Raw genomic sequence first — 72,089 nt, 5'->3', positions numbered from 1 at the left:
ATTTTCTTTGGTATCATCAGAGTGACTAATAGTTTAGAGGTTTAGAGACAGAAAACTATAAAATTTATGAAAAATGGACCTAACCCCTTTTGACAAATGAGTTCTTCAGAAGAGTTCGGTTGCAAAAGGGGTTAGGTCCACTCCAAGAAAATCAATATTCGTAAGCGAAACTAAAATTTCATGATACCCTACCATGAGAACATAAAATTGGGTACAAAAGAATTCTACCTATCTTCATATTTTTAAAGATATTCTTTAAAAAAAATCTGTGTGGACCTAACCCCTTTTGCAACCAAACTGAAATGGACCTAACCCCTTTTGAAAAAAAAAAATTTTTCTTTGCCATTTTTGTTCACTTTTTAATAGGAATTTCAACTTTTCTTTGGTATCGTCTTATAGAGCTACTAAAAATCTATACATTGAGACATAAAAATCAAATTTGATGAAAAATGGACCTAACCCCTTTTGCAAGTGAGCTCTTCATGTATTAGTTTGCAATCATTTCAGTATTTTCAGTATTAATCTAGTTTTTAATGCTTTATATGTTTAGTGCATGTTTAGTTTTCATGAAGTTTCCAGACATTTTCATGTGTTTAGCTTTTAACATTGATAAATCATGTATTAATTTTCATGTGCTCGATTGTCCATTATGGAAACATAAATATACTTTTACATTTTACTTTTTCATGTTCGCATTTACTATTACCTTGTATGCACCGTTTTGTTCGAAGTGCCCGATAGATATTTCATTTTGAATATATATTACTGATGTTTTGAGAACGGTATATCATTTATTCGTCTTCTTCTTATTATCATTATTATTCTTTTTCTTCTTCTGTTTTTTTTTCTCCGTTGTCTTTTTCTTCTCCTTCTCCTTTCCCCTTTTCTTCTTTCTTTTCTTCTTCTCCTCCCCTCCTCTTCACCTTTCTATGATTCCTTTGTAATATTTCATTGATGCTTCTGTTTATGTTAACATATATATTTTAACATATATTGTTCGTTAAACACTGGTTTTTTAAATGTTTACTATGTCAATTGTATATTATGTTCCACACTGGCCCAATGGAAATCAGTCTGTGAACTGTTTAGGCTTTTTAACCGTGTATAAATAAAATCAATCTCATCATATCTTATCATAACCACCTGTCCGTATATATCCGCAACCCTCCGCAAGTGTTCCAAAGTATCCGGAAGGTTACGCAAGTCGAAAGAACATAGGCATAGGCGGATCCAGGGGGGGCGAGGGGCCCGGCCCCCCCCCCCTTATTGGCGGAGCCAAAAAAAAAAAGGGGGCAAAGAAAAAAAAGAGAAAAGAAGGGAAAAGAGAGGAGAAAAAAGAAGGGGAAGTATAAACGGAGGAAGACGAGTGAATAGAATAAGATGAGGGGAAGAGTTGGAAAATAATGAAAAAAAAATCATGTCACTATGTAAAATTTTCGCTCGCGCTTTGCGCTCGCATTGCCTTTTAGGTGATTTTACATATCTTGCTCAATATTGAGCTTAAAATATCAAATTTTGAAGTCAATATACAAAACATATTTCAGCTTGGAAATATTGTTCTCAGTGTTTGATTTACAAATTGAATTTTAAAAAGTGCTCTGTAAAAATGTCGGTTTCAGGGTCAAACTACTTAAAATCCACATTTCATGACAGTTTATCAAAAATTTCGGCTGGCGATTTGCGCTCGCATTGATTGTTGAAAATATATTAACTCATGCACCGTGTCAATTTTTTTTAAAATGTCCAGTTTCAGGCCATAATATAAACAGATTTTGCGCTCTCGTTAGGCTTATTAGATTAATGAATAAGATATTAATTTAATAATTGAATTGTCCCTTTTTTCAGAATGGAATATCGACAAGTTTCATCTCGCACCTGGAAGAGATTTAGGAAGATAGTCGTCATTTTTATACGTTTGATGAAATAATTTTCTTAGAATGTCTCGGTCCTATGTCAAAACTCAAAGTAATAAATAATGAAACATATCAGCTCTTTTTTTAACTGTGATCCATATCCACCTCATAATTTTCCTACAAAGTGCTTGAAATACAGAACTTAGATTGATCCTTTTCAGATTAGAATATCAAATAATTTAAGCTCGCCCTTCGCGCTCGCTTTATTGATTTTCATGATAAAAAAGGCATAAGAATGCCTATAGATTCAAGGTCAAAATCTGAAACACGCGCTCGCAAGTTTATTCAAACACGCAGCTTGTTCAGTATTTAAACCATTATCCAGTTTCAGACTACAATATCAAAAATTTTCTGCTCGCGCTTTGCGCTCGCATTATTATTGTAAGAAGATTTCAATTACTCAGTCTTTTCATGATTTACAAAACATGAATAGAGTGTCCATTTTAGGTGTGAATCTCGAATCTTTCCGCTCGCGCTTTGCGCTCGCATCAATTGTTTAGTTGTATACTTATCCTTTTCACGAAAAAAAAGTGCTTAGAATTTCTGGTAAAAATGTCACAATTTCTTCGCGCTCGCATTATTTGATTGTTGAAATATGTAACGTCTTCATGGCTAACTGCAATCAGCTGTTAACAAATCTTTTTTGTTCAGCTCAGAACGCATATTGAAAATTTCTGCTCGCGCTTCGCGCTCGGAGTAATTATGTAGTTGGATACACATCTCGTTTAGGATCACAAACATTGCCCAGAATGTTTGAATTTTAGAACACTATTTAAATGAGGCTTATGAGATTATTGTATATTTATCTTGATTTAAAAGAATAAAGCTTAAAAGTGACCATTAGGACTACCCTTTCAAAGAAACAAACAAAAATCAACTTCGAGCGGCCGATCGGGGAAAATGTGGCTGAAAAAAAATTCCGCCCCCCCCCCCCCAATGGCGAATGCTGGATCCGCCCCTGATAGGCCTATAACGCGCCGATTCGTCCGCAAGTGGACGCAAGAATCCGTATCTGAGAGACGAATCTATAAGCATCGTCTGTATACTTTTTCGTAAGATATATACTAATATAAGAAACAAAAATCGTGATGGGAAGGGATCCGTGTGAATCCGCATGACAATTTACCTTTTTTGGACGCCACGATGGACGCCGATCAATATGACAGAGGCATTACAATGGACGGTTCTACCAAAGACCTTGTTCATGCGACAAGCCTTTTGTATTGAATTGGCTTGCATATTTCAAATCTAAAAAAGAAGAAGAGAAAACCCGAACAATAACTTGTCTTGGTATGTTTGGTTTGTAAGGGGCGAAACACGGATGAATAGCCCGGGGGGCCACTTTCATTGACGAGTGGATACCATGCACGACCCAAAAAACACGTAAAAAGGATGTCTTTTTCAAGATAGGGCACGTTACGTACGTAACGTGATAAGGGTGTCAAAAACACTAAAATAATGAAAAAAGGGTATCTATTTTCGCTAGGAAAGCTACGTGTTTAGGGTCAAATTTGCGAGGGTGTAAAACATTAAGACTAAAATGTTTTATAAAGGATGTACTTTTGCCCCAAGAGTCAACACTACGTGGTTAGAGTACGTCAATGTAAGTGCCCCCCCCCCCGGGATGAATAGACATGGAAAGTCCCGTTCGCCCCCCTTTTGGGAAGAAAACAAAGACTAGGCCTACCTCATAGAGATGTATACTAATTACGCTAATTACGCGTTATTGGTATATATCTCTAAGGCCTACCTCGATACTTTCGATATCATTGCTTCCTCTCAACGCACGGAAAAATAATTGATCGACCTCTTCCATTATAGTCTAGATGATCAGTGCAAAAAAATAGCAATTGTTCAGATTATGGGAAAAGCATGAAATTTGGCTGACAGGTAGAGAAAAAAGTGCTGAACATTTTTAGCCGGGAGTGCTAGCCTGACCTATTCTCGTATAGCAACAGTTGCTAGGTAACATATTTACCTTGGCAACCACCATTTTTGGGGTGTTATCTACATTTCAAAAACTACATTTTGACTTCTAAGCTCCCATTTAACAATAACATATCAAGAAACATCAACCGACCATGTTTAGCAACAGTTGCTAAGCAACATATTTTCCATAGCAACTATAGATAATACAACATCTGGACATAATGTTTGAATGAAAGTGGTTAGAAAATTGGTCAAAGTATGACTCTGGAGTGAAAAAATATACCAGATCCCTAAAAAAGTTAAGAGACAGTCCAAATAATTATAATGCCTGCATAGTAAGCCTAATTTTTCTTTTCCATGATTTTTCTTCTTCTTTTTTCTTTTTTCTTCTTCTTTTTTCTTTTTAGAAATGCAAATTGCCATAGATCCATACTTGGCACGTATACTTTGTGAATATAATGTAACAGAAAAAATGACTTAAATTTGTTATATATTTAACATTTCAGCTGACTGTATTCTTTTTTTTTTTCTCGGTTCAACATTTGGTACTGTTTAAGGATGTAAAGATGAATGTCAGATATTTTACAGATAAAACTAGTATTTGAACCAGTTGGTTATTCCAAATACTCTTGAAAATTACATACTTAACATCTTTGAACTCAACTGATAACCCTACAGTATGTGAGATTCCCTTTTATACTTGTTGTTTTGATGTTTCACAGGCGTAAACCTTTTTGTAATATAATTTTTTTTTTTTCATATGCTGGCAAAATCGCTATCATTTTGTCTATGCATCTTTGCATTACCATTTGTATATATGATGTAGGCCGATCATGGCTATAGGCCTACTATTTTTGGAGGGTTTTGGGTGATAATCTGACTGGTCCTATGTCAGCTTGGTCAGGCCTGGGGTTGCTAATATCTAACCATTGAACCAAATTTAAAGCCGAAACAGATAGGTATAGGAAACTTTTCTTCTGGACTATTGTGGTCTAGCTCATAATTGAAATTGAATTGTTTTTGTGGAAAAAAATGCTTGCTCTGGCTTGGCTAATATATAATTTATTTTCTAAGATGGGTATATTCTGATTCGCTTACTTTGCGATGTTTCAACAGATGTAAGTTTCACGACTTAATAAATACAATTTTTATGTAGACAGTTTTAGAAGATTTAAGTTTCCTGTTAATTCCTCATAATTATTTAGAAGTCTTTGCCACAGATGTCTACTATACTTGTAGGAATTTTCATATCTATATAATCTGTTTATTTGACTGTATTCTGCTTGTACATTCGAATCCATTTTGGCTGTCTGCCCCTTTGACCAATATTTTTGAATATTCCTTCACAATTTTCACCTAAAGATGATATCGATGTATGGAAAAAATAGAGCCAAATTTGAATATGCTTGAAAATTTGATTAATTCTAAAGATTTCAGAATCGTTTCAGTTTTTAAACCGAAATGAAAACCTCATAACATATTCATTTTAATCATATTTTCTGAATGTTTACTGTCAGCGGAACACCCTCTTTTACAACCAAATTCCTCAGAATTGCTCAAATTTGGTAGATATTAAAGAGTAATATTGTCATACTTAGACAGTTTATCTTTATCATTTTATTATAGTCATGAACAAAAGTTTCAGCAGACAAGTACGACGGTTTTATATTACATTAAAAAACATAATGAAGTATGTCTTTAAATAAGACATTATGCAAGCCTCCTTTTGAATACTCAGAAAATATGTAAATAAGAGCATTTTCGGATGTTATTTTGATGACATCTATCCCTTTGCTCTCTAAATGTACAAAGCTGCCTGTATTAATTGCCTGCATACTTAGTACGTTTGCCTTTATCACTCACCTTTTGTCATGTTTGTTAAATGTGGTTCCAACTAAAGGGACATTTACAATAGAAAGTCAGGTTACAATTTACAATGATGTTAAATTGCATCTACTCCATATGCTTTGTTGGTCAGCTGCCTATCTAGCTTTTCAAATCAAACATTTTTTTTTTAATCGCAGTAATTTACAGAACAGGTTAACAACCTGAACATAGATTATGAACCTATCGTGTCGCAAATACATTTTCAAATGTGATTCTATTATCATCTTTGTTTGCAATTTGACTTTCTATATAGTCCACTTGTCCATATGTAAATTTTATTCTTTGCAGTTACGATCCGTTGCATTTATTGTATGGAACAGGTATGCTAATGAAGATATCCACCGTATTATGTCTGCTTAGATTACATTCTTTTGTTATACAAAATCTATCTACATAGTGATTTCATTCACTTATACCCCTGCTCAATATACAAGGTTTATCAAATCCCTGGTGATCCCCCCGCCCTTTCACTAAAAGCCTGGAGTCTGTTCGTCACATGTACGCGCTCGCGCTCATGACCGGACACACTCTTCCATTATGTACATGTATACACCCTCACTTGCACCTGCACACACCTTTCACTCCAAGCTTTCAACGCCGTATTGCAGACCCAAGTTTATACCCTTCATGAACCTGGATGACGTATTGGATAATGCAGTATTTACACCCCAGTGTAGATACTATACTGCCAACGAATTTAATTCAGTTTTTAATACTACCCAAATTAACAAACCATTCCATCTTAGCTTTATGCATATAAACATTAGAAGCTTGCAAAAGAACTTTGATACTTTCAGTGAGTTTTTTTCTATATTGAATACTTTTCCCTTTTCTGTCAGAAACATGGTTACACTCAATCACCCCATCCATTTTCAACATTGACAATTATACATTTAAACATAGTGATCGTAATCGTCGTACTGGAGGAGGTGTCGCTTTTTATATTCACAATGATCTAAATTTTAAAATAAGACATGATATTCAACTCCAAGGTATAGAATCCTTATTCATAGAAATTATTGATGAAAAAAATAAAAAATAAGATAGTCGGCGTAATCTACAGACCACCAAACAATATCGCCAACATATTTATGGATAAATTGGAATCTTGTTTAGAATTTATATCACACGAAAACAATGAAACTTATCTCATGGGCGATTTCAATATAGATATATCTATGCCTCATACTCCACTGGGCCGACAGTTTATTAACTTGTTTTCATCTTTTTCATTTAAATCTCTCATTAACAGACCAACGCGGATAACAAGTACAACACACACAATCATTGATAATATATTTTCCAATGTAGGTCTATTAGATAATTATAATAACAATGGAATAATTTACTACGACATTTCAGACCATTTACACATATTCACAATTTGTAAAGATACATGTAATAGACATTTACAAAAACAACAAAATATAGAAAATATTACCCGACGAAAAGAGACTAAACGTAACATAGAAACTTTAAAATCTGATTTGAGTGCAGAGAGTTGGGAAGATGTCTATAGAGAAGACAATGTTAATAAATCATATGATGTATTTTTAAATAAACTTATTCATTACTATGAAAAAAATGTACCTCTGATAAAAATTAAACTAAGTAAAAAGAAGAATAAACAACCATGGATCACTCAAGGCATAATTAAATCAATACTCACTCGTAATAGATTATATAAAATATCACTAACATCACCTACTCAAGAACATAAAAACAAATACAAAAAATATCGTAATAAATTAACGTCAATAATCCGTTTGGCACGCAAATCGTACTTTTCGAACAATATTGAAAACAATAAAGATACTAATCAAACATTATGGCACACAGTAAACGAAATGTTAGGTAAGAAAACGAATGATCTTAACAATGTTGATTTCCTTTTAAACGGACATACAACGAAAAACTCTACCGAAATTGCTGAAGCATCTAATTCTTTTTTTCGCCAATGTTGGTCCTAACCTTGCATCTAGCATTGTCACTAATACCAACAACTTTTCTACATATTTACATAACAATGCCGAACATTCTTTATTTTTTAATCCTACTAATCTTCATGAAATTTTAGAAATCGTCCGATCCTTGAAATCTACTAAATCTTACAATATTTTTTTGAAGTATAAGTTGAAAGATTGTAAAAGTCTCATCAAATGAAAACAGACGTTTGACTTTGACAACACGATATGGAGGTTCTACTATCAAATACCTTTTTATTCAACTGCAGATGTCAACATGAGATGGTTTCAGTTCAAAATAGTGAATAGAATTATTTATATGAAAGATGCTTTGTTACGATTTAAATTTGTTACAGATAATTTATGTACCTTTTGTTATAATTATGAAGAAACTATTATGCATATTTTTTGTTCTTGTGCCCACACAAACGAAATATGGTCTCAACTCGAAATTTGGTTTTCTCGTAACAATTTGAATATCAAAATTTCAAACCAGAATAAACTATTCGGTTTTTACGGAAACAACAATGGTGCTCTTAATTATATTTTTATAATCGTTTGAAAAGAAATTTTTGCAGCAAAATGCAAACACTGTCTTCCAGTTTTCGACCATATTTTGTCTGAAATAAAATCTTATTATGGTATGGAAAAGTATATATATAAAACAAATCTGAAAGATTAAGTATATCAGATATCATTCTAAAATACACACATATATATATATATATATATATATATATATATATATATATATATATATTGTATGGATTTTTTCTTTCCTTTGCACTTTAATTTTGCTTTTTGTATACAAATGTTACGACAATTTCATGGAATATTGTATTGTACATATTCAACTTGTGTGTCATATACTGTGTTAATTATTTAATCATGTATTGTCAAAAAATATGTATTATAGTGATTTCAATAAAGGACCCCTGTGGAAGGGTTTAAAAAAAAAAAAAAAAAAAAAAAAAAAAAAATCTTATGGCCATGATGGTATCAGTGTATATTTACTAAAACAAATTATTCATTTTGTGGCTTCTCCCCTTGTACATATTTTCAATTTATCTCTCTTAGAGGGAATTTTCCCGGATCAACTTAAACTTGCAAAAATAATCCCCATATACAAAAGAGAAGACCCGTGCCAAATTGCAAACTACCGCCCTATTTCATTACTACCAAGCATATCCAAAATACTTGTTAAAATTGTTTATAAACGACTATATTCTTTTCTGGACACAAATCAATTATTAATTCCCAACCAATACGGCTTTAGGAAAAATCACTCAACTGACTATGCAATCTTACAATTATATGATAAAATAACAAATTCACTTTCCAAAAAAGAGCACACTGTTGGGGTTTTCATGGATCTATCGAAGGCATTCGATACCATGAATCATCATATATTGTTATGTAAATTAAAGACATATGGAATTAGAGGTATTGTACATTCTTGGTTTACAGACTACTTAATTAATAGACGTCAATTTGTTAATTTTAAATCCAAGTCATCCCATACATGTCCCGTTAAATGTGGAGTACCTCAGGCTTCAATCCTAGGTCCCTTATTATTTTTAATATATATGAATGATATTGTAAATGCATCACCTTTACTCACATATGTTTTATTCGCAGACGACACTAACATATTTTATTCACATCAGAACTTAAACATTCTAGTTGCAACTCTAAATCAAGAATTAAAAAAATTATCATTATGGTTTAAATCAAATAGACTCTCCCTTAACATAAATAAAACAAACTTCATGTACTTTAAACATATTAATTCTAAACAAGTATTTCGCGATATCATTTATATCAATGATATGCCCATTAACAAAAAACAGGAAACAAAATTTTTAGGTGTATTGATCGATTCTAACGTAACATGGAGTAGTCATATTCGTAATATTAGCATGATGATTGCAAGGGCCATAGGCATCTTGTACAAATTGAAATATTATCTATCTCAAAGATCATTACTAATGCTTTATAACTCCTTTATTTTGTCACACATTTCTTACTGTAACATAGCATGGGGAAATAGTAACAAAATAAAAATAGACTCAATATTACGCCTTCAAAAGAAAGCTCTTCGTATTTGTTATCACTCTCATTATCTCGCCCATACTGATCCATTATTTCATTATTTTAAGACATTGAAAATTTACGATATTCACACTTATCAAACTGTCATTTTCATGTATAAATTTTCCAACAACACTATTCCAGCATCCTTCCGTAATATTTTTGTTTACAACAAAGACATGCATTCATACCCTACACGACATTCATCTGACTTTCACCTAACAAATCCAAAAATAATAATTTTCACAAAACAATACGTCATCACGGTCCTGAAGTTTGGAACACTTTGCCGAATAACATCAAACAAGCTACATCTCTTTTTTCCTTTAAAGCTTTGTTAAAAAGGTTTCTTGCATCAAAGTATTTGTAAAAATCTCACCTGCACGTGCACCCACATCTGCACCACTTCACCTGACCCCTTTACCCTCTCCCCCTTTTTTCTTAACATTTCAAATAATTATGTGACATCATTATTATAGACCCGTGAATTTTTCTCTACAATGGTTTTCATGTAGCTGCCTTCCTCTGGCTGCTATTCTCTCAAGCATTTTGCTTATGATAGCTAGCCACTGCATTTTATTTTATATATTATTGCTTACATGTATATCTATGTAAATTATTCTTCTATTATGTAATCGTCGCAATTTGTAATTATTTCATTTATTTTTGTATTTCTTTATATTCATTATGATTACTGTGTTTCATATATTGAATTTTCAATAAATGCAGAAACACCTGCAAAAAAAAAAATAATAATAATTTTATCTAGGTAGCAAACCTTATTTCGATATACATAATTGTATTATTTTTGCATACTTTTTTACTCACACATGACAAAGCTAACACACAGACAAGAATCATCATTGGGTCATTGAATGTGCAAATAGGATCTCTCTTGTTATGAAAATGAAACAGGATATTGTAGTGGATGTAGCATGGAACACTAGCTCGGAAAGACACCGAACCTTGACATGCTTGAGGGAAAAGGAAAGCTGAAATTTTATTGATATTAACTAATCGCTCCCAATTAAATGACAAACCTTCTTGGGAAGTAATGGCGAGTAATGCACACGCACTTGTCAGTACAATTTTGATATCATATTGACTGACTTGAATATATGTACAGTAGACCTGAAACAGCGACAAGAATCATTTCCTGTATATGCACTGTATAGCATGTGCAGTAGACCTGAAACAGCTCAAGCATCATTGTCTGTATGTATGTTGCTCCTTTTTTATTTGAATATAATACTGGACAGTTGAGTCATTTATTTTGCAATAGTTTCAATCTAGATAATGAAGAAAAAATATTTACATAATGTACAACTGTGCAGTTTCCAGTAGTTTGGGACTTTGGGTACAATTCTAGCGAAATGAATAGAACGTATATTTTATGTGTCGCACATGCCTTCACAGACATGACAGAGTTAGGCATAATTTCTAGTCCAAAATTTATGTTAAGACTCTCTGGATTGATTATAAGTAGGGAAAAGCAAAACCCACTGTGAAGCACGCATTATGCTCGACAAAGAATATTAGAGGCAACAGGGGAATTCATTAAGAAAGTTACAGCCATCATCATCTTCGGTGTAACAATGAATTGTTCGTCAATCAGAGTGTAAGAGACATTTTTCCTCATAAGGTCATTATATCAGGTGATAGTGCAATCAGCAAATTCATTTCCATCTGAGTTTTGAGTTGGACATGCAAAGATTTATTGGAGGTATATAATTCTACCTCCATTGTCTATCAATCAGATAAATAATCATGAGGTCTATTATCATTCAATGATAAATGTTTAACTAAATCATATAGTAATAACATACATTAACAAAGTACCCTTTGCTATGAAAGACACCAAATAATTTAAATCGATGGTCGATCTCTTACATGTGTTCATGTTAATCCATGATAATTATGGTTTCCAAATAGAGAAAAATTGATGTTAAGGTGAGTTTTCTTAACATGCAGCAAGCATTACTATACTAATAATATGGAACCAATATACATCGTCTATGGAAATATGACTCATATCATGAGGTAGTTTAATTTGTGCAATATTTTACGTTTTTAAGCATCTATTGGTACCTCTATCAATAATCTTACCGTAAGACCTTTAACCATTGGTTGCTAAAGAAAACATGTTACTTACATCATCTGGGGCCTGTTGCATAAAACTTTTTACCTGAGAAAACTCTGGTAAAAACTGAAAACTAAGGTTAGTCTGAGTTTTGCCATTGACTTTAACACAGGGCAAAAATTTAGGTAAAAACAACCTGAGTTTTCTCAGGTAAAAAGTTTTATGCAACGGGCTCCTGGTATTTTTGCATGGGCGTGTATACATGGTATAAGCCTAATTGTTCCTGGGTTGTTGTGATTAATGTATTTATGCTTGAATAGAAAAGATAAGGTTCATATAAATTATGATCATAAAAAAAAACCCTATTAGAATTGGTTACTGTGGAAAAAATGTTACCTAGCAACCGTTGATATGGTGCTTATTAGGTCTACCTAAGTAAAAAATCATCACATGAGGAATCTATGGGCCAGATTTAATTTCTGAGCTATTCTGAGTAAATCATATTGATCATATTCATCTGAACAATGATAAACAATTTGTTGCTATGGAAAATGGTCCCTTAGCAGCCGTTGCTATGAATAAATGGATTAAAACTGTCGTGATACAAAGGAACATGCTTTAGGTTAAAATTCATGCAACACATCGCTCATGAAAATGTTACTTAAGCCCAATAAGGCTCAGTTACTAAGATAAATATGTTACCTAGCAACCGTTGCTATATTTGGCAAATTCACGTTGGCACTCCCTGCTAAAAGTGTTTAGAATAACTTGCTCTACCTTTGTACCAATTTTCATGCTTTTACCATTTTCTGAACATTTTTTTTCTCCAATCACCTAGACTATTATAGGCCTGGTAACTTTACTGTCAGAGCGAAGTAGAGACGACATCTGGTCCAAACACAACCTACCATAATTTTAATTAGTTTTAACAAAACATGCCTTATAATAGAAACAATGAAGTCATTTTTGGAAAGGCGGGTGAGGACTTTGTCAAGTTTTTACGCCAAACGAGGAAAATAAAGAGATCCCACCTAAAAGCTGCTCCGAGCTTACGCCAGGCACATCACTGCAACATTTACCACCTTGCTGTAAAAAGAGGGGACACAGAGAGGGCTCAACTACAACCTAAAAAAGAAACAATTTCGGACATTTTAGATGGAGAGGATGAGGAAAATACTGACGATCTACCAGTTGACGAACCACCGTCGAATAATGATAGAGGTGAGAATAAGAACATTTTCATAGACAGTTTTATGTGTAGGCTAATGTCGACTTTGGGCATGTTTGTGAAAATTGTGAACATTGAGCTAATTTATTATCATCTAGATGTTGGGACGAGGCAATGTATAAATATCTGCATGAAAATTAATTCCGCAAGCATGATATTATTAATTCACGTTTTTTTTTTTTTTTTTTTTTTTTTTTTTTTTTTTGGGGGGGGGGGGGGGGGGATAGCCATGAGGCTACTTGAGAGTAAAAATCATTTACTAACGTATCTTACTCTCAACGGAGCCAGCGATTCTGTTGCATTCATTTACACGTACCGCCAAAAAACCTGAAACTTTCGCCCCCGAGATTTCTACTTTCCTTCTAAATGATCTAGCCCTAAATCATGTAAATGGGATATAACTTCATATCCGACATTTCTACGATATCTATTTCATTTTAAACAAGAATTCATTAAAAAAATGAGAAAAGTGTTATGAAAAAAACGGGGAAAACTTGCCACCGTATTTACGTCTTTTTATAACATTTTTCTCGTTTATTTAATGAATTCTTGTTTAAAAGTAAAGTCGATAGCGTAGAAATGTCGGAAATGAAGTTAAATCCCATTTACATGATTTAGGGCTAGATCTTTTAGAAGGAGGGTAGAAATCTCGGGGGCGAAAGTTTGAGGTTTTTTGGCGGTACGTGTAGATGAATGCAATATAATCTCTGGCTCCTTGGAGATTAAGCATACGTTAGTATATGATTTTTACTCTCTAAGAGCCTCCTGGCCTATAAATTCTGCGTACTGCAGTGATACGGTTTGCAGATGAAATCATGTAAAAAATATCCAATTAATTTAAAGGTTATTTGAGGATCAACACTCGGAGTTTCAACTTATCGGCGGGTGGGAAGGCTAAAGTCGGATGGAAGAGGATAGCTAGGATTGACCTGGATCCAAAACAGTTACGAAAAATAATCAAAGGAAGGTAAGCCAAAACAGCTACGAAAATAATCACAGGAAGGTAAGAATCTGTATAACATACAATTTTGAGGAACGTGCAAAAAAAAAAGAATGCACGGTGCGGGGCCGGGGGGGGGGGGGGTTAGCCTAATGTACCGAATTTATTCAGAGAAAGCGAAGCAAAAAACAAACAAACTATTTTTTCAGTTGAGGCATTCCATCATCAAGTATGCAGGGAACTTTTTTTTCCCTAAAAATTACAACGTTGAAAATACACTTCGATGATCATAGCCAATTTTTTTATTTCATGAATATCATAAGGAACCTACGGCATACCAATAAACCCCGACAACAACAGCAGTATGACAGCAAAACCCCCCTGATTTAAATATCGAAAAAATGCTGTCAATCTGATATTATAGTTCTAATTAAATTACTAATTGCTGATTAAGAAGGCCGATGCTACGTCAACATCACTTTGATGAAATTGTTATGAATATAGGCCTATAAACATATTTAATGTCGCATCTTGTAAACCACAACAAACCTTGTTTTGTCACTTAAAGAAAGGCGTTGACTTCCATGTTTTCTTCTTATTTTTTTAACAACAGGAAAGTAATCGACAAGAGAGTATTGTCCAACAGACTGAAGAATCTTTACGTGATTGTGACGTCATTTTCAACCAAAGATGCCGTTAAATTATACTGGAAACAAAGACAAGACATGGTAATACATAAACTGCCACTTGGTCTACCCCCACTTTGTCTACTTTCCGCTTATCCTTCGTGTTCCAATCCCAGTTCGTCTACAATGTCTATACTTATAAATCCTTTTGTCGAATTTCCATTTTGCCCATTCTCCATTTTGTCTAATCTAGTTAGGTTATACCCATTTCGTCTTAAATATATTTGCACTTGGTCTAACATACCTAAGTCTAAATTTTCATTTGACAAAATGTAAAATAATAGGTAAAAGAAGTTGCAATCATACTGTTTGGCCACTATTTAGTGAAAATTGGGCTAAGTGGGCATTAGACAAAGTGTAGTGTAGACCTTACGGCAAATACCAATTTGATTGTAGGACGAAAATGTGAGTCAAAGCGCTAACAGATAAGTATTACTAACCAAGTCATCTGAATCACTCAGTTAATTCAGCACACATTCCACTCCTTGGGGAGTGAATCCAGCCAAACGCGATGTGATGCGCGCACGGTGCTGGACGGACGCGCTATACGGTGACTTTTACACCCTAATTTAGCATTTGGGTGGATCTGGAGAGCATATAGTGTGAAAGACATTGTGGATTGACACCTTGCCAAAGGACGCGAGGCCACTGCGGGATTCGAACACACAACCCTCTGATTAATATAAGGAGAGTGTATTCTTATTCCTGAGACGAAATGAAATTATAAACTGGGAATTATTATATTCAGTGAGTTCATGTTCCACGCAGTTTTGATTATCATAATTATCTATCGGTTTATAGGTGACTAGTTCGTAATGAAAGGAATGTAAGGGAAAGAAATCTTGACAAAAGAAGTATTCAAACAGAAAGCAAATAGCTTCATGGCGAATTCATTTTAACGTAGTAATTTGATTATTGGATGCAAAAGGTCAAATTAAATGGTTGATTTAACTTCAAGAATTATTGTTTTTAACCTTGACGTTCAGAAACGACGTTCCGCAACGCGAGGCCTATTTTTGGTCGCTCTATTCATATAGGCCTGTTTGGTGGAGCGTTGGAATGAAAATCGAATATGCTTTGATTAATAGAAAAGACCTCGATTGAAAATAACAATAATAATCAAAGAAACGATCCTCCTTCATAAGCAGCAAAACCCACACATACAAAAAAGGGATGTGGATCGTTAACAAATAAAGGAACTATTATACAGATGGCAAATTCCTTTTCGTCAACGTTCCAGGGAGAAAGAACACATTTTACCCCCAATTGCGTCTCTGTAGGAATATGAAATTTTCATACCCTAAAATAAGATATGCCGTAGTTTACTGCTATACGGCAGTAGTTGCTCACCCAATTTACTGTAAAAAAAGAAGAAAAAAACCTGAAGAAAAAAAATTGTCGTAAAGATTATGAATTAAGAAATGAAATGGTCTAGTACAGTATTACGTTCTTTGCGTTCCTTCTTTCTTCTTTGGTCCCCTGACTTGGTCCCAGGCCCTGCTTGGTCCTATATATTTCAATCCGCTATCTTATCCCCAGCGACCGATCATATTCATTTAATTCAATTTTATTTTATTTACATTCCTTGTAAAAAAAAATGAATAAACATACTTAAGGTATAGAAATAAAACGTTTCGACAAAATACAAAAACATATTAATGAAATGTAGGGCAAATAAAAAAGGAGGGCAAAATATTCTCATAAAAAGTTGCCGCCAGTATGTAACCATACATTACAAGTAACCCAAAGACAAATAATGTAACCCTAAACCATTTGGGTTTCACTGACATGGCACCTGATCTAACCAGCCTCATCAAATCACAAACTTGATCATGTTCTGAAGGGCAAGAAACATATCGCCTGAAGTTCATTTAATGATTAATAGAAATAAAAGATTGTGTATTCAAAACCTCGTAAGCCAGACATTATTACTAATTTAGGAATCATAACATAAAATAAACTTTCGTTTTGCACATTTAATTGAGAATTATACATGATAATTGAGCAGTATAACAGAGGGACATTTTGGGACGCGCTCGTGGCTGTAGTGGATCCAAGATTTGCAAGACGCGGGCAAATTTTCTGACACAAAATTCTGAGAAACTAAATAAAAAAGGGGAAGAGGGCATCACCACTTAGCGTATACGGGAAGCGTTTTCAAGTAAAGAATTCTTAACAAGTAAGGGAATCAAAGAAAGACAAACAAGTATAAAGTCATTTGGTTTTGGTCGGTGGGGTTCTGGATCCGCTCACGATTGAAATAACAGAAGTAACCCTCAATGATATCTTCTTTGCAGGTGGCAAATGAATCTCCAAATAGTGGAGGATTGGAAAATAACTCCATGAAAATCGCTCCTGGGACTCCCATAGCTTACATCGTTCGTGAGCTTGTTATAAACCCTGATAATAGTATCACCTTGACCGAAAGCACGGATGCTGAGGATCGGATCGTAGACCGTTCTCAGCCTGAACAAGAAAGCTCTCCAAGTAAGTATGTCAATCATGGTATACCAAATTATAATGATGGACTGACGGTGTTTATGATGACGACGAAGATATGATGATGACGATGATATGATGATGGTGATGAGGGTAATGATAGTGATGGTGATGATAATGATGGTATGGTGATGATGGTGATGATAATGATAGTGATGAGGATAATGATAGTGATGATGACAATGATGCTGATGATGATAATGATGGTGATTATGATAGTGATGGTGATGATGATAATGGTATGGTGATGATGATGATAATGATGGTATGGTGATGATGGTGATGATCATGATAGTGATGAGGATAATGATAGTGATGACAATGATGCTGATGATGATAATTATGGTGATAATGATGGTGATGATGATGTCGACAGTGATGATGATGACGATAGTGACGGTGGTAACGATGCTGATGATAATGATGAGGAGTTTCAATGGCATCTGCTTCTGAGACAATTGCTCCTCCTGAAAATTGTCATAAATTTGTTCTCGTTTTCCAAGTCAAACTCGTCCAGATCAGTATTATCTGATTTTCTGTTTATAATTTTCACACAGGATAACTTTAATCTTCCAAGGGTTTCATTCTCCTTCAAATAAATTTGTTGTTTTGCCTTTATAGGTATCACCGTAACCCCAAGAAGACCAATACATTCTACATGTTCTAAGGAAACAAGTGAGAACGAGAACCCGAAGGTAAACTGCAGATCTTTTGCCATCTAAAAATCGCTGTATTATCTAATTTAGATGAATGATGCCATGTCTAATTTATATATCAGGTTAATTCTTCTGATGTTACATAGTTTATTATGTTTATATGTGATATATGTAAAATAAAGTCAAATCAAATCAAAAAGATATTAGACACAACCCCCGGTTTAAATAGGCCGATTCCGATTGTGTACAACGCGTACGTATACTCGTTGACTGGAAGTGTTGACTTCTCACGCTGACTACTCACCTTTATCCACTTATGGAAAGCCAACTATAAACATGATAAACGCGTGTACTGTCGTCACGGTTTTGAGACGTATCAAGCAGATAATTACGCGACGAAGTTAATAGCGTCTTGATTTTGTGACGTACCAAACAAGTCATTTACGTATTTTAATGAATGACGTCATGATTTAATGATGTAACAAATTAATCAAAACGTGATTAAATAAGTGACGTGTCTAGAGTATGTGGGCCTATCAGCACGCTTGTTACATATAAAATTTTGTTCATTTTGCTCATTTTCAGAAATTACCCAAGATTATTTGCTTTTGAGTTAATGCTCATTCACAAAATTGGCGTTAATGCCCTTAAATGATATATATATATTTTTTTATAAAGATGAAAAATGCTTAATGAGTATATTTTAATACATTAACCATCCATTAATAAAATAATAGCACAGGCTGATCTTCAACTGATATTTAAAGTCCTGTAGTACAATCTATTCGGACTTATCCAAAAATTACCAACGCGTTTTCTAGGTTTTCAAGATTTGAAGGTTTCCATGGTAACATGCTACTTATTGTTCGAAGCACTCACCCGACACCATTTTACGAAACTTTCTTTATATCACTATCTACTATAGGCTGGTATTTTCCGGCTAAATTGGGGTGGCTTTCACTGAGTTCGGCCTTTTACTTTTTAGCAGTAGTTTTTTTTTCACTGACGGTATAAACCTACAATCAGAAGAAGAGGTATGCGACTTCTTAAAACGGGGACAGACTGTTTATATTTGTCATACAATCAGAATTTCATTTTATACCTCGATTTCTTTTATGTGATAATCCCTGTATCACAATGGTACTCCGATCTCATTGCCATTCTATGACAACAGATATCTTTATCTGTTTAACATGAAGGTAAAAATTATGGAGTCACAACGGAATGCAAATTAATTCACATTGCTTCGAATTTCTAAAGAAGTACAAAAGAATACACAGGTGCACAGAAAACTTTGGTGGCGACCTGTGATGACGCCAGTTTACTGGGAAAACTTATAAAAGTAATTTGTGTTGAAAATAGATAATTGGGAATATTACCAAGATCACAATATGTATAATATTGATATTGACGACAAAATATATCTCAAAGCCTTATTATGGCCTGATATGAAATGAAATATGAAATAGGTGAAATATTGTATGATAACAGTTTTAAAATGTGAAAACCCTTAGAATTTGACAATTTTTAAATCAGCGTTTTACAAATTTCCACACACTTCCACATTACAATAGAATAAGATTAGTTTGAGGAAATGTATCTATTAGTGATGTGTGTCACAGTTGCGCCCACATGTGGCCAATAGAGTTATATTTTTGTTTTCAATAGTTTTTTGATAGTTTGTTATCAATAACTTAAAAACATATGTGCTCAATAAACACTCAAATATCAGGTGGTGCTACACTCGCACACACACAATCAAAAATAGCCAAAACATTCTTCTTTCAACCAAATACCCATCAATTGCAGGATAAAATTGGTTTTGATCAAATAAAGCAAAATCGAATATTTGCAAATTTTACTCGTTTAAGGTTAAAATGAGTTTCATTTTTTTACCTAGCTTCTCCATAGAATGTTCAGGCATCATCAGATATTACACGCAGATATTGTTTGATGTGATATAGCTTACAATGCCCTCTCATGTTCATATTTTAAGTAAATGCTCATGTAACAATTTACCCGTGTTACTTAACCTGGTCTCCCCTATATTTACCAACCGAGTAACGCGAACGCGATGCGTTAGCATAACGTTTTTGATATTCTGACCTAACATTTTTTACACTTCTCGCACTTTTTGTAACCATGAACATGATAGGTGTTTTTCCCTTTTTATCTTGTTCTTTGTTCGTCTGCTGTTCTCTATTTATGTCACCTCTGTGTCCGTCTTCGTAGGCAATTCTACGTGTTTTATAGTAATAGGGGTAACATAGGAGCGCCTTGAGCACCTATATAGCAAGGTGGATACGTGTGCTTTACAAATCCTATAATATTTATTTATTATTTATTTTAGGGTCCGATTTGAGCGAGCTGTGTGGGGTGGTATAACCCATTGAAAGTACAGGTAAACATGGTAAAACCGACGTCCGTGATCACGTCCGTGACAAATAAGATATCGTTGTACTTGTTTAGGGGGTCAATTCAGGGAATACTTGTCAAGCCAAGGGTACCGTTTTGTTTCCAATACTTGTTAAAGGTCAAGTCCACCCAAGGAAAATACTGACTTGAATAAAATTAATAGAGAAAAATCAAACTAGCATAGTGCTGAAAATTTCATCAAAAATCGGATGTAAAGCAAGAAAGTTATGACATTTTAAAGTTTCGCTTATTTCTCACGAAACAGTGATATGCACAACTAGGTGAGTCTGTCGATGATGTCCATCACTCACTATTTCTTTTGTTTTTTTTATTGTTTGAATTATACAATATTTCATTTTTTTTTATAGATTTGAAAATAAGGACCAACTTGACTGAACCATATAGTATTAAACAATGCTAATTCCACATGTTCAGGGAGGAATTAATCATTGTATCACTTGACAATGAGGAGAAAATTAAAATATTTCATATTTCACATAATAAAATACAAAAGAAATAGTGCCGATGGATGATGTCATAGTCTCTCCATTTGCATATCAGCCAGGATGTGCATATAACTGTTTTGTGAAATTAAGCGAAACTTTAAAATGTCATAACTTCCTTATTTTACATCCGATTTTGATGACATTTTCAGCACTATGCTAGTTTGATTTTTCTCTATTTATTCAAGTCAGTATTTTCCTGGGGTGGACTTGACCTTTAAGGGTGGGGTTTCACACGCCAATACTGTCTGGTTACGGGGTGCATTTTCAGAAAATGGAAAATACTTGTTTAGGGTGCTTTTCGAAACCCCATGATCAAGCATGGTATCCAATGGAAGTGGCCCCCCGGGGGGGGGGGGGGGGGGCAGTCAAATATATTGCTGTACACATGCGTGACCAAAAAATGCGTTTAAAGGGGTATTTTTTCGGTTTTGGACGCGGGCCACGCGTGCACTCGTTAAGGGTATCAAAAAACACCGATTTTCAAAAAAAAAGAAAGAAAGATGGTTTTGAAAGACTGGTAAATGGTCAATCGCGGGGTCAAACGTATTTAGGGTATGTTTTTTCCAAAGCTTTTTTTTTTTGAAGACTAGCCAAACGTGTTTAGGGTATATTTTTTTCCCCGGGGTCATATTCTGGCGACAACTTGTTTAGGGGCCAAAATGTGTAAATAAAGCAGCGAAAAACTAGTTAAGGGGGTTAATTTGCACACAGAGAAAAATTCGTTTTATGGGGGTGGTTTTAAGTAATTTGGTCACGCATGTGTACAGCAATACATTTGTTGGTGTGATAGTAGCATTACATGGTATTAACCGTGAACACATTTGTACATTAACTGCAGACAGCTGAGGAATTGACGCCAACCCCGATTACAACGGAGACTTCCAGAGCTACGTACAGCGCTCGTTATCAGCTTGATGTAACCCGTGACCGAACTCCCACCTTGATAGAAAGATCCGATGACAAGAGTGAAACCGAAGATACTGATCCTCCAGAATATGTTTCCTCTCTAAGTGAGTTATCGAGAGTTTGATCTTCTCTTTTTTTATCATTAATCTTCAAGTCAAATTGTTTTCGTTCAATTATCATGATGGCGACGACCGCGCCCTTTTATATATCAGAACGTTTCATCAGCATTTGCCATAATGACAAGCTGTCAGACCTGACAACCATCCGTGATTTTGATTGGCTGAGAAGCACCGATGTCTGACTTTTACTATGGTAACTATCAATTAAAAAAGACTTTGTCGGATCAAACATCCGAAGTCGTTTATTGAAACACGTATACCCCCGTCCCCGATGACGGGGCAAGCTCCAAGAGTTTAAATTTCGCCTCTAAATCAAAGTATTATCAAAATCGTATTATTTTTTTGTTTTCATTGCATTATTTTTTATCAATATTTTAATTGTAACATTATCATCAATATTTCAATTATTTTATCAAGTTCTTATTTCCTTACACAGGTACCAAGATCAGCCCAAGGAGATCGTACCGCTCAACTAACGAGCATACTCCAGAGGTAAATACAAAATCTTTTTTGACAAGGATTATACCTTTCAATGTGTGCTGGTGGGTGTATAGGACGGTGTATGTATTTTGTGAAGGTTTAGTGTGCAGGCCTTTAGCTAATGGAAATACTTTTTGAAATAAAGCTAATTTAATATTAATATTTGTTTATATTTTATTGTAGGCCTATATACTTCATAATTGTACCTTTAGGGCCTCAAATTAAACACAGGCACAGGCTGCTTTTAAAGGGTCTTGGCTCATATATATGTATCTGTGTTTTACTTTGTAACGTCTTGATAGTGTTATTTTGCCAAATATTGGATTGACCTGAATATATACAAGAAGCTTTATCATTCCCATAGCGAACAAGGGTAAGCATATACACTCCTTCGATAATGACCCCATCTTCCTAACGCAGCATTCTTTTTATTCTCATTATTATTATAATTATCATTATTTTTGGTTGGGGTAATTAATTTTTACTGCATTGCATATGCTAAAATACTCTGTACATAGGAAACGAGATGACAAGAACGCTCCTTAAAAGTCTGGTATGTGCTTATACAAATACAAATGGGATTAACTTTTGAAAATGATGATATAATTCCATTTTATAGCACTTATATTGGGACGTCTCTCAGCGCCTTATAGATCTTTTAGCATTCCCTCGGTCATCGGTTTGCCAGCACACAACGTAGACCTATGCATTTTCACCACTCACTTGGAATCTTAAGAGTTTCCGAATTTAGTTGGTATGCAATCAAGCATAATAGTCTTCCATCCATCAAGAATATGAGTATTCCCTTAATTGCTTTTGTTGATTTGATTTCAGGAGAGGATAATGAAGGTTGCGATCCGATCATTGGAGGAGACACCCATCAGGAGACACCTATCAACAGTGATCAGGGGAATAAAGAGGAAACTCTTTTAGAGTAAGATTAGAAAGGAAAGACGATCACTTGGATCAATCTTTGACCAGAAATTTTAACTGTACACGCAGTGCCATACCATTAAGAGAGACAGAGCGAGAGAGAGAGAGAGAGAGAGAGAAGGGGGGGGGGGGGGACAGAAGGGGGGGGGGGGGAGAGGGGGGGGGGGTGGGGATGGGTGGCGAGAGAGAAAGGTGGGACAAGGGTACGATCTTCAACCCTTTCCCCCACAGCCACTGATGGTAACCAGGTGTGATTAAATTTTATCGTCACGTGACCATAAGTTTGTAGATTATTGCCTGCTGTTATTGGTTTTATACATCTTATCTTTATCACTAACACGTACACCATCATCATCATCATCACCATCATCATCATCATAGTCACCATCATCATCATCATCATCACCATCATCATCACCATCATCATCACCATCATCATTATCATCACCATCATTATCACCATCATCACCATCATCATCATCACCATCATCACCACCACCACCATCATCATCATCATCATCACCATCATCACCATCATCATCATTATCGCCGATCATCCTAGCCATCATTGTTGTATTATACAGAATAAGGTCGATCCTAAGTGGCAATTCTTTCACTGCACACATAATATGTTAATAATTTTCGCAAGTTAGTGCTTTTTAACAGTGTAATTACTTTTAAAAATAACCATCGATATGTTTATGCATTTAATTGAGGTAAAGACCTTTCGTATATATGTGATATATTTGAATCTGTTTAATCGAGTGATTTCTGTATAATATCTACTTTTCAAATCAAGTTGGTGTTTTCATTGGAAGTGTAATGCATTCATACGTTTAATTTTTATTCATCATTATTGAAAATGATATTTTGCTATAATCTCACTCGTCGTCTTTGTATTGTGTACCAAATTATGTAATCATTCGTTGTTGAATGTTAACCTGGAAGGAAATAAATGCTTATTAGAATTGAAAATAGTTCGGCGATCTTGTCTCTGTGCATTGAACATCCGCTTTAAGTCTTTAAGTACGCTTTAAGTGTGGGATGATTATTTTTTGGGGAAAATATACCGAGTACACAAAACAACCCCCAAAAATTAATGAAGTTGTGTATAAAAAATAGGATTTCACAATAACATCAGAACTCGACTCTTTTCAAGAAGAAGGCAATAACATGACAGTTAAAAAGGTAAATATTGTATATGTTTTATTGCTTGTATACAATAAGCCATTTATCAAAACTCCAGTTGCATATATTTTTATAAACAAGGGTAATATCAAGAAAAAAATACCAAAATACATAGAATACACAAAAAATATACATATTCACAGTAAGCAGCCACTATTTAGCAAGAAAATAGTAAAAATGTGACAATATGTGATTCGAGTACTTTCTGACACCCCCACAACACAGGACGTCGAAGATATCCCATGCAGTAGAAAAGGACTTAATTTTTTTTCTTTATCTATCATGTCTATCGTCTCATGAAAGAATCTAACAATGTATTGAAGATGTATTACTGATTGAAAAAAAATATTGAGCTGCCAGATTCGATGACATTATTTCATGAGTAAGCGCCCTTTTACGGAAGTTTCAATAAAAGCGTACAGAAATTACACCACTAATTACAGTGTGTATAGAATCATGCAAACGTTTCCAACGATTAATCAAACTTGTTACGAACTTGACACATACATGACATAGCACACGTGTTAAACATTTGTTTTGATGATATAATCAATGGATTCACAGACCAAATTAATTAAATGGTTGCAATATCATTGTCGGATATTTGAAGAGTGGGTATATATACACCGATTGATGATAAATCGATCTCAGTTGATAAAGATTTGTTACCCATTTCTTATCCCAGGCTTTTACCACGTTGAAATTGGGAGTCGATTCTTTGCCCCTCCCCCAAAATAACAATAATTAAAAGAATAAGAAGATATACCAGCAGTAAAAGATTAAAGCTCGCACACATGATAAAAGGCACTTTGGAAGTATATATCATTTCAGTTAATAACTCCTCAAACATGATATTTTATAATGTACTACCAAATGGACACACATGCTGTACCCCTGAGTGTAGCATCAACAAGAAAATATCAATTTAGAAACAGGCAAACATACAAATGTCTAATTTTAACCGTACTTCATTTGTAGTTTCATATAATGGTACAATATATACGATATACATCAAACGTATAAAAAGTACAAATCAAAGGCTAAATATTGATGTTATTTGAATATCTGAATTGATTTGTTAGTAAATAATATACAATTTTGAAAAATTAATCCCTGCTGGAAAAAAACACAGTGTGATCACAGTGGACTATGTGAAAATATTATTCACATTGTTAAAATGCTCAAATTCCAACGCTGTGAAAATATTTTCACACTGTGGACACCTCGACAGTGTGACTGTTCAAAGCGTGTTCACATGGTCTACTGTGCTCAAATTTAAGAGTGTAAAGGTGATTTCACATTGTGTTCCACACTGTGACACACACTGTGGGGCGCTGTGTTCTTACCAGTAGGGTTATTTCATACGTCACACGCTTATCATGGAATAATTCACTCTTCCACTTAACATGCCTAATGATACAGCCACACCAACGAATACGACTCCACACCGACCGATACTGTCATCGAAAATAACGCAATATATATGGTCTGACTGGAATCGGTTTCACCGCAGTGACTGGCATAACCAACATTGGGTAATTAATGAGAAAATCACAATTACAGTATCCGATAGACCTTAAGCATATGACGTCATAATTTCATAGCGCCCTCCTTCAGAGGATATAGGAATACGCGTAAACGGAGTTGTCAGAAACGCGCTAGCTGCAGATCACTAATGTGCAAGTTGCTTCAGCCTCTGAGATGGTGGCTCGATGTCGTCAATGCACAAGGTCTACTATTGGAGTGTTCATATAAATTTCTGATAATAATGTATCTTCAAAACTCAATGGTTAATATAACAAGGTGTGAATCTATTCTAAGTATGGATTCTAATTCATATGCAAATGAGCATCGCGCTCATTTGTTGATACAAAAACTCTAATCGGTCTGTCGGTGCGGCTACACAACTAATAAAAACATTGTGCAAACTATATACAAAAGTGCAATAGATAAAAAACACACCACCAATTTATCCTATAAGAAAACAATCTGTAACTCGTATCAGCCGGATTTCAAGACTTAATATCAGATCCAGTTGTTAATCTATGTCTATCCATGCTAAATATCTAGAAATTGTCACTAAAACGAGAGCCAATCTTTATTTTTGGCATATATATTTGGCGGCCGGTGCAGCTGCGGTGCGTTTATCTCGCACGCCCAATAGACAAATTAAGACGAATAAAAGTTGTTCTGCGCAAGCGCATAACAATAATTAACGCGGTAAAGAATTGTATCGCAATTCTAAAGCTACATAATTATCGACAACTTCAGCAACAAAACTTTTTTTTTAATTCTTTGAATTTAGTCCTCTGATGTATTCATTTCAGAATAATAATAATAATAAAAAAATAATGCTTTCTAGAGGCTGGAAAAGTACTTAGTCAAAGTGGAGTGACTGTTGAGGCTTCATTATTAACATCGAAAAAATGACTCAATATCGCCATTTCGGTCTTCCGGAATGATGATGCCACATTGCTCGCCAAGGAAGACATCAGTGGACTAAAAAGTAAGTACAGTTTACACTTGAGCTTCTCCCTCCTGCTTGCCATTTTTGGTGTAGGTTTCCGTGTGTGGGGTGCCCTCTTCGGCCTCTACCTCCTGCAGAAGGAAATAATAATGTAATTTAGGCTTTAGTCAATAAACAGCAGAAACGATGTAATCATTTGATAAATACCCCAAATAATAAGAGACACCTTGGGTGTACGGAGCGAGGAAGGGGAGGGGGAAGGGGTAAAATTCTAGATATTTTCAAATTTCAAAAAAATGTTATGCCTCAGATATCTAACCAGATACAATTTTAAATGAAAACACCCCTAAAAAATAGTTCTTTAGATTTTTAATATCCACTCCCCTTCTGGAAAAAAAAAGTCTGCGTATGACTACGAAAACCAAATATTAATGGGGGAAAACTAAAATAAAAAAGATGAATTCTTAAGACGCATAAGCCTATGGTGACTTAGACAAATGCTTTCCAAATACAATTAAGCCTGTAACATATATTAATTAAAGCCAACACACGTTTTCATACAGAAGAATAGGTGGGTACGACAGATCGAAAGACAATGTGCACTGCAACCAAAAAAATATATATATAAATAAATAAAAAATGTTAAAATGAAAATATTACACAAATCTAATCTTACTAGAGAACTATACCGAGGGGTTTGGAAAATACCAAAATCACTCGACACTAATGAGGTGTCAATTTTTCACTTGTGTGATTCTGCATGGTTGATGTGAATAATGAAAAGAATAAAGTACACTTTATTCTGACAATTGCCTTAACAATTAGTTTTGGAAACACGTCTTGTAGTAATAATACGAATAGACTGGAAAGGTTTTTATTTGAGTTAGCAAGGAAAGACGCAATATTAACCCTTAGTCAGTGGAAGGGGGGGGGGACTGATTCAGCCCATTCAGTATACTTTTCTAGGTCTTTAAGGGTTAATATGGATTAGGGAATGGTTCTGAAAATGAACATCCAAAACCTCAATAAAATAGATGACCAATAACTGCAGGACAGAAATTTTCAAGTACAGATGGGAGAAAAATGAAAAAAACAAACAAAACATGCAATGAATATGAGTAGAATAGCATTGGGTTTATGAAGAATGATATAAGCGTTTAACATCAGCTTTCATTTCCTCTTTTCTAAAACCTAAACTTTGAAGCCCTTTTTACATTCATATTAGGTAAATTGCCCCGCCGCTGCTTAGTAAAAAGAAAATTGATTTTAACATTATTTTAATTAATTACTACTCTCTAAACTTGAACTAATTTATTGTTCTACAATATTGTAATTAATAATTCTATATGATAAAATGTTATTCAATATTTAATGATGAATGTAAGAATAAAGTCACAATTTCATTATATTACTTCAACAAAGAATAGAAACAACTGCATCTTCACAAACAACCATAACATTGGTACTAATATCATTATAGTGCGCCAGTATACTATGACTTATGGAGTCAAGGCGCATGCGCCAATATGCATACATGTGCGCAGTAAAAACAAAACAAAACAAGAAATCGGCCTACACACATACACAACACGCACACACACACACAAACAAAATAAAGAGCATTAAGCAAGAATGTATTTTTTTTTCAAATAGAAGATTATAATTTTGAATCCTTTTATCCATCGAAGAATCATAACCTATAAACTCCATTAAGAAGCTATTATTACAAATCTATAAATCTCGCTCATTATAATAGCAAAATATTGCACACCCTTAAAAGGGAATGGCGGAAGCACCCAATCTATTAGAGAATATTTGTTCAACCGCAAAAATTGCAAATATCAACCAAAATTCTAATAGGTTATAACCAATACATGGTTTAATTTGGACATTTTTGTCGGTCGCACTGACGTACACATGAGGTGGTGGTACTTGGGGGCCAGGGCCTTCCCAAAAAGTTTCACGACCAAGAGAGAAAAAAGGATAAAACAAGAAAGGCAAAAATGATATCACTGTTCAAAATAGTCAGCCCAAATTTATCACACCATTAGATATAAATTTTCTATTCAAAACGAAAAAATGCTCTCTCCCCTAGCTCGCTCACAATATTTACAAGTTGTCCCCCCAATATTATGTTATGTCTGATCCCCTCACAAAATTGTACTCATTACGCCACTAGTAAGTAGTACACATATTCCTCAACAGATTGGTTACTTCTATCAATAATTATTTGAGATTGCATGAAATTGTGCGTAATAGATTTAAGAGAAGGCCTTGATGATGAATGACAGATTACCTCTCAAAAATTTATTTTGTTTACTGATTTTTCATTTGATGATTTGATGAAGATGATTAGATGCGGACGAATGTGTGTTCATGTTGTAATATGTATCCTAACCTTTATTTCCCCCAAAACATAGTATGATAATATTCATGAAATAAAAATATGAAAATTTACTATTTGATGGACGTGCTTTTGTCAAAATTATGACCATGGCGTGTGAATGAAAACAAAACAAAGCAAACGACAATTATGATAACAATTATACAAATAATGATATTCATTATATTGTTTTTCCCCCGTTAAATGGATGTTATTATAAATTATCACACAGAAAAGTTCCTAGATGACGAAAACGATTTTGATGAGGTCTAGATAATGAGCAAAACAAAGAAAGGTCTTATATCATCAGTGGTTTATCAAATGTATCTGAACTTCAAAATGTGTTCAATTTATGGCCGATAAATACTAATGATAATGCCAAATCAAGAGAAAATTTCCTATAATGTAGCGTTTCAAAACCCCAAGGAAATTTGTACGACGTTTTTTTTTGAAAAGCCGATTTTCACACTTGTCAGTTTACATTCGATCAAACGAGATTTACTTTTATTTTTGGCTATTGACTATATACATATCTTTAATATAGTGAGGTGCGATGCTGCATCTCGCTTAGTTGCGAAGTAGCATCCGCCATTTTGAAGGGGCAGCGTTGAACCATTTCTTCTTAGAGTGCAACAAGTACATGGACTTCCTTTTCAAACGTGTTTTTATAGGATACGGCATAAAAACCCATACCACTGCACACAGTGTCCCGCTACACGTTTTGTTAGTTCATTTACATAAAATTTAGAGTGGGTTTAGCAAATATCAGTTTAAAACTTTTATCTAAGTTAAGGATTATTAATCTTATTGTGGGATATAAACTTGATTGGTCATGGAACTGATGTTGAAATGATATCAATCGGTCACATGCACAAAAAACAATGAAAACATGCCATAAATGCAGAAATTTTGAAAAATCTACGCATTGAACAGAAAAGCAACCCAGGATATGAAGAGCTTAATTTAACCTCGCCTATTATTAGAGCAAAAACAATACAACCACAAAATTACACTAATTAGTTATAATGTATGTCAATGAAGAGGTATTTTAATTTTGATACAGCGGCAGAAATTACATGATGGATATTGATATAGTGCAAGTGCTCTATGTGGAACACACGCATTGTATTACAGACATTATGCATGGACGTCCTCTCGCAGCCATCTGAACCCAGCGTTGATGATGCAGATGGCGCATCTCTGACAAGCCCGTATACGCGTATTCCTATATCCTCTGAGGGAGGGCGCTATGAGATTATGACGTCATATGCATAAGGTCTATGTAATACTGGTATTGGTTTTGAAAGAGTGACATTTTTTTTTTCCATACCGCTGGTGCCCTCTGCTGAACCATATGATATCCAGTAGTTGCATGGCTCGAATCAGCGGCCTCCACCTCCTAGGGAAAAATGCATTTTGTGGGATCTGATGTTAGAAATCTGGTCAGTTTTAAAAAACCAGAATTGTGCTAGAATTTATCTGATGCGGTCATTTTAGTCGGAAACTTAAAGGGGTACTCCAATCTGAAAATAATTTCCTAAATAAATAGGGTTAATTCATCGAGCAAAAACGCAGAAAATTTCATCAATATCTGATGACAAATTACAAATTTATTGAATTTTAAAGTTTAGCAATATTTTGTGAAAACGGTTAATATGTGAACGCTGTCAGGAATATGCAATAGCTGGGCTGATGATGACATGCCCCTACTTTTTCTTATATTATTACATGAAATACTAATTATTCAATATTTTCATACATGTGTGTATGGTATTTCTCCCTAGTTACAAAGCATGTTGCAGCAACAATGATCTTACACAGTTGTCAATTAAGTTTACATATTTGAAAAAAGTAATTTCATATTATCATAAAAATAAAAAGTGGAGATAACACATCAAAGGCTTGTTCATTGCATAATCATGAGGAAATGCAAAGAACTGCTTCACCGAAATAATTCCAAACACTGGAAAGTCATAATTTTGTTATTCATGTTAGTCCTTGCATGTTTTTGATGAAAATTTTATGTTTTTTGTTTGTCTCATTTAAAAATGTTTTTCTGTCTGATACTAGTAATTTATCTGTTCAATAATATATTTTTTTCAGCATGAATTACCCCTTAACAGTTTCATGTCATGCTTATGTTGACTTGCCAAGATATTCGTCATCGAAACTACGACATGTATTTTCTCATGAAGGTTTTTAGAAACCGACAAGACGACATAACTTCCAAAATGTATAACGCCACTTAGACTGTAGAAGACCGTTCTACTTGAGATGGCAGGATATTATATCTAGTCAATACGACTTTAAACCTTTATCAAGTCAAATATTCATCAGTCGGTGTGACGAAAAACAATTTTTTTTACCCAGGCCAACTTCCATAAACTTAGAACGACATCTTTCTATAGTCCTCAAATTGAGGTATTTATTCACAATAACAATAGGCTTTTGAAGATACTTTATGTCGCAAATAAGATTTTACGTTGTGGATTACTTTTAACGCGTTACACGTGATATTTGTATTTACATGTATATTTATTTGGAATTTTATTTGACTTTTCTCTACAAATGGAATTATAGGCTACTTTATTCTCTGTGATATTAATAGTTATATCAAAATGTAATTTAAGGCTATAGATATTTATATCACACACTCGATGGGAGACCACCCATAGTGTTGTTTAGTTCGGTTACACTTCGTAATTCCGAAGGTTCGTAATTCCTAAGGTTCTTTATTCCGAAGGTTCGTAATTCCGAAACACGTAATTGCCTATACCTCGATGTTCGTTAATCCGAAAACGTAAAAGGGTTCGTTAATCCGAACATTTGTGGCGTTATTCCGAGGGTTCGTTATTCCGAAGGTTCGATAATCCGAAAACGAAATAAGGTTCGATGTTCCGAAGGTTCGTTAATCCGAAAACGAAATAAGGTTCGTTGTTCCGAAGGTTCGTTAGTCCGAAAACGAAATAAGGTTAGTTAATCGGTTAGTTTTCGGACTAACGAAACTTCGGAATTACGAACCTCATTTCTTTTTCGGATTAACGAACCTTCGGAATAACGAACCTCATTTCGTTTTCGGACTAACGAACCTTCGGAATTACGAACCTTCTGAAATACGAACCTTCGGAATAACGAACCTTCGGAATATCCGAACCTTCGGAATAACGAAGCTTCGGAATTACGAATGTATGCGGTTTAGTTCAACCCCTTTCAAAAAACCTTCCAAAGAGGGACAATTCTACTGAGTGGCAGCTGCATTTTTTGAAGGAGAGAACTCTACTCACTGAAAACAAATATACTCCATGAACCCAATGTAGTTTTCTTTCTTAAAATTTGAAATTATTGAAAGTTGGTGACAAGAAAAAAAAATGCGTATACCGGAAAGCAGAATTTTATATACCTAAAATTAATAGTGGGTTAGTACTTGAACCATATAAAATAGTATTGAAGGTTAAGCAATGATTTAATACACCAGAAATAACCCTCGTATATCCTGGGTCGTGAATTAAAAAGGGAAACATGGAATAACATGCATTTTTTTCTTGTATTAAAATGAAAAAAAATTCCAGCACACCCCTGAATAAGAAATGCTACCATTCACAGAATAATAATTCTTAAAAATACTTTCACATCATTAAATATCATGCATATACGGCGTCACACTTTTTAAAGCATTTAGGGAGAGTATTAATAGGGACAGGATGGTATTTACTAGACAGTTAATATGTATAGGCTACAACAAGATGGTGACTAGCATACACATCAGTTCCGAATTTACAAACAGCAAAATTATTAAAAACATGTAAAAAAATTATAACATGCTTTTATCTCTTGTATTAAGAATTTACACAATTGAAACTCTAAAATATATTTTCTTTCGTTTTGATTTTTTAAGGTTATTTGATCATGCGTGTACTCATAAATGCATGATGTCACACTTCCGAAGTATTTGCGGGAAGAGCGGCATTAACTGGACAATAAAAGAGGGACAAATGAAGATCGCTAATATAGCTCCTATGTTATAAACATGGAAAAGGAGTATTATGTAAACGCAAGGCATAAGGCGATAAGCGATGTTGTGTCAAGATCTTGCCCACTTGTGGAAATAACCAGAAATATCACGATTTGCGACGGCACGCAACAGAATTGTATCAAAAGTTCATCAGTTGTGGAATAACTGGGATGGAATATAATTTGTCAGAAGAGAGTGTAGCCTATAATCTAGGCGGAGACTGCAGTTATTGTCTTTGCTATTATGCTGAACGCAAGAGATACGTCTGATCTGGCGAAGACTACGCATTTGTGGCTGCGAAGCTTTTTACGCAGCCACAAATGCGTAGTCTTCGCCAGATCAGACGTATATCTTGCGTTCAGCATAACAGCAAAGACAATGACTACAGCCTCCGCCTATATTATAGGCTAAAGAGAGTGTTGCATGTAAACTTTAACGTTGACCTCAAAATGACCTTTGACCTAACTATGTGGTCTCCGACTGCAGCATAACATGCAGGTCTCCTAAGTACATCTACAACCCATGTTTGGTTTAAAAGTGACTTGCGGTTGCGGAGTTGTGTGTCATAGGAGTCCCACACGTAAACTTGAACGTTGACATGAAAGTGACCTTTGACCTTGTACTATGTGACCTGCGATTGCTTCATAGCATGTAGGTCCCCTGAGTACATCTACAATCCAAGTTAGGTTGAAAAGTGACTAATTGTTGCAATAACTTGCAAAGTTATGTGTCATAATGTTTGTGACGGACGGACGACATTTGGATCCCTTTAGTCTCGCCTTTACCTCTGGTGGGCGAGACAAAAATGTGAATACACAATAACAAGTGGGGAGAAAGGGCACAATACTTTTTTTAATAATATTTTTTAAAGGTCAAGTCCACCCCATAAAATTTTTGATTTGACTCAATATAGACAAATCCAACAAATATAACGCTGAAAATGTCATCAAAATCGGATGTAAAATAGGAAAGTTATGACATTTTAAAGTTTCGCTTATTTTTCACAAAATCGTTATATGAACAAGTCAGTGACATGCAAATGAGAGAGTCGATGATATCCCCACTCACTATTTCTTTTGTTTTTTTATTGTTTGAAATATACAATATTTCATTTTTCACAACTTTGACAATAAGGACCAACTTGACTGAACCATAAAATATTTTTTAAATGGTACTTCCACATGTTCAGAGAGGAATAAAACTTTCTTTCACATGACAATGAAGGAAAATTGAAAACATATCATATTTCACATAATAAAATACAAAAGAAATAGTGAGTGGATCACGTCATCAGTCCCCTCATTTGCATACAGATCAGGATATGCATATAACTGTTTTGTGAAATTGAGCGAAATTTTAAAATGTCACAATTTTCTTATTTTACATCCGATTTCGATGAAATATTCAGTGTTGTGCTTGTTGGATTTTTCTCTTTTTATTCAAAAGAACTTTTTGTTGGGTTGGACTTGTCCTTTAATTGAAAATGTTACTGACATATTCAATTAATTTCCATTAGTTTCTTCTACATTAACTACAAACAAGAAATTATCTGTAAAAAAGAATAATAAATATAGGTCATCAACATACATATTCATTTATTTAGCAAAATTGAAAAAGACAAACCAATTTCGCGAATTATCACGTAGTATTTCATACATCTAGCTTTTGTTGATATTTTTGGTTAAAAACATGTTGCAGAATTTTAACATGAATATAGGACTGGATGTTAGACAATATTATGACAATATTATTAAAGAGTAAGATTTCATTTTCTTTCCATTAAGATTCCATGATAATGATCCTTTAGTCTGAAAAGTCCCACTTACGACATCACAGAAATATGGAAGTGCTAAAGAATGAATACAACTCTGTTTAACATTATTATAAAGTCAAGTAATCACTGAAATGATTAAATACTTATAAATAATAAAGGACTTTGCATACATGACTTATACGATAAATCCAGAATGATCTTGACTTTGCACATTTACCATTGTTTATATAGATTTTTTTCAAGTTAGGCGCCTTTAGATTGGCAACGCAAATTACATGCCTATGTGACGCCCAATGTGGCCAAAATACATTTACGCGCATGCACAAGATGGGAAGATGGTGAACTGCGGAATATTATGCCCTTTTATTATTATTTTGTTTTTCTTTTTTTACAGAAGTTGGGTCCCAAATAGAAAGCTACTTGATTGTTAGTTTTGGAAGAATAGGAGTTATGTGTATAAAACATATTCGATTAATCAAACCGTGATAATTTAGCGATAGATGGCTGCACTGCAATATCATTAGGCTATACATATAAACACATAAATAATCAATTTAACAATAGGTGACGATACTGACCTCCCAGAAATATTCATCCTCGAACACTTTCTCATCGCTAAGAGCGTCTAGGCCTGGGACACAGCGGAGAATAAGACCTGTGATTAATGCATAACAATTAATAAAATGGATAAATGAACTAAAAAGGATTAACTAAAATGAATAATAATGAATGACTAAATAAATAAATCAACAGATTACCATCAAAGAAACAAATATATTACATAGTTTATATATTTATCAATGACAAAATTGTGTGTGTAAAAAAGATTAAGAAGATGGAAACAAATCAATTAAATTACGAGAGAAAAGTATAAAAAAAAAACACAGATAATAATACATCATGCAATCTTGAATTTGATATTTTTTTACTGACAGATGAGCTAAATACATATTTATCCGTATATCATTTCGGTACAAAAATAGTAGTAAATAGTAATGTTTTCCAGAAGTGCTTGTATCTGCTGGAGCAAAGCGTATGCCCCTATTTTAATGCCAAATGATAGAGCCAACGGATTCATTTTTTTGCAGAATGTCTATTAGGAATAAAACGATTCCCAGTAATTGCAAATTGTTGTAAGAGGCCCGACTGAATTATTTCATTTGAACACATCCTTTCCCTTTTCATGAAAAAACATGAAATCTTATTAAAAAAAATAAAACAGGGCAGGCCAAACATTCCTAAGTCAGATGTTATCACCTTCAGTATAAGATAGATACACCAGTCGTCAATCATTTCATTTATCACCATTGAAAACATATATTTTACTGCTTAATCGCATCGTTATGACAGAGTGCATAATTTATTCTCAATCAATAAAGTCATACTTTGGAAGAAAGTCAATTTTGGCCGACAATCCACCACTTCATAACTTCCATTAGGTCATGTGTAACTGTACTTTATCATCTCCCAGGGGCGTGGGAGTCCATCAAAAGAAAATAAAATGAAAGAAAAATCAATAGAGTTGATGGCGCGAGGAAACGTTCGGTTATTTTGCCCCTTGTGCGAACTTGTTGGATTAGATTGATCCCCGGGATTGATCAAGTGCAAATAAACAGGAATGATGTAAAGTGCATAAACAGTTAAAGTGTGTCACAATCTTCTCACGTGTATATCACCTGTGAAAATACGTTGGTATTCATTAGCTCAAAGAAAACAGGAAATCAATTCCTATCTGAACTTCAAACTCACGTAAACAAAACAACGTCAAAAGCCACAACAAAAATCCCACATGCGCAGCCACAATGGTTTGGATATCAACTCTCTCAATATCGCTCAGCTATTACCGTAACACAAATGCATAATTTCAATAGCAACTAGAACACTGATGCAAGGTAATTCAGAGGTAGAAGATATACATACGTTTGCCCTGTTCAATAACTAATTTGTGATCCTATCAGGCAATTAAGGCCTAGTCACACCAACGAATCAGACCTTAGCCACTCAGACAAAAGTTATTTCAAAAGGGTGTGTGTGTGTGTGTGAGGGTGTGCGTGTGTCTGCGGGTGTCCATGTGCGTGTGTGATTGAGTTGTCAAAGATGTGTATCAATCAGATATGAATATTTAAGTCAGGGACCGACCTTTAACGACACCATACGAAAGACGTGACCATGCAAGGGTCGAATCTCGAATATCTGCATTAATTTGTAACCAGGATTGCAAGCATATACGTCACAATGCCCAGTTCGTATGACATGATAAATGACAATCCATATTTTATCGTTCGAAATACAAATCTGTAAAATAAATCTGAAATAGAACTACTTCAATTTTTTTCAACTGATCGTTGACCCGGCAGCCGCTGTGCAGCGCCAGATAGACGGTGCTCTATCCCTTAAATTGTTGAACGCCAAAAAGGGTTGCAGCAACTCCCGCGGCCGGGGTTTGAACTACCGATCTCCTGGTTGTGAGACGGACGCTCTACCTACTGAGAAAAGACACCAGTCCTTATAATGATAACTCATCATCATTGGTCAATTTGGATCGGGTTGGTAGGTGTAAATTGAGCATATTGATGATTAAAGTAAATAAAGTTTAAGTACCTGTGAAGAGTCCTGAGACGATGGCTATGGCGAGGGTCATGACTAAGGCTGCAAGCTGCATCAGGGCTTGTTGACCAGCATCGCGGACCTCGATGGGTGCTTTGGCTGTTGAATCTGCTGGGGGATCCTCGAAGCGATCGCCGAAGACATCCGGAAGACTGGAAAAAACACAAAAACAAAGAAACAATATTTGATAGGATTTCCCAATACTTTAACCCTGCTAGAAATAACAAAGTGTCAAGCACTGTGTCGCATAATGATGGAACAAATCGGGAAGTCACCATTATTTCAGCAATTTAAGAGAAGTAATCACAATATGTTCACAATGTCATAGTCCACACAATACCGCTTTGAGCTTTCATCGTAGTTTGTTCTGAAAAAAACAAACAAACATCTTGTTTATGATTGCAAAAGTTGCATAAAATGTCCGGTTTTTTCAGATATGAATAACATATTTCAGGCGCTGGCATTTGTTTGGAAAGATCTCTTTTTCATGAATTTCTACAAATTGTCTATCTTGCCAAGTTGATATATTATGTCAACTTGACAAGATATCATTTCCCGCCATGTCAACTTTTTTGGGGCCGACTTGGCATGGTAAATGTTATGATGCACAATTGCGCACTACATTTCAAGCACATTTATATCGATACACACTGTGAATAAAACAGCAAATTATTTCTTTCCTCATGTCAACATAACAAAGACACTTATTACATATACATTATCATTTTTAGTCGAAGAGGCATAATAACAAACAAGAAAATATCTCGCCACCTGTTCAAGTCGATGGCATTCTAAAGCTTCCGTGGAAGTCTCAGTTGGAAAGCTCACCAAACGAAACGAACTCATTTTCCAATCTTCTCTCACTGCCGCAAGAAATCCCCATAGGCATGATGTAGGTGACCATTGATCGGCCAATAGCCAGATAGCAGAAATTCTCGGATTCTTACCTATCACCATAAACGGCTTCAGAAGCAAGAGCACAAGCAACGATTCCACCAAGTCCTCCTAGGATACCAGGCATGCCATGGAGGTTGTGTACTCCACAGGTATCATGGAGACCAAACTTCTCACAGAGGAATGGCTGCATGGGAGAAAAAAAGAAGATGGATAAAAAATGGCAGATTTTATTGAAGTAATGCTACAGTCACATCAACGAAACCGACTCCCAACCGATCGATGGTATGGCGCTGGAGACAGGTAGTAGACTTGGTCTGTCAGGAGTCAGCGCTCTATAACAATCCTGCACATAAACATTTCGCAAGCATTCATTCCCAGTAGAACCTCATATATCAGGCTTGGCAAGGTGCAATGCAAATTTAATGGAGTAGCAGAAGATACGGGAATAGATGTTTGGAAAGACATTTAACAATAAAAAGAAACAACTAAAGCAATTCCCTGTTAGAACCTCGGATATTATGCTTGGGAAGGTAGAGGGCAAATGCAAAGGAGTAGCAGAAGATACGGGAATAGATGTCTGGAAGGAATTACCTAAGAAACTGGTAAATCATTGACAGGACTGAACATGCTTGCATAGGATAGAGAAATATTGTCCTTGGGGTCACCAGGAGTCGAGAACGACTAGATGGCATTTAACAACAAGTTTCACATCAGCATGTGTTTCCTTTCTGCTTGAAAACAAATCAAAGGGAAAGGGCAGAAGGGTGGGGGGGGGGTAGTTGCCCTCCCCCTAGCGCAGCCAATCAAAATTCGCATTACCTGGATGACTTTGTATCCGAAGGTAGAAAGGACACCAGCGACCACTCCGATAAGGATCGCACCCCATGGCTGGATCATCAAATTGGCAGCAGTTCCAACGGCAACACCTCCGGCGAGAGTAGCATTCTGAACGTGGACCTGGGACCGGGAGAAAAGACAATCAATTTCATGTTATGCACTATTCTGTAAAACTATTTTTCAACAGTTCGAGGACAATTTTCACGTTTTTTCAAACGAATGCATGACAGTAACCTGTCTATTATTTTATAAAGGCCACCCACGAGAAACAGAAAAAGTGGCCTTACAGATGGCCTGTGTATAGGTTAGGTTATCTCTTGTAATAAAAAACGACGATTTTCTTCCAAATATCCCTGTTGATAACAACAGATTTGATGGAAAATTCAAATTCGAATTCAAATAAACAACCACAGTTGAAGTTGTAATGAAATGCAATTATTAATTTGATATTGAATTCGAATTTAAATAAAGCTCGAATAAGTATAATTTGAATTTTGAAATTGGGAAAGAAATGGAAATTGGATTGGAATTTGAAATGAAATTGAATTTAGATTTCGAATTTAATTTGAATGTGGAATAGAATTTGAATATGAAGACGGATTTGGATTTGAAATTGAATTGGAAATGAATTTGAATAATTTGAACTTGAATTTGTGATTGGAATTTGCAATTGCCATAAGAACTCGTTGATTACCATGTCGAACTTTCCTTTCTTGCTGAGCAAACTGGAGATGGCAAACGTGGTGACACAGCATGCAGCGAGGGAGAAGTAGGTGTTGAGGACGGCACGGTGGCGCTGGTCGTCGTCGCCGAGGGCGCTGTTGAAGCTTGGCCAGAATATCCACAGAAATAGGGTTCCTGGAGGTAAATAATTGTTATTAGCAAGAATGGGTGGAGAGGAGATCATGGTTGTGATAAATTTTAAATCTTGTGGATAGGGCAAGTTTTAGCCTCACTCATCTCTCCACAAAAGAAAAAAAAAACGTCTGAACGACATTGTTTCCATCATGCTCTATCCGAGAGTAAAACAAAACAAAAGAAATTAGTGTAAAAATACCATGATTTTTTTATCGTTGTATAACTGAACTTTTTGCTATTATAAATGCGCAATGTCGCAAGAAACGTACCAATCATGGCGAAGAGATCACTGTGATAAACGGCTCCCTCTTTCGGGCTTTCACGACCAGCTTGGCGAGTAACCAATAGGGAGACAGATAGACCAAAGTAAGCCCCAAATGTATGTACGTACATCGATCCACCAATATCGGTAGTCTAATGAAGCAATGAGAAATTTGTATTACAGTTATTAAAACATTTATGCAAATAAATTATTTGTGTATTTTTTTTGGATCATAAATTGTATCTCTTTCGAAAATACATAAAGAAAATATACCCCCTCCCCTTACTACTTAAGATTAGAGTCACACAATGTATTCACATAGAGGACTTTGTAAGGATGTGATTCACACCGTTAAAATGTTCACATTACCAGTGTGAAAACGATTCCATACTGTGGGTACCTCTACAATATGAGTGTTCCCAGTGTGATCACATGGTTGACTTAAGAAAAAAGATATACATTATTTTAACACTATTTGTTAATTCTCAACTAAGGGTCCGAGCATCATTTTAACACTGACTAGAGCCATTCTTAATAGTAGTCTTTTTGTTGCAGTGCATCACTGAGATCTGATTTCTTAATTTTCAACTTTCATTTTTTACAAGATGACAGTACAGGTAATATATTATATTTACATAATAAGTGACATAAACTTACACCAAGATATTCGACGGCAATGAACTCGTTGACGAGGGAGAAGATGACCTCGAAGAAGGCCATCAGGATAAGCTGAAGAGGGGATGTCTTGCCCAACACAGCACCAAACGAAATCAGGATTGTGGCTGAGGTGAAATCAGCCAAAAGCATCCTACAAAAAAAGAAAAAAAAGTTTAGGACTATCTAGAAACATACTGACAATAAACCATTAACGAAAGTGTATAGGTATAATGTTTATGAACAGCTCGAAATAATTATAGGATAATTTTTTTTTCGATGATAGATCCTAAAATGGCAGAATTTATTATTTTTGTCGGATTGCAAACCGAGCACGAAAATCAAGAAGAAGGTTGAGATGATGGATTAGGAGGAGAAGGAGAAGAAGAAGGAGGATGAGATGATGGATTAGGAGGAGAAGAAGGAGAAGAATGAGAAGGAAGGAGAAGAAGAAGTAGAAGAAGGAGAAGAAGAAGGAGGAGGAGGAGGAGCAGAAGAAGAAGAAGACAAGAAGGAGAAGAAGAAGGAGGAGAAGAAGAAGGGGAAAGAGAAGCAGGAGGATGATAATAAGACGAATTAGGAAGGTAGGAGTACACTGTTTGAAAAAACCCTGATTTTACAGAAAAGAAGAAGATTTTGCAGAAAGCAATAACAGAACCATTCTGTAAATTCATAAAACAGGATTTTTCTGCAATTTAACAGAACAGGTCTGTTTAAACAAGGGGAAAAGGGTGTTTTGTTTAAAGAAATTTGTAAGGTTCCATACACCAAATACCAATTTCCTGTAAGATTACGCAATCTGGTAAGATTACAGGTGTTCTCGAGACTCTGCTGCAGGAACTTCTTTCATTTTAAGGATAATTTTCTAATAGTCTGACAGTGTAGGATGAGGAGGATGGGGGAGGGGGGGGGGGTTTCAGGAGGCTGAATAAGAAGAAGATGAGTGAAAGATGATCTTATTGCAGATAATCGTCGGAGTTTACTGCTTGACTTCCGCAATGTCAGGACTGCTGTACACCTGATACACGAAATAGGTTAATTTGTCGAACCATGGACCTACTAGACCTACTAGTAGGTCCATGGTCGAACCAATATGTACGTAATAATTGCTTATGAGAACGCGACACACAAGTATTATTTCGTAAAATTTGCAACCAATTCCATGACTGAGAAAAAAGGCTTTATGACTTGAACAGTGGCAACACTCTTAAGGACTTTATGAAAACCAAAGAGATGTTGAAAAATGCCGGTTTGAATTCTCAAAAATTATTATAAAATCATCTAAACATCTTTGTGTTGGCTCGCCCGCTTTACTTTCTTGCTTTGCTCTCTAGGAATCTATCCCAAATTATTGCATGATATGTAGACTTAACTCCTTCGAAATTGTCGCCTCATAACATATCTGATTAATAACATTATCTAAATTATATCATCAATATCATTAGACCTATTAGTATCGTTCGCACCATTACTTTGACTTGCCTTAACTTGAGTTTTGTATTCGTACATTATATGTCATTACCTATACTTTCCATAAGGTTCCCAACTAATTTCATTATGTTGATATATTTCGCCTTTACTTTTTATTGTTATCATTTAGAATTTGGAATTAAGTATTTTTTCATCAATCAATCATCATTTTCTGCATTAATCAGGCCTAACATCCGTGAAATCTCTCATTTCGAAATTCGATATCGGTTACTTTAGGACAAAGCTAGATCTGCACGTAATAATTATTGTCCTTTTGACAGATTTCCTTGATTTACCTGGCCTTTTCAGTGTAAGAGTGCGGAAAATAGATCAGTGGCCGTGAGCGGTTATTAAAAAGTATAAACCGGTCAGTTTGTTATATCATAAGTGTTACGCCTGATCATTCTATGAAAGATTGAGAACGTGGCTAATAATCCAATGGTGTTGTATATAACATGGAAATCTGGGACAGATACCAGGAAAGGTCGCCTATCATTCCGATACGGCATATGCGATGCCTTTGTTAAACAAATTATTTGCAAATCTATTTCATTTAAAGGTAAAGGTTCAGCTGCATTGTAAATAATACTCGGGTATGGTTTTCCATTTCAGTTTTGTTCACTTCATTTATTAAAACAAGAATACAAATCTATATAAAGTACAAAACATAATATAACTGGTTAGGACCAACGAGTAGCCGGAGCTAATGTAAGTTGGCCCTTTACATAAGATACATAACAACATAATACAAAATGAGGATAAATATGAATATATAGAAACAAGTAATATATAAATAAATACAAACACTTTTCAAACAATCACACACACTCGGACCCATCACACAAATACTCTTCCACGCACACGCAACAAATATCCTATATTTCGTTAAGTATATTTTACACTTATTTTTTAATCGAGATAGTGTACTTTCAGACCCCTTAACTCGAGTGAAGGGTTGTTCCAGCCACCTGCTAGACGTAACCTTCATAAAGTGAGTCATGGACGTGTTGCTTCAAGTAGTGACCTTAACAGAAATACTGGTCAGCCAATAGATCTGGGATTTGTTTACAAAATCGTAGCACTTAATCACCTAGTTGATTGATATGATCGGATTGCACGTAAGGATCAATGTTATTAATTGTGAAAAAAATCAGGGGTTCGTTTAAAAAACATGTTATAGCAACAAATCTACAATAATAGTTAAAAGCTACTAAAATCCTTCAATCTGATTGGCTGTTAGTAAATTTGTTATAGAAATTGTGAATTTGTTATTTCAATAAGTCTTTATGAAACGGGACCCATACATACGATAATTCAATATGTTGCAAGGGCAATGATTATGCACGATCTGACATGCTATCAGTTGTAATCGCCTTTTATTGTGACGGTGATAGCAGCATTTCTTCAATTTGACCAGCATACATCACATGGTTGCCAGCTCCATGGAATATTAATGAGATGTGTTCTGATGTTAATTCAGGGTTATCATCCCGATTGAATGACTGAGCGAAAAACTTTTGTTAACGCGCTTTGTCTCGCAAAAAAACATTTGGATCAGCCGTTTGGTTATTCAAATTGTAGTATTATATCTGATTAATAATATTCTGTAACGGTTGGCATCTCTGCTAATACATCTTTCCCATTGTTTTGCGATCCGCTACATTGAACAATTTGAACCTTTCAAAATTTCTCTACAAAAAAACAATACTATTGCGGCGACTGATCTGATACATTAAAAAAAAACAAGTTTGCACATTGGTATTCATAATGCATATAGCATTTTCATTTATTTGATGTACGATAAAACATCAATGTGGATAAAATGCCTAAATAGCTCAAGGGCCGTGCTGGGAATCGAACCCCCCAATCCTCTGATCTCAAATCAAGCGCCTTAGACATGTTAGACCACCCGGCCACGGCATCTCCACTGATGAGCCATTCTTGGCCACGTGTGTGATCGAAATGACTTTAATTAGTTATAAATCTTTAAAAAAATAGATACCGGTATATATTTAGTAATTCAAAGGTCAGCCATCATGTGGGAAATATTTTTGCTGCATGCCTCCAATATTCAGCTTCAAGGTCAGACATTAAAAACAGTGGGTCACGTGTGTGACTTCACACAGAAGCGTGCATTTTGAATGTTTAATTTCATTTTGAAATTCCTGTGAATCATTATTAGTTTTAATCTCTAAAATGTTTAGATTTATAACTGATTAAAGTCAAGATTTGTCATGATTTCAGTCACACACGTGACCAAGAACGGTTTCAATCTTGGCGCGAATAGTGACCGTGGGAACAAGGGTATAAAACCTCGTTCCTATGCACTGTAAAAACTCTGGTGTTGATTTAACACCAGCCCGGAATCTATATACGTCCACCCCAGAGAAGTGTTAACACCAGTTTCGTTTTGGTCTAACACCAGATAGGTGTTTATACAACACCAATTAGTATTAAAACAGCATCGGTTTGATTCCAAACTGGTGTTGTTTCAATACTTCTCTGGTGTGGACATAGATTCCGGGCTGGTGTTAAATCAACACCGGAGTTTTTGCAGTGTGCCTACTGTCATGCAATCCGTTACAAACGCCAGCATTGAACCATTTGACTAATTCAAACTTTTCTACGAAATCTATTACTATTAATATGATTGCCACAATTTATCTGACACGGTCTGATTGCATTAAAATAACTATCGCAAAAAAACCCCCACAACTTATACTTATACAAACTCCCCGGAAAACCCCTGTCAAATTGTTTTCATCTGGAATGAGTACGCCGTCAAAATATCTAGGTCATCTCTATTCCCATTCATTTCAAATCATAGGAGTGTTTCATGAGACTAATATTCAGTGATTTCCACTGGCAAAGTCGGTCTGGGCCAATCAGGTACTAAGGATTTCAATACCTTGCAACAATAGTCAATGAAAATCACCTCCGATTTCGCTTCATGAAATGCTTCCCCATATCGCAAATGAAGTGATTGATCCAAAGGGAATTCCATAAAATGGCCAGAAAAGCAACAGGAAAGAAAAATATGTGGTAATTAATCAAACAGGGAAGGCTTTAGCAGCTAGTCGTAATCCATGTTTACAGTACAACAACATCTTAGTATTGACCCAAATATGTCAAATATGATATGCATTTTGACGCGGTTGTACAATGGACAATCACAATTATGAATTCCTGGTATGGCCTAGATTTAATATCCATGTCGTACGAGCAGCCATGCAGTAAAGGAATACATTCGAGCCAAATCAGGGATTTAAAGGGGAAATTTGTTGTAAAAATAGCAAAAAAATATAAAAAATATTGGTAAAGGTTTGAGGAAAATCCATTAAAGATTAAGAAAGTTATTGGAATTTTGAGTTTTGGATTTGTGACGTCATAAATGAGCAGCTGTGACATATGTTATGTAATATAAAATGCATAAATTTCAATATTTAATGGTTCGTGATGACTTATCTTTATTTTCTTGTTAAGAACAGGTTTTAAATGATTTGTTCATTGATATAATGAAGCTACAGTAAAAACCATTTTAAATTTTCGGAGAAAGTAACATTTCATTATTTTTTTTTTACCATTAAAGGACATGTCCACCCCAACAAAGAGTTGATTTAAATAAAAAAAGAAAAATCCAACAAGCATAACACTGAAAATTTCATCGAAATCGGATGTAAACTAAGAAAGTTATGACATTTTAAAGTTTTGCTTAATGTCACAAAACAGTTATATGCACATCCTGGTGGGTATGCAAATGAGGAGACTGATGACGTCATCCACTCACTATTTCTTTTGTATTTTTTTTATGAAATAGGGAATATTCTATTTTTCTCCTCATTGTCGAGTGAAACAACGATTAATTCCTCCCTGAACATGTGGAATGAGCATTGATTAATAATATATGATTCAGTCAAGTTGGTCGTAATTGTCAAATCTATAAAAAATGAAATTTTGTATAATTTAAACAATAAAAAACAGAAGAAATAGTGAGTGAGGGACATCATCGACTGTCTCATTTGTGTTCTGCATATCACTGTTTTGTGAAAAATAAGCAAAACTTTAAAATGTCATAACTTTCTTATTAACATCCAATTTTGATGAAATTTTCAGCATTTTGCAAGTTTGATTTTTCTCTATTTATTCAAATCAACATTTTTCTGGGGTGGGCTTGACCTTTAAATATGTAAGAAAGCTGCTCGCATATGACGTCACAAATCAAATGAATAAAATTCTAATAACTAATAACATGATAAAGGCACCTCATCTATCGTAAGAGGCAGTACATGTATGGTTTCTGCGTCAGTTTTTGGTCTTCCTGCGTGACATCAAACCAGTAGTGTGATGAGACAAAAAAAAAATAAAAAAAAATAAGGGGGCCAGGCATGGCGTATTGGACAAATTTACTGAAAAACTGCGAAGGAGCAAAGCAAGCCAAAATTTGAACTTTTCAATAAAATCCTATTCTGTGACAGATACTGACCTAATCATATTTTATATTTTGATATATTATTCTCTCTTTTTCTCATTTTTGTCATGGTCGTGAACATTTTTGAAGGACCATGCCCCACCCCCTCTCCATCTGTGCCTCGAAGCTTGGTCTGGTCTGTAGATTACGTGGGTATTTTTTATTCCAACAAAATCCGTCATTCTTTGGTTGTCTATTTAGATAAACGATATTGACAGAAAATAACAATATAATATTTAACGGGTGTTGCAGGAAACGCATTTGCAATTAAATTCAAAAATTAATTGCAGGTTTCCGATGAATTGGGGTCTTCCTTGTTCCTTTCGTAATTGTAAGCTGAAGATGAGTAAATTGCAAATTCTGAACTACATGTCGGCCATGAAGATTGATTTTTGGACCTCCATGTTGACTTGTTATTGATAATGATTGATTTGTATTTGGTGTAATAGTATGATGTAGGCCTAAATGCAGGGTCATTAAAACCTCATTTTATAATGTCATGTCTATTGCACTGGTTTTTCAAGTCACCGACGCTCTCTAAATCCTAATTCAATCGGAGTTTAAATCTTGTCGGATTGACATGATTGATTGAATTTATTCTTCTTCATTTCAAACAAATTGACAAAGTAAGTAGGAACAAATCAGAATATGAATAACAGAAATGACATACACACGATGGAGGCTGTCCCAGTCAGGCATTCATCATAAGCCCCTCTAATCTTATATGCATTTAAATCTCCCTTTGATATCTCATCCCAACTCCCTGATATCAGATTTTTTTTTCGTCCGACCCATTGTATGTTATCATGATGTAATAATCATTGTGCAATTACATTGTGTAATTACGTTGTATGGTTTCATTGTATAATGGACATAACTACCTGGTAAAGCACTGGTATGAATATGCTCCGCTTATAGCATGTGGATTCAAAAAAGGGGAAAGGAAAATAAAGAGAGAGAGAGAGAGAGAGATGGAGAGAGGGGGGGGGGGAGAAAATTACCGAGGGATGCTGGTCATGTGGCAAAGAATGTGCGATACCGTGCGATATTGTGTTCCGTAAACTTCTGTTACAGACAAAAGGATGAATAGATGATATTACCGATGACACCTACATGTATAGGTTAATGGTCACAGTGACACCAGGCACAGTTGACGATAAACACATCATTTATTTTAATAATTGATAGATAGACAGACTTGGTTTATTTTCAAAATAGGGCCTACTAAAAGTACTACTACTAACTACTACTGCTACTATTACGGTAGATTTATAAGGAAAAATATTATGATTATCATCATTAGTTATTGTAAACAATACTTCCATTGGTGAATTGAATTTAACTGATTATTCATAGTTTTCTTTCCAACGATATGGGGGGGGGGGGGTGACACTTGAACATCCATATATGAAATGTGAGCTACATATCGTGTAGACCCCTCCGTCCGTTTTTTTTTCTCTCCAAAATTCGCTTGGGTCTCAGTTGCCGCTTTGGTTCCTCCCCCTTCACGCTGATTTGTCAAAACTCGCTCATACCCCAAACACACCCTTTTTATGCCCTCGTCATGTCACGCTACGGCTTGTCAACGAAACACAACTGGTTTAGCGAGGGGGTAAGCGATGGGATTGTTTGGGGTGTGTACCGAAGCGTGGACCCTATAGAAATACAATTTTCCCAGGCACACAGATAGATAAACAATCCCCCTTCACCCCCCTCTCTCTCTCTCTCCCTCTCTCTCTCTCTTCGACCTCTCCCATATTTCATTTTATTCATATTACCAATTTCCTTCTTCCGCCCCTTCTCCCTCTTTCTCCGTCCTCTCTCTAACCCGCTCTCTCTCTCTCTTTCTTTCCTTCTCTCTTTGAAAATCAGAAATCGCTATCATCTGTTTGTCAGGTCTCCTAACCATCACCTCTCTGCTCCCTTTTCTCTCTTCCGTCCCATCCCATCATTTAGTTTTCTCCCCACCAGTCTAATCTTTATTTGCTTAAAAAAACTTTTTTTTACTGCCCCCCCCCCGTCCTCAACCTTTATGGACTGCGTACACATACCATATCACAAAACACAAACTGTGAATATCATTCAACTATTTACACATACACATATCTACGTGTTTTCCTCCTCAATGAAAAATACTGCCATGGGCATCGGCCATAATGCACAAAAGTAAACCACGAAATTCACCGTTTATTCCATCCTTTTCTTTAGATGTTTACTGTGGTTTTCAGAATAGCTGTAGTTGAAAGAAAATGTATGTTTAGTTGTTCTTATCCTGCCGCTCTGGAATTCCACAAAATGTTTGAGGGGGTTTTGAATCGATGTAACAAGGACGGGAACAAGGAGTAACGAAGATGAATCTAAAGAAATTCGTAGTAAAGAGGTCAATAGGACTTCTGAAAGGAAGGCGTTTCAAACAGAAAAATCGGGTGGAATCGAGATGTTTTCTTACAGCGGAAAGATAAATATCTTTTATAATATATTAGCTTCTTGAGTTGTAAAAACCAGAGATTTCCCCCTCACAACTTATTGATAAAACCAACTTGTTCAAATGTCTTTAGCAAATGGCTCGGTGTGAAAATGGCAGAGGTTAGAAATGGCAAAGGTAAAAATGGCAGAGGTAAAATGGCAGAGGTAAAAATGGCAAAGGTAAAAATGGCAGAGGTAAAAATGGCAAGGGTAAAAATGCCAGAGGTAAAAATGGCAAAGGTAAACATGCCAGAGGTGAAAATGGAAGAAGTAAAAATGGCAAAGGTAAAAATGGCAGAGGAATAAATAGCAGCGGAAATAATGGCTGAGGTAAAAATGATAACACTTGAGTTGGTATTTCTCATTTTTTTCCTGGGCTTACATGCACGAACTTCTCATGTCAAATCGCTCTTCTAATATTCAAATTTGAAGAACACTTTGGATCCCAAATATTGTACTTAATTCATTACAGGGGAAATTCACACTGACATAAAGTTTTTTTTAAATGATATTGGTGAGAGTTTTAGGGAATCCATCAAAGATTTAAAAAGCTACTAAAATTTTACATTTTATGGGAACGTCATTTGCGAGCAGTTTGCCCCATATATGGTGTACAAAAAAATATCAATGAAATGTCATTTAAAAAAAGGATGAAAATGGTTTTAATCGTACCCTAAGTATATTAACACACAAATAATTTCACATCCGTTCCTAAAAGATTTTGTTTTAGCAATCATGAACCACTGATTAAAAATTGAAAAGTAGACATTATGGTGAATAAAATACGGGGTAGTTACTAGTATATGAAGTCACAGATCTAAAACTCAAACTTCTAATAACTTTCTTAATCTTTGATGGGTTTTCCGCAAACCTTCACCAATATATTTTTTCTGCTATTTCTACAGTAAACCATTCGTCAGGGTGAATTTCCCCCTTCAAAACAGGTCGATAGAATGGTACCTAAGAAACACCTATGAATTTAAATCCCTGATTCGCTACACATTTCAAAATTCATGTGGTACCCGTTACCATAGAAACTTTTTAAGGAACCTGATATCCACTTGGACTAGCTGCAATGAGGTATTACTCTGAGAAAATGAACACTAGTTGCTATTATTATATCATTTACATTAAACTACATACGTAGCATATCGATATCTATTCGGATCCATTATGATGTTGAAATATGAAAAATTACTTTTATTACAGAACGTTTTGTTATTTTTCTGTTATCCAAGTTATGCAAGTGGTTCAAAGAACTCGTTTATTTCAGTGTGTTAATGGTAGCGCATATTGGTTTTTACATTACAGTTCGTTTGGTATGTACGTGATGAAGTGCTGTTCTACTATACGACCTGGCCAAGGTAAATCCTTTCATCACTCACTAATTGAAATCATTTTGGCATGGCAGTGTTTGAGTTTAATCATATCAACGATACAGTATAGACCTAAAATGATGAAAAAAAATCCAAATAATATCTCATCAATTCATAATACCCATTTTGTCGATAGGAGTCCATTCAAGGTCAATAATTATGACTGATATTAACTGGAAAGGCTATATCTTTTCCTTGCTGATCTAGCATGTCATGATCTTTACCTCTGTCATTTTTGCCTCTGCCATTATTACCTCTGCCATTTTTACCTCTGCCATTTTTACCTCTGCCATTATTACCTCTGCCATTTTTACCTCTGCCATTTTTACCTCTGCCATTTTTACCTCTGCCATTTTTTACCTTTGCCATTATTACCTCTGCCATTTTTACCTCTGCCATTTTCACCCGGCACCAAGCAAATAAACCCTATCCACTACCAATCTCTACCATAAATGGCCATACACTTTGAGTTGTGAAAACTCAAACCGGGTGAAACTCTCGTCCAGTTTGGGAAAGAAATAAATGAGAATAATCTGTTTTTCTTTGCTGAATATTTCCAAGAATTTGCAAATTTACCCCTCCAACAACAACAACAAAACATTGCTTTCATGACCATAATCTCATGATAAATAATGATATCAAATACTTTCATTTTAGTAGTCAAGATTTGATAATAAAATATTTACCGATTGAAGTTCAAATGACTATTTGAGATATTCAGGAGGATCATATCTTACATTACTGGAAAAAGACAATTTTTTTTATATTCATAAGATAACATTTAGGATAGATATGTGGTATAATTGGCTTCGAAAATCGCCTGCTTCGCACCTATTTTGGTAATAATAAAAAAGTTACAATATAAGGGATATGGGGGGGGGGGGGGGGGTTGGCAGTCATTGTGTATTTATATTAGTGAAGTAAATAATAATGGTATTTACTCAACCCCTCTTCCGTTCAACCTGAAATTCAATTACTAATTATTTTACAAGGTGAACGATGTGCAGTATAAGAATTATTACATTATTCCACCCCCAAAAATATAGAAAGAGAAAGATCAAAATAATACTACAAATATAATTCTTGTCCGTCTAACTTAGAAAATCTCTTTTCTACATTTCCAATTCTCTCTCTTTTCATTTTTGCTTAATCACTTGATAAATCAAGAGTTGAGGGGGGGGGGGGGACTCCTGATGGCCCCTTTTTTTGATTTCCTTGAGAGGGGATCTACAAACAAATAAATCTCAAACTGGCGTTATGTCTCTGAGTGTTCTTTCCTTGTTTCCATGTTTTCACATCCCATTCCGTTACCAATTCTTAAACCCCCAAAACAGACCCATCACATCAGTCAATGCTTGACAGTTGGGACAAATGAATGCAATGTTTTTAATGAAATTGTAAAGAAAAAATCCATGGGCCTGACACTGTTGTCCTGACAATAATCTCGTCAACTCCGAATATGAAAATAACAACATGAAAAAACAGAGAAGAAAGGGAATGGCCCGAAGGCAAATACATAAAGATTTGTGATTGGTCGAGATAAACACGTGACATAAATTGAATAGGGTAATTGGAGACGAATTGTCTTTTCAACAAAAGGTTAAGGTGCAAAACACATAAAGCCCGTGAATATGGAGAAATCAAAACACAAAAAATGGTATTGTCGTTAGTTATGTGCTTTTCTGTTTGCATTTTACTGTAAAAATATGTTGGCATATTTTCTTTTCATATTTTGTTTTTGCAAAGATTGCTGTATTTTCGTCTTTCAATAAAATAAAATTTAAATCAATCCATTCAATACAAATACAAATTAGTAATTTACAAAATATTGATAAGTAATGATAGTGACTGTATCACTAAAACACTGATATATCCCCAAATCACCAGTTTACAGGTAGCCCTATGAGTGAAGATTATACAGCCATACATTACAAATAGAGTAATCGTCATGGGATATAATAATTATATTAAACCCAATTATAACTCTGTATATATTTTGATTGATTTTTGATTTTTTTGGTAACTTTTATAGTGGAATTTGATGTAAATGATTTGTATGTTGAAGATTTATCAATAAAAACATAAATAAAAAAAAAAAAAAAAAAAAATCATAAATATCAGGAAATGTGAAACTCGATAATACATTCACACTGAAATAATGCTGGTGTCAATGTAACAACCACCTGGTATCGGTCCATACCAGAGAGGTGTTGAAACAACACCTGTTTGGCGTTAGGCTAACACAAATTTGGCATTTAAGCAACACCATATAGTGTTAAACCAACATCTGTTCGATTCTTAACTGGTGTTGTTTCAACGCTTCTCTGGTGTGGACCGATAGATACCAGTCAGGTGTTAAATCAACACTGGCGTTTTTGCAGTCCGACTCTTTTCGCAATCTACACCAGAAGGTGCGAGCGGGTGGAGAAATTAAGGGCTTATTTTGAGTTGGCCTTGCTTTGAATACTTATTCATAACCACGGGTTTACACTAATAGGATCCTGTTTTATGCATACATACACGGGCACAAGCCATACAAGCGTACAAGAAAATCACAAGTACTAGGAATTAAACCGTTTTCTCGTTTGTGTTGAAAAGTGAATCGATATCGAATGGACACGGACCTGCACTGTGCGAAGACTGTTGTTGCAAAGTGGGCAGTCTCGACCAGAAATGGCTTCGTTTTGACCACTCAAATCGTCTTATTCATTTTCTTAGTATTTACATTATTTATGAAGGGTATTGAAGGAAGGAAAAGCATCAATTACAGGGGCGAGGGTGTGTTTATGATTATCTCTCTCCATGAAAAAAAAAAACACCCTGGGCTACAGACGGGCTTTAGAATAAGTCTAGGCTAGTGTATGATATGGATAATACGTCAAAATAAAAAAAATACGATGAAAAAAAAGCAAAATATATACTGGTAAATATTTACCGGTGAATGTATTAAGCATTCATGGATTCATGAATACATTACTGGGTACTTTGACTTTGATACCACTTCATAAAACTTTTCTTTCTGTTTCTTGTGACTGGTAAAAATAAAAATCATTAAATGGAAACGAGAGAAATATTTATACGAAAATGAAATGGAAAATGAATAATGTCATGAATGTAATAATAAGTGCGAATTCAAAATACATATAATATTAAAAAAGGGAAATCGCAACACCCCTCCCGTAAACATAAAATACACCTTCCGAACACGTTTCCACTCTCTCTCTGTAGTCTGCTGTGCAAGCCCTTCACTCGAATTAAGGGGTCTGAATGCAAAGGCTACAACCCCGGTGCACTGATAGCCCCTCGCTGAGGTATGTGCTAGTCTTTGTGTGAGGACTCACTTGTTGATCAAAGTTTCAATCAGGGTCTGTGCCTGCAGACAACTCTCTGTGGGCGAGGGCAGGGTACGAATACGGGGTCGTGTGATCTAGTGACTAGAGCATTGGCATCATGATAGTGATGTTGTGAGTTCGAATCCTCGCTTGGCAGTCATTAGGCAGGTCCTTAAAAAAGTAGCTTCCTTCATCTAGCCGCCCTTTCACACGGTAAAGAAAATCGTAATTTGAATGATGATTCCAGTGAAAAATAAGGCTAATGACGAATATTTAGCACGTGTGAAACTAAACTAGAACATGATTAGAATAATGAACGCTAATCACAGTCATGATTACAATAGCAATCATCATTACAACGATGATTCAAAATTCACGTGTGAAAAGGCCGTAAGTGACGTACACAGGGTTCCCACAGAAATTTGAAAACATAATTCCATGACTTTTCCATGACTAAATTGCTGCTTTCCATGACTTGCTTTCTGGCACGGTTTCCAAAATCAGACACATTATGATGGCCTCCATAACCTTCCCTCACAGCCATCCATTCCACCCAATACCTTACTCATGACATGTACATGTATTATCATTGGTATATGGTCTGTTTCTGACCAGGGTACAGTACCATTTTCGTTTCACCAACATCAAGATTCAAAATTGTCTTGAACACAAACTCATGTAATTTCTTGAACTGACAGATTTCCATGAACTATTTCCAAATTTTCAGAGCATAGCATGCAGATCTTGTCACAAAAGTGAACTATACAATTGATGTAAATGTCAAATTTTCCAGGCATATTGAAATTAGGATCCTGAATTCACCTTTACTACAAAACTTCCACATAAAAGTCATGGAATTCTGTTTTCAAATTTCTGGGGGAACCCTGAATTATATGAAGATGAAACACTTTACATGAGCCAATTTTTACAAAAGAGTGACATTTAAGTTTTACAATAAGGTGACATGAAAAAAAAAAAGGCTAACAAATCATTTAGCAGTAGCACTGGCAACTAAGTAACACTGCACTTATAGTGAAAGTGGAAATTACAGTGAAGGTCAGGATTGGGGTAATTACAGTGTACTACAAAACAGTACAACCAGGAACCTAAATGATGCTATATGCAACTGCATGCTACCAACACTTTTCTGATAGCAAAAGCCAAAAATGCAAAATGAAGTGGAATGTACATATATGTAACACTGTTCTATATGACAAAGTCCATGCATGCACCCACAGACACAGTTTATTGTTCTACTTTGTTTCTACTAGCACTCCTACTCCTTAAGCTTGTCCCGCAGCTGCTGGATTTTCTTCTTCAGGGATTTGTGTTCCTCTTGTTTCTCAGTTGCCTTCTTCCGAAAGGCATTTGATTTTGACAGCAGTGTAAAGTCCTGTTTCTTCTCAGCATCCTTGGCTAGCTGGTCAGCTTCCTTTCGGAGAGTCTGTATTGTGTCATCCACAAGCTTCATCTTCTTTTCAGCTGTAGTAATGTCCTCTTGTATTCCTGCTCTCTTCTTTGCTCTCTGTGCATTCAAGTTGCTCTTCTTTACCTCCTCCATGTACTGGTCATACCTCATTCTGGCAGCCCGCACATGTCTTTTCATATCCCGTGTGAGGAGTATGCTAGTGAATGATGGGGTTGTGACCTGGACACTGTCATAGATGGTATACGCAGGGCTACGATTGTTTTCTCCTTCATGTTTTCAACCAGGAGATCCTTGTTCACTGAGTAGCCCTTCTCAATGGAGGCCTGCCCAGGTGAGAGGGTGAGGAGAATCTTGACTACTTCCCACAGTTTATCATACTTGGTGCCCTTCATGTACTTGCACAGGAATGTATCTAGCCTGCTGTTGGTGTCTGTGTCAGGGTCGGGAGTGAAGGCTTTGAACTCATCCAAATGTTGTTGCCTCATGTCAGCACAGTAGCCCTTGTACTGAGACAACAGGTCATCACACTGCTCACTTGTTCTCCTCTTGGCATTCATGAGTGTCTGCAGAATCTTGTCAAACTTTGCTGCCGAGTCACTAGATCCCGAGACCAGTTTCTTTGAAATTGGTATCAGTGAAGACAGACACCTGACCATGGGGTACTTGAGAGGGCACCGCTCAAGCAACTTTGTTACCATGCACTGAAGCAAAGTGATGCATTCATTTCTGAATGCAAGCACTCTCAGTTCACTCGTGAGCTTCTTCTCTGTAACATTTATCAGGGTTTGGCGGGCTGCAAACCCTATGTCAACTTTTTTTAGCGGCAGCAGATTCTTCTGGTCATCATTGGGGTCCAAAGCTGCTATCTTCTGGTAGGTATCAGCTTCGTCTAGAAGCTCCTTTTTCATAAATCGGCTCATGAGGGTAACAAGGAGATCCTTAAGCTCTGGGCCTAGAAATGGTACCATGGGAGCATCTGTCTGGAACTTTGTGAGGAAGCCCTTCAGTTGCTTGGCGACCGAGATGAAGAACTGGAGTTTTGCCAATGTTAATGTATCCCTACAAACTGCCTTGACGGTTGTAAATGACACTGTACTCGGTGCTTCCTTGCCTTAAAAGGACCCAACAAATATCTCCACAGCAGGCCATATGAAGAGTGCACGCTCTGCAACTTTCACATCTTCTACCCATCTGTGGGCACAGAATTTTAGAGGATAGAGGCTGCTTCTCGTGATTTTTGTGAAATCCTCTCTTCGTGCTGGACTATCGTGGAATATCTGCCATATGGCCCTGAGCAGATTTCCCAGGTTCCATCCAGTCTTGTTTGCTCCAGTGTGCAGACTCCCATGAACTGTATGAAGCCCACAGCTGACAATGTTCAGAAGTTCTGGTAGTTCTTCTGCTGCCCTCTCTTTTACAAGATCTTTGTGAAATTTCACATTGACATTTGGCCCATCCATTGAGACTTGCAGCAGACGTTTAGGGTCCATCTTGTCAGTTCCTTCTTTGAAATGTTTGAGGAGATCGGTGGCTTTTGTATGTCCAAGAAATTGTGATCCCATGTAGCGGACTGCGACTTGGTCACTTGCATTGTTCCAGAACCTGATGACCAAGTCCATCTGTTCATTTTGCAACACCTCATTCATGCATTCATCAAATGATACTGTGTAGCATGGAGTAAGCCTAGTCTCTTCTATGAGTCTCTTATGGAAATATGGAGCAAGTCCAAAGACCACTAGATATGCACATTTGGTCGGCCCACAGGTGAAGGCCTTTGCAGTAGGACTATCTGGGAACATTGTTGCAAAGAGGTCCTTGACATTCTTGCAACTGTTGAATGACAAGTAGTTCATAACAACTTTGAGTGCCCACATTACTTCGGCCTTGAGGACACCATCTGCAGTTGCACACTTAGAGGTTGTAAGCCCGTGGCAAACTCGAGAGGTCCGACCATCTTCCACTGCAGGAACTGCGTCTGCAGAAGCACCACCGGTAGCTGTAGATGAGGCATGAAGAAACTCTGTGATGGATTGCTGAACTGTAGTAGGTTTACGCTTCATTTCATCCTCATGTGTCTTCCTCTTCATATGGCTCTTCAGGGCCCACGCACCCATGTTGGAGATGTCAAAGTTTTTTCTGCATGCCATGCAAAAGGCCTTGCACTTGTCATCTTTAACTTCTTGCAGCCATGATGCATACTCTGGATCATCTAGCCAAAGGTGCTGGAAATAACACTTCTTTGACATGACTGGATAATGATGATACCTGAAAGAAATCTCTCCATGATGCTCAAACTGACACAATTTAAACAAAATTGAGTCATTTTGAGCATCTGGCATACAGTATTGAGAAGTGTGGTGTATCAGTATGCTGTGAGTGAGAGAAACTCTACATAATGCTAGCTACCACCCCTATGCATATACCATATTATGATGCTAGCCACCACCCATGTACCAGCACCCCTACGCACCAACATGCCTGCGCACCAGCATGCCTGCTCACCACAAGACCCAAAACCACTACCAACAAAACAGAATGTATGCAGACTACATGACTGTACACCACATAACATTGAAAAGCTCTGGAGGCAAGGGACGCTACACCCTTTCAGCTTTCCACTAGAAACTATGTCCCAGGAGTTTTGTAGAATTTGGGATGTCACAAAACTGGGAAAAATGGAAATTATGAACACCAATTATAATAGCAGAGAATGATAATTAAGTATGAGAGAACTTTGCGAGACACGACAAAACGGAAAGCTGCCATAGCCAGGAGGTAAATGCAGTTCCATGACTTTTCCATGACTTTTCACAAGTTTTCCAAATTCCCTGACTTTCCAGGACCACAAATTTTTCCAGGATTTTCCATGACCGTGGGAACCCTGCATACACGACAAGAGAGGTATTGCATATGTAATGAGCTGGGTCCGGAACAAAACAGCTCTTTTTATGCGGCCATTACAGCTATAATCTTATATAAAATTTCATGATTATGATATCACTGTAAAGAAAAAGAGTCATTCTTTCAGGTCATGTGTTTGAATTTATTTACAAAAATTCGAATGAAGGTAAAACCTTTAATATAAAACATGCAACAGAATAATTATTTTCACCTGACAAAAGTTGTTGTTTTTACACTTCATTTTTGATTGAGCCCAAATGATTTTTGGTAAAGGTTTCAAAATAAGAATTTGCTTAATCGGGTCAAGATCACACTTTGCATTGGCCAAGTACAATAAGCATCTTGAAAACTAGGATACCACAATCTGATTGGTCAAAAAGACCACACACCCACCAAAATTCCAACAGTGCCCATCCTTGGGCCCCTCCAAGGTCACGTCCCAAGTGTTAATCTCATCAAATTACATGCGCATGTTGGTTTGAAACCTTCAAAACTTTGGATTTCAGGTCAAAATTTTAAAAATCAAGTCTTGTACCTTGTTGTGATCTTGACTCAATTAAAAGGTGCCACATATTAAGAGTGACATTGCGAGAAAGTAAAGAATGTCAGCTCTATGGTGATATAGATATCATTGAGGCACAATACACAAAGATTTCCACAAATTGCAACAGAAACCAGAGGAAGAAAATTCATTTTTGAGGCACATTTTCAGGACTAAAATTCACTCATTTATCCAAATATTTTATACAAAATAAATGACCAATATGATAGAGAAACGTTTACTCTATCCGCGATGGTGCAATGATATTTTATTTGACTTGAGGTTAAAGTTGGTAAAGTCTAATACCCCTTTCATAAACCCAATAAAACCTATCCTCCAATTGGCCGCCTAAGAGTAATGCGGATAATTCAATAAAAATTGCGTTCACAAAATCCGAAAATTATCCGCATTATTTTTACGAGCGCCCGTCCTGAAAAAGGCAGATAATCGTCATGACAACTGGACACGCCCCCTCCGATGCGGTGTTGGAAAAGGGTGACCTTGTGACCGCACCATAGCAATTATCCGCATTATTTGGAAATACGTTCATAAACTCAAAATCTTGTCCCGATGCTGCTATTATGCGGATAATAGCAGCATCAGAATAATGCGGATAACTCTTGTCCTCCTCTGATTTTACGACCAAATTATGCTGCTATTAGCCGCATAATTGTGATTTATTGGGTTTATGAAAGGGGTATTAGAGAAAGAAAAGCTCATGATTCACGACATTTTGCAGGTAGAAGTATTCAGTCACGAGATGAATTGGATGACTCTAGCATATTTGCTCATTAGTATAGGTACCTACAGTCTGGCTGTTGGCCATTAGATCTCTTTCCATTGTAACAGAAATTAAGGCCCAAAAGTACCTTTTGTCGTCTGTAACTAGGTCAGTCAGGGTCTACCTCTCGAATCATAATTCTTTTGACGCCATTAACCAGCCCAAAGTTTGCCTTATCTATGGCCTTACAAAACCTCATGCAGGGACCACTTTATCAAGCCTATGCTGCTCAAGATGTCAAATGAAAATAACTGGAAAAGGTATTTAAGAAGATTAACACGAACTAATAGGAACAAGGGAGTTTATGGTTAGGGGAAAACATACCAATCAATCATTGATTGCATTATGCCTAAATGAGTTAAATGAGGGTCGAAAGAAATGGAAGGTTAAACCAATAATCTGTTCGCTTGTTATAATACCCTTGGTTTAAGGCTGGTGTTTATTATAAATGTTTTGTAGCTGTTTCTATTTATATTTTGTTTATAATAGTAATTTTCTTTTTTTAGCCGGTTCTGACATTTTTTTGGATATTTTTGCAATTTTCCGCTATCTGTCACATTCAGAAGCCATTAGTCCATCCGTGGTCTACACTCATGGCAGCCAAACCGCCAGGCCAATGGTATGCCTTTTAAGGTAACACAATAGCTTTGATTGGTCTGGGGACTCTGTTCTATATTAGTCTGGAGCCCGTTTCGTTGGAGGACTTAGCCTGACTGTAGTCTCTGGATCTGCTAGAAATATCTCTGAAGGTTATTAATAACCCCCCTCCGCCATATGCCGTTACCGTGACAACGCAGATGCCAACATACGTGTTTTGGGGGTCGTAATATGCTGTTACCATGGCAACACTATTTCTTACAAATGTAAAATATGTGTCTTGCACTCCCTAGCTTAAGATCTATGTGCGTAGCAACTTTCATGAGAATTAGTTGAAAACTGAGTAAGTAATTGAAACCACATGATTCCTTTTTCCTAATACAGAAATGTTTTACCAGGGCAATACAATTTCCGACACACATAAAAAAATGCGTCTCGCACATCTTCACCTCAAAACCAATGTGTGAGACAAATTTATGAGAATTTGTTAAAAACCGATGAAGTAATTTGAACCGCAAGATTTTAAAAAATCTAATTTTCGCCTAATCAAATGTTGTAACCATGGCAAAAGGATTACCAACACAAACAAAAAATACGTCTTGCATATTCCAATCTCAAGACCAATGTGTGTGCAAAATTTCATGGGACTTGGTTGAAAACTGATGAAGAACTTCAAACCGCAATATTTTTTTTAACCTAAAACAGACATGTTTTTACCATGGCAACACGATTTCTGACAAACGCACACAAACTTTGTCTCGCACATCTTTACCTCACAACCAATGTGTGAGCCAAATTTCATGAGAATTGCACTGGCGTCCAGATGAAGGTGGCTTGAGGGCCATGCCCTCTAAAATGTTCAAGAAAATGAAGAAAAAGGAAAGTTGGTAAAAATGACATTATTCTCTGAATATTATGTCAAAATATATCACAAAATTAGACTTTCGTTAAAAAAAGTCAAAACCTTTTTCGTCAATCGCTTAATAGCTCACTCGCAACTTTTTTTAATGGAAATGTTGCCCCATACGGCATGTCTGGCCCCTCAAGTAAAACGAAACCAGGTAAATCAAGAAGCAAAGGTCAAAATAAGTTATCTATCAAAAGAGTAGGCATGTGTCACACGGAGGAGATACTTTAGGAAATAGTTGAGGACTTGTGTCCCCCTTCTGGGCCGGCGCCTACTCCTAGTATGCCAACCCCTCACGTACCATATTACCAACCCTTTACCACACTGAGTGAACCATATAGGGGGGGGGGGGGACCGGGCTAATCTGATGTGGGAAGGAGGGGGCAAAACAACCAACAATTACCGTCATTTTTTCTAAAATGAATAACGGGAGTGATGAAAGGTTACGCGACCTATACCCTTTTGTGACACTGTGATCCCCCTCCCCCTTTTCATCTCTTTTGTCCTCTTTTTGTTTTTTTCTTCTTCATGATTTGACTTGAGAAACCATGATGGGGCGGTCGGCCATTCCTCCCTTTAGCTTTACCCCTGTATTAATGTAATCCTCTGGTTCAGTGTTAATGAACTCCAATATTATCTATTGAACTGTGCTTTCGAAAGCATAACTAATTATACTACGTGCCAAGCCGAAGAAACAGGTGCTAATGTTGTTCAAAACATGGCGGGTGACATTGCAGACCCGTTCCCATTACCAACACATTGATAACTACTTTGGATTTGGTTTAAACCAAGTATTAGAACAATTAAAACAGTGGTGTTAACTGTGTTAATTCAGTCGTGTTAAAAGACCCAACCAGTGTTTAAAGAGGACCAATCCCAGCAAGAGTCCGATAACCATGATAACGGGCCGATAACTTTCCCACTATTACAGACCGAGGGTCCACGAGGCCTAAATTTTGTCTCACATTGCTTTTATATTTTATCCATATGTTTGCCTATGTCTTTTAAAGACTTCAGGATGAGCTTTTTCTTCAATGGATATAAATTGAAATAGACCCTAGACTATTTAAATAAGTAGCCGGTGGTTCGGTTATATTCAAAATAAAATCCACGAAAAATGGTGAACCGGAACAGCAGTTTAGTCCCGAGTTTCAGAGCTGACTAAGAATGGCAAGTATTGTCGTTCATCCAGAGTCCAGGACGAAACCGTTGTTTTGATTCGCCAATTTTCGACAAAGACCTCTTGGTTGCTCATTGTCATGAAGGGCATTTGACAAAATATTTTCCATTCTTGAACTCACCGTGCTTCAGCCAGTCGCCATCAAGGCCAAAACATCTCAACAAACAAGGAATGTTTTTTTTCTTAACCTCTATTGTATCATGGAAAAAGATTAAATACAGTGGGAACACATCCAAACCATCAAATGATGTTGGTATATCTTCATGTGCTCGTTCGCCCCAGGCGATTTTACACCCCATAGATATGATAGATAGTAACAGACAATACTACTATTTGTAAATTAGTGAAGCTTCATAAATGCAACGATCATGTTAGTTCTGAAGGCTGCCACATTCGATAACAGATGAATTACTTTCGCGTCATTGACCGGCACAATCCACCGTTTCATGAGAGCTTCAAGGTCCAGCTCGATGACTACGCCATGGGAAGCCAACAAGTTTACTTTCACCGACTACTTTATTTGCCATTTCTTTAACATTTTTCGGAGTGGCAAACACCAAACAATTTTCCCAAAGAACACCGACTACTTTCAATAAAATTGTTGGTGGTCTTATACCTGACGACAAATTAATTTTCCACCGATTAATACAAATCTTCTGACCAGAGGCGTGCCGTGGGTCACGGCATTGGGGGCATCAGCTAAAGTTTATTTGTCACTTAGTAGGCGCGCGAAGCGCGCTCAAATGCCAGGTGTACTGACCTAATATAGACATTTTAAGTACTGTGCCATTAAACGGATACGTATCTCAATAAAAAATCAATGCAAGCGAAGCGCGAGCTGGAAAAAACATATTTACCCCAAACAGGGACATTTTAAGGACTAGTTTTTAGGGCTTCATGAAGAGCATACATATCTCACCATAGTCCTCTCATGCTGATTTGTCAAAATTACACCTAAACACATGAAAAATTTTTTGTAGTCATTGTAATCATTAATATGATATGTATCTCACTCATCAAAAGTGCAAGTGCGAAGCGCGAGATTAAAATTTTGGAAATTCAGACATGAAGAGGGGAATTCTAAGGACTGTTTATAGAAATTCACTAAGACCTTACGTATTTCACTAACCAAATATTGCGAGAGCGAAGAGCGAGCTGAAAATGTTTGATATCTAGACAAGAAAAAGGGACGTCTAAAGGACTTTTTTTTTTAGGAATTCATAAACAGCAAACATATCTCACCAATCCACTGCGAGCGTAAGCACGACATAGAAATGTTTTATATTCAGACCTTAAAAGGGGGCAATCACTTTTAGTAGCAAAAATTAAATTTGTAATGTAAAAATGCCGTTAAAACAGAAAGGTCCCCCATTTCCTTGGAAAAATTTCCCCTCCCCCCTTTTGGAAAATTCTGGATCCACCCTTGTTTTGGTGTATATGGACTTGAAAACGAGAAGTTTTATTAAAGCAGGATTTTTTATCTCATCAAACAGTCAATGCGAGCACCAGGAATATTGAACACATAGGCCCTAAGCAAATCGTTTCCATAAAGTTATGAAAAATATTTCTTATGCAATATAATATACAATAATTTCTTCATCCCCCACTAGGTTTCTCTATCTTTCTCCCTCCTTTTCTCCCTCTTCGAGTGACTTTGGTCATGTTGGTGATCTTATCTTGTGGTAAATGTAAGGTGCACCAACATTTCATTGATGTTGATTTAGTTACAAAGAAATGATCACCAGTCGTTCGTAAAGTCACCTGAAAGTATCCTACGAACAGATTCGTGAAACATCCACCAGACGTTTTTTTTAGCAAGTGAATGCCGATGTGTTTTTAGCCTTTTCCTCCTTTAATTACATTTTATGATATCAAACATTCTATTCATGCCTTATGTCGTTTATCTATTACATGCGTTGCTCTTCAAATGTGTTTTTTACTCCTTGAACTTGATACATTTTTTATTTCGTTGTTTGAAATGAGAAGAAAAAAGAAAAGAAAGGGACACGAACATTTTCGCTATGAAGGATTGTATTTTGTTAACACAAAATATCCACAATTCAAATTATGTACTGGAAGAATTATTTCCAACAGTGGCGTATACCGATGGCATTATTCACTGCCAAGACAAAAAAAAAAAAACAGAGAAAAGGACAGAAAGGAGTTAAAGAAGGGTGAAATAAGTGAAGAAAATTCACAAAACTTGATTTTTGTATTAAAAATGTCGAAATTTGTGCTCGCTCGCTTCACACCCTCGCAAATTTTCATAAATGTCATACGCTATATATGGCCCCCTCACAACTTTTGACTCATTACGCCACTGATTTCTGTCATCCCCCCCAAAAAATCTAAGAAACAAACAAACAAAATATCTTGATATGGAGACATTTGATTAAGAAAACAACTTTTCCAAGTTGCCATAGCTATACATACGTAGGCATACGCTCGCTGAAATGTTCATGTAAGACATACCCACAACAGCAAACCGATAACATGAAAGCACTTAAAGAGAATTATGAACATTATTGAACCTATAAATAAGTACAATTAAATTTGGGTATGACAAAAGAATGTCAGGGAATTAATACGCCCGAAGGGAGAGTTCATTTATGCAAAGGCTCGTGTTGTGATAAGCAACTAGAGTGTGAACTCAACATTCTATTCTTGGCAATCCTTGCAAAGCCACAAAAAACTTTTAAAGCCACCATCTTTAGAATCTGAAAATGAAGAAAAAGTAGTAATTTGAATTTCACCTCGCAATCTCATTCGTCATGTTCTACTCGATAGAATGGCTCGCCAACAACTTTTCCTAAACAAGTGGAGCGCCTCTGGCAGTCTCGCCTGCATTACGCGATTCAATATAGCAGCAGTGCTGACTCTGAAAACTAATATAAAGTAATTATTCACAAAAACACGATTCATATAGTGATATAATACTATGTTCATTGACCCTAAATGACATTTGACTTTGATCATGTGACCTAAGACTTTTGTCAGCGACACATCCTAATGTCCACATTTCATAAACTATATCCATGAACTTTCAAAGTTATGCCGACAGTTAAACAATTACCTCCAACATGGCCAAAGTTCATTGACCTTAAATAACTTTCGACATTGGTCATGTGACCTGAAATTCGCGCGGATGATCAGCGATACTTAATTACTCTTATGTCCAGGATTGATAATCCACTGATAAGGATTATCAGTGGATTATCAATCTGAATTACAAGATTTCAAGATGCTAAAAATTACCTGGAGAAATTCGGGTTTGTCTAATTCATTTAGCCTTAGATCCGGGTATCAGTTATACGCAATGGTGTGATATCCTTTGTAACGAGAAGGGGAGGGGGCACGTAAGATCGCCGCCCCAACTTATTACAAGTGAGCGGGCGAAGCGAGCTTGCAGGAACATTTCGTTCTCCAAAAATTGATTGAAAAAGTCCAATTTATACCTCTAAAATTGACATTTACACTGTAAAAAATGAAGCGCTAATATTTAGCACTTATAGTGCTTGTATAGTGCCTGCACTGCGAGTGCTGATTTTCTAGTTCAACTTTAAACTAGAAAAATCTGCAATCGTAGTGCAGTCTCTATACAAGCACTGTAAGTAATAAATTAACACTTCATTTTTTACAGTGTTGGTACGCCTCCCGTCCCAGGTGGTGAAATATTGTTGTACCATTTTTTGCCCTATATAGCCCGCGCGCGGGATCTCCGCCTATATGGTTGTGCGTATACGCAGTAAAAACAATGAAAACGCCGATTAACAATTTGACTAGATGTTTAGGATATCAAACAACCATGGTTATATTATTAAAGATTAAGTATTAAATAGCAAATTGTCTTGCTAAATAAAAAAAAATATACTTGTTTAATCTGTTCAAGAAGTACGGTAAAGTCCTTGTAATAAACAGCGTTTTTTATTCAATTAAAAAAAAAAACCTGCATAGTCTAAAGTCCATTGAGACATCATCTATGAACTGAAAACTCCCGACAAACCTTTCATGTTTGGCCCTGTATACTCTGTACTTTTTGTATTCATTATGTACTTTTATTGGCTGCCTACTTTCCAGTATTTAGCCTGTATGCCGATGTTTACTGTCTCCATTTCAAACAGCTGAACTCATACACCAGCTTGCTAAGCCAAATCAATCATTATGATGAAGCATGATTTAACCGTACATGCTCTGAGCTAACACGAAATCATATAGCACACTAGAGCAGCGCTTCTCAACCTTCTTTTTAAGTCGAGGACCACTTTGACTCTCAGATTTTTTTTAGGCCCACCTACCAAAATTTTAAGAAAACATCCAGTTTGATGTAAAAATGTTCCGTGAAATTTGAACACAAAGTTCTGAAGCACATTTGGAACAAACAGTTTGAGAACTTATCTTCATTCGCAAATGACCGGTATCTTGGGCGACAATTAACTACACAATATGCATGCACATGAGGTTCACCTAAAAATTAGATCGAAACCATCATAGTGTGTCTGTGCATGCTTTGCAACATGAATGATACATATAAAGTGTGCATTGGTTTTGTTTGACCCACGTTGACTAATCAGACAAGTCTGTGAAATATACTGTAGTTTTTCTCCCTCTGGAGCTTCTTGCGGCCCACCTGAGAGAGCTTCGCGGCCCATCAGTGGGCCACGGCCCACCGTTTGAGAAGCGCTGCACTAGAGTATTAAAAACACCAACAAAATATAGTCTAACCGACTAAATCTTCACCTCGTTGACTATATCATGCCGACTGCCATTAGTGTAATGAGCCACAAAATCGGGGGCCAATTATGACACGTGGGGCAAAATATGACTTATGAAAATAATTCGCTCGCTCGCAAAAACTGTGACCTTTTTAATAAAAAGATCATAATATTTAGTGAAGGATTCTGAACCAATATTCAGAAAATAATCATCTTCTCACCTCTTTTCAGTTCCTATTTTTTTTCTTGGCCGTGATTTTTTTTGAGGGGGTGTTTCAAGGCCCCAAAGCAAATTATGTTGGGCATCATATTGTTTGGTCATATTGGCGCAAATTAAAATGGTCGATAAAAAAATGATCAATTTGTGTAAAAAAATGCTTGTGACAACAGCATGGTCATTTTTCAATATTTGCGTGTCACGTTGAGGAAATGTCCCCAGAACTCATACAGTTTTCAAAGGAAAAAAAACAACACTCGTGTCGTGCAAAAGCCACGTGGCCAGATAGATAAATGTCAACTTGAAAGTTGTGCTAATAATCAAAGTCCATCATGCTAATTAGATTAAGTTTGAATGTGATTTACAAAAGCTACAAGCCAGGGTTGAACTGCAGTTTATAAACAGAACTGGTAGGACCAGAGAACCGTTCAATAACGAAATTACGTTTATCATGGCAAGAGTATAGCAACTACCTTGTGAGTCATAATTTCAGTTCGCGACTGAATAGTTACCATCGTTACAAAGTTCCATCACACTCGTAAATTCTCCAAGAATAATATGGCTATACTAGATCAGAGTGGGTATGGGGCAAACATTTTGAGATGGCCAGACATGACGTTTAAGGCAACATTTGTGAAAAAAAAAATTGCGAGAGCGAGCAAAATGTTCGATTTTTATTGCAAAAATATGGAATTATTATATTTTTAGATATATACAGAAAATGATTTCATGTTTTAACAATTTTCATTTCTTTTTTACCTTTTTCTTGGTCTTTCTACCTCTTCTACCTCTCTCTCTCTTTCTCTTTTTTTTTTTTGGGGGGGGGGTGTCCATAGCTCCAGACCCTCTTCCCTATGCGTAACATTGTTAGAACATATTTAAATTTAGATCTACATGTATAGTAAATGACCTATTGGAACACAAATTTATGACTTTGAAAACTGCTTTATCTTTACCAGTGTTTACTATCACCTTACGTAATTTTTTAAAAACACTATGAGAAGCTATCAACAAGCTACGAACAAACTTGTATGGACTTTTTTTCCCAGGCTGGCGGGGACTGTCGGCCTATTTAATCACGTGATGCGCTTTGAACCAATGAAATAAGCAGATTTTGTTTTTCATGCCGGATACAATACAAGCGAAATTGCTTGGAAGAACTCTTTATGGGTTATGACACGGAATTACATTCCGTGGTTAGTGACAATAGCGTTTAATCACGTGGTCTGCTTTCAACCAATCAAATGCACAGATTTTATTTTTCAAACCGGATACAAAACAAGCTCAAACCGGATACAATACAAGCTCGATTGGATGAATGAACACTTACGACTGGACGCTAACATGTATCTTGCCATCATCACTATGCCCGAGCTCGGTGAACCCGCGGAAGAGGGTTGCCCATTGGATGACGAAGGCTGCGAGGAGGAAGTTGATACCGACACTGCTGTAACCATACCGCTTCAGGAATGTCATCAGAAACCCAAAACCAACGAACATCATCACATGGACATCTTGGAAGTCTGTACAGGGATTGAAATGAGAAAGACAGATAGAAAGGGCATGAGAAATTAGGGCAACATTTTGATACAATTTTTAAACGGTAATTTTACCCTGAGAGAAATTTTATTTATTTTTACCTATTTAACCTTAAAAACGATAACAAAATATTGATGAAGAGTTGAGGAATATCCATCAGAGTTTAAAGTTAAAAAAAAAATGGATTCGCGACGTCATATGAGAGCAGGTTCTCCATATATCGTATACTAACATATATAAATGATTATGTCATTAAAATGTTTTTATTGTGATTTTAATTTGTCAACAGATCATTTTACACCCACTCGTTAAAAAGTACGAATTTTCGTCATCACGAGATTAACGCACTTACGTAACATATATGAGGCAGTTGCTGGTATATGACGTCACAAACAAAAAAACTTGTAACAAGCCTAACTTGTTTGCTTGACAGCCAATCACGGCTCGCCATTTAGCGTCCATTGTCTGGGTACGGTTCTATCATATATTGTTTTGCTCTAGCGTTTTAGTCATTCATGCGATTTTACTCCGATGAGTGCATGTCGAAAAGCTTCAGTATGTCCGTTTTTAAGGCTATTTTACGAAACTTAAGATTGTTATAATATACTCAATCTTTGGTGTATTTTCCTCAATCCTTCGCCAGTATCTATTATCATTTCTTCCGGTATTCCCTTTGTTATGTGATGATAAAACTTATGTCACATATTTAATAATATACTAGGACATAATCCATAGTTAATCACTTCTTCTACAGGAAGTATAACAGGAAATCATACGCTTACCACCTCCAACTTTCTTTTTAACATATTTTTCGCCAAGGTTAACTTCCCCTTTGAAGTCATAACAACATTTTATGATTGCATTAAAATTACTTTGTGCATGCATTATACATTCAGTCACAGTCATGACAGCGAGAAATGAAAACGGAAGTTGTGAGATCCGAAAATTTTCTTGATTCTGATTGGCTGAGAAGCACACGCATGATAACTGTCGGACGAAAGCCCTCATAAAACACTCTCTAGATTTCATCAAAATTATCAAATCAAAATGGAATAGAACACAGCCCAAACACGTCACTTTGTTATGTCGAAATAGAAGAGATACGAATATTACCTTCAACCAGTGGCGTACCTAGGATTTTCCACAGGGGGGGGGGGGGAGGGAAACCGTCCGCCAAAAAATTTGACAAGCAAAAAAAAAAAAGGTCTTCAATCACAAATGAAGGATTTCGTACCAGAAAAAAATTTGACAAGCAAATAAAAAAAAAAAAAAAAAAAAAAAAAGGTCTTCAATCTCAAATGAAGAATTTCGTACCAGAAAAAAAATTTGACAAGCAAAAAAAAAAGAGCTTCAAGCTCATCAGGGGGGGGGGGGGTAATAAAGGTCTTCAAGCTCGTCAGGGGGGCAAAAAAGGTCTTTCAAGCTCGTCAGGGAGGCAGGGATACGTCCTTTGCATGGGTTGTGGCTCGTCAGGGGGGGGGGGGGCAGACTGCCCCCTCTGCCTGCCCCCGTAGGTACGCTAGTGCCTTCAATATTTTAGGTTCACAATTAAAGCGTTCGTCATGCATTCTATTTATTAACTTTTTTGTTTTCCCCCAATTTCCTAAGGTTACTTAATATTCACATTTAAATTGTACTTTGTAACATATTGTTAAACACTATACTGTATATCATCTTTGATTGCTTGTACTACATATGTCTGTGTCTATGTATTTTTTACTTTGTATTTAAGGGCCCCAATGAAAACCAGTGTCTCTGTCGATTGGGCTACCCTTTTTAAAATATGTGTAATAAAAAATGGATAAATAAATGAAGATTATCCAAATTCTTCCGGGAAATGGTAGGGGAGGGGTGCATACTGGGGTACCATGCTCCCTCTTCCATCTCACTTACTCTAAGGGCTACGCCTATCATAAATGAATGAAATGTTTGATAAGATAATCAGGTCAAAGGTCAGATCTCAGATGATATGATTGTGACGCTACTGACTCGGTAGGAGTATCAACAACTAGACAGAAGTATTATATTACCCATAGGTTTCTATTACATTCTTATCAGATGTGTGTCTACCACGTAGCATGAAGCTATCTTTATAGGCCTTTAATACGTATTCAGTTTACACATGGCAATCTTTCCATTAGTGGTAAAGAAGTATAAGTTGCAATCAATAAATTCTTGCAACGGATTGATTTTAGATGGAAAAGAAAAACCGAGATAGCGATAAAATAGCAAATATTTGCAACTAAGCAGATTAACGATAAATTGCAAATTCACAATCAATTACAAGAGTTTGAACTGACTTAAAATCGATAAAAAGTTTCTGACTACTCTCCCCTTCATTCTTCTAGTTATCTTATGTTCTTCCAACGCTCTTTGGGATTCATTCACCCACCCCCTTCCCCAACACACACATCTAATCCGTCACATCAAAAACCACACCCATTCACCCATTCTCTTCGTTTTTTCACATCACGCATATACAATTTCCTTTTTGTTTTGCCTACTTTGCTCCCATCGTGCTAATATTTAAGTTTTCGCTCAAAGACCAAGTTCTTTATCAGCAGATCTGCTTTCGCTCATTATCAGATCTCTTCCTCTATAGACGAGTAAGTAGGTCTGTATTTCAAATATTTTGTTTTGTGAATGTTGCTATTCCAACGTCGGTCATACCAATTTTCGCTTTTCGACAAAAACACCTGTTTGTTTTCCCATCTAATATCAATAGTCATTACACAAATTCCTTCCACAGCTATGGCATGAGGATTCAACATTTTATTTCTTACTTGAACCATTTCTCCAATGTAAAGTAAAGCTTTATATTTTTGAGGTTTTTTCGTTGTATGGTGGTAGTATCAATTTTATCAACCGTCTTGAATCGCATCGTATGATCATTGAAGGTAGGAACTCGCTTTTCTCCTACTGCCAAGTAACGTCAGCGCCTCCTCCACAGCTGCTCCTGTCATTTTCGCTGAGCCCCTTGATCGCCCCATTCATCACACCCA

General features: G+C 36.0%; 2 protein-coding genes across 2 annotated transcripts; one reads left to right on the top strand and one right to left on the bottom strand.

The window, feature by feature from the left end:
• Positions 1 to 13,946: 13,946 nt before the first annotated feature.
• LOC129266816 (uncharacterized) lies at positions 13,947 to 23,337 on the top strand. The gene is made up of 7 exons (XM_064103083.1): positions 13,947 to 14,059; positions 14,646 to 14,760; positions 17,016 to 17,205; positions 17,839 to 17,912; positions 21,633 to 21,804; positions 22,256 to 22,311; positions 23,134 to 23,337. Exons 2-7 carry the CDS (start codon positions 14,758 to 14,760, stop codon positions 23,230 to 23,232), a joined length of 594 nt encoding a protein of 197 aa, XP_063959153.1. The 5' UTR covers positions 13,947 to 14,059; positions 14,646 to 14,757; the 3' UTR covers positions 23,233 to 23,337.
• Positions 23,338 to 24,412: 1,075 nt separating this feature from the next.
• Positions 24,413 to 55,862, bottom strand: LOC135154995 (ammonium transporter Rh type A-like). Its single transcript, XM_064103265.1, has 10 exons — positions 55,564 to 55,862; positions 41,175 to 41,325; positions 40,525 to 40,669; positions 40,092 to 40,255; positions 39,380 to 39,517; positions 38,611 to 38,744; positions 37,658 to 37,815; positions 35,635 to 35,711; positions 30,601 to 30,669; positions 24,413 to 27,018 (listed from the first exon to the last, which is right to left on the bottom strand). Exons 1-10 carry the CDS (start codon positions 55,860 to 55,862, stop codon positions 26,938 to 26,940), a joined length of 1,416 nt encoding a protein of 471 aa, XP_063959335.1. The 3' UTR covers positions 24,413 to 26,937.
• Between the last annotated feature and the right edge of the window lie 16,227 nt (positions 55,863 to 72,089).

Source organism: Lytechinus pictus, chromosome 8 (genome assembly GCF_037042905.1).
Source record: "Lytechinus pictus isolate F3 Inbred chromosome 8, Lp3.0, whole genome shotgun sequence".
Classification (NCBI taxonomy): Eukaryota; Metazoa; Echinodermata; class Echinoidea; order Temnopleuroida; family Toxopneustidae; genus Lytechinus; species Lytechinus pictus.
The sequence above is the reverse complement of the archived record's forward strand: the minus strand, read 5'-3'. Positions and strand labels throughout refer to the sequence as shown.

Bases quoted from the DNA above. Each gene is read 5' to 3' on its own strand.
- LOC135154995 (XM_064103265.1), bottom strand. From the start codon at position 55,862: ATGAGGTATGACCAGTACATGGAGGAGGTAAAGAAGAGCAACTTGAAT. The intron at 40,256-40,524 runs GTACGTTTCTTG...ATTTACCTCCAG, and splicing joins TGATCTCTTCGCCATGATTG to GAACCCTATTTCTGTGGATA. The intron at 35,712-37,657 runs GTACTTAAACTT...CATTAATCACAG, and splicing joins CGTCTCAGGACTCTTCACAG to GTCTTATTCTCCGCTGTGTC.
- LOC129266816 (XM_064103083.1), top strand. The intron at 17,206-17,838 runs GTAAGTATGTCA...TTGCCTTTATAG, and splicing joins TGAACAAGAAAGCTCTCCAA to GTATCACCGTAACCCCAAGA. The intron at 22,312-23,133 runs GTAAATACAAAA...ATTTGATTTCAG, and splicing joins CTAACGAGCATACTCCAGAG to GAGAGGATAATGAAGGTTGC.